General features: G+C 33.9%; 4 protein-coding genes across 6 annotated transcripts; 2 read left to right on the forward strand and 2 right to left on the reverse strand.

Moving 5' to 3' along the window:
* Nucleotides 1-17783: 17783 nt before the first annotated feature.
* On the reverse strand, nucleotides 17784-20604 carry LOC139889571 (uncharacterized). Its single transcript, XM_071872516.1, has 6 exons — nucleotides 20469-20604; nucleotides 20320-20390; nucleotides 19489-19537; nucleotides 19270-19376; nucleotides 18438-18520; nucleotides 17784-18000 (listed from the first exon to the last, which is right to left on the reverse strand). The coding sequence occupies exons 1-6, from the start codon at nucleotides 20515-20517 to the stop codon at nucleotides 17784-17786; spliced, it is 576 nt and encodes a 191-aa protein (XP_071728617.1). The 5' UTR covers nucleotides 20518-20604.
* Nucleotides 20605-20792: 188 nt separating this feature from the next.
* On the forward strand, nucleotides 20793-23781 carry LOC139892885 (ycf20-like protein). The gene is made up of 3 exons (XM_071876006.1): nucleotides 20793-20869; nucleotides 21129-21301; nucleotides 23233-23781. The coding sequence occupies exons 2-3, from the start codon at nucleotides 21129-21131 to the stop codon at nucleotides 23696-23698; spliced, it is 639 nt and encodes a 212-aa protein (XP_071732107.1). The 5' UTR covers nucleotides 20793-20869; the 3' UTR covers nucleotides 23699-23781.
* A 1067-nt stretch (nucleotides 23782-24848) lies between these two features.
* On the reverse strand, nucleotides 24849-29372 carry LOC139892886 (uncharacterized). Of its 2 annotated transcripts, none has more exons than XM_071876008.1 (12): nucleotides 29166-29372; nucleotides 28999-29054; nucleotides 27912-27945; nucleotides 27707-27805; nucleotides 27466-27614; nucleotides 26924-26962; nucleotides 26711-26803; nucleotides 26478-26576; nucleotides 26173-26274; nucleotides 25594-25677; nucleotides 25379-25444; nucleotides 24849-25155 (listed from the first exon to the last, which is right to left on the reverse strand). In XM_071876008.1, exons 1-12 carry the CDS (start codon nucleotides 29242-29244, stop codon nucleotides 25072-25074), a joined length of 984 nt encoding a protein of 327 aa, XP_071732109.1. In that variant the 5' UTR covers nucleotides 29245-29372; the 3' UTR covers nucleotides 24849-25071. The 2 variants fall into 2 exon arrangements, with proteins under 2 accessions (XP_071732109.1, XP_071732108.1); XM_071876007.1 differs by having other exon boundaries at nucleotides 27466-27626.
* Nucleotides 29373-35900: 6528 nt separating this feature from the next.
* On the forward strand, nucleotides 35901-44615 carry LOC139892887 (probable E3 ubiquitin-protein ligase ARI8). Of its 2 annotated transcripts, none has more exons than XM_071876011.1 (15): nucleotides 35901-36343; nucleotides 37752-37876; nucleotides 39281-39383; nucleotides 39847-39937; nucleotides 40115-40287; nucleotides 40485-40589; nucleotides 40967-41055; nucleotides 41405-41512; nucleotides 41881-41971; nucleotides 42130-42219; nucleotides 42330-42377; nucleotides 43338-43409; nucleotides 43513-43612; nucleotides 43696-43822; nucleotides 43920-44615. In XM_071876011.1, exons 1-15 carry the CDS (start codon nucleotides 36179-36181, stop codon nucleotides 44194-44196), a joined length of 1764 nt encoding a protein of 587 aa, XP_071732112.1. In that variant the 5' UTR covers nucleotides 35901-36178; the 3' UTR covers nucleotides 44197-44615. The 2 variants fall into 2 exon arrangements, with proteins under 2 accessions (XP_071732112.1, XP_071732111.1); XM_071876010.1 differs by having other exon boundaries at nucleotides 39829-39937; nucleotides 43920-44614.
* Nucleotides 44616-72089: the final 27474 nt, after the last annotated feature.

Genomic DNA, 72089 nt, shown 5'->3' on the forward strand with positions numbered 1-72089 from the left:
AAGCAACTCACCGGACCCGAACTCGTCCATGAAACTACTGAGAGGATTGTCCAAATTCAAGCGAGGCTCAAGACGGCCCGTGATCGTCAAAAGAGCTATGCCGATCTTAAGCGTAAAGATCGCGAATTTCAAGTAGGTGACCGAGTGATGTTGAAGGTCGCACCTTAGAAAGGTGTAATCTATTTCGGAAAGCGTGGGAAGCTAAATCCGTGATATATTGGTCCTTTTGAAGTCTTAGAGCGTGTTGGACCCGTTGCTTACCGTTTGGATCTTCCAACTCAGTTGAGTGCTGTTCATCCCACTTTCCATGTGTCAAATCTGAAGAAATGTCTTGCTGAACCAGAAATTGTCATACCGCTTGAGGAGCTTACGATTGATGACAAACTCCACTTCATGGAAGAGCATGTTGAAATTATGGACCGTGAGGTCAAAACCTTGAAACGCAACAAGATTCAAATTGTTCGAGTTCGTTGGAATGCTAAACAAGGACCTGAGTTTACTTGGTAGCGAGAGGATCAGATGATGCAGAAGTATCCTCACCTCTTCACAACTCTACCGTCTACCTCAGCTTAAAATTTCAGGACGAAATTTTCATTAACAGGTGGGTAATGTAACGACCCGACTTTTTCGACTTGCTTTTGTGCTTGTTACTTTCTGCGAAACTGCGTATTTGTACGTACTGAGCTATATTATATTCTGAGATCTTATTTCATGATTAATTACCTTCGTTTATACCATACAGCATGCCATTAAGTACTTAGTTACTTAACTTGATCCTCGAATGCCTTTACGACCGTTAGTGTCACTTGACGTTGAGAACGAGCTATATGTTTTGGTATACGTTTAACTTTGGTCGTAATTGGAATATTACGACTACGAAATACTAATTGTTATTTTCTAATAACAATTACTTGGGCTTTTGGTTGTTTAACTACGCTTAGTAATTTACTTATGCTCACTAGTTAGTCTTGTTGGACTTTCTACCTTGTTGGACTCAAGCCCACCCTACTCTAGCTAATGGACTATTTAATTAGACCAATTTTAATAAGTTTATGACCCATATAAATGTAAGACAAATGCTCATTTATTAGAGGAAACATACTAGCATTTTTGTTAACCATAATCACAACTGTTACATGGGATCCCAACATAAGCACCAACTTTAGACAACCATTAACCAAAATGCAAAAGTTTGTCCCCCTTGTTCCCCCATGGCCGACGGCCACCACCATCTTGCCACCCCATCACCTCCTATAAATACCATGCTAATTCCTCACATTTCACACTTGATCTCATTCACAAATTACACACACTTACTCTCTAATTCTCTATCTAGTCTTTCTTACTCTAAAAAGTGTAAGTTTTAAATTTTCTTCTTCTTCTTCTTCTCTTCTCAATGTCGACATCATCAACATCATTAAAGGATCTAGCTTTTTAGCTTTTTGATCTTGTTATATCTTGTAGATTCAAACTTGGGTTTGAATCCTTCAAGAACATGAAAGATTCAAACTTTCTAGCTTTGAATCTTCATTTACTTATTAGATCTAGCTTATGATTTCTTTATTTTGTTATAAAGATAAAAACTTGTATTTATGATCTTCATGTAACTTGAAGATCTAGTCTTTTGCTTTAAGGATCTTCAAGAACATTAAAGATCCAAGCTTTCTAGCTTAGGGTTTCATTATTTTGTTAAAGATCTTAGCTTTTTAGCTTATGGTCTCATTACTTTTACTAGATCTTAGCTTTCTAGCTTATGGTCTCATTAATCTTGTAGAGATCCAAGCTTTCTAGCTTAGGGTTTTCTTAATACTTGAGATCTAAGTTATTATTGTAGATCTCACTTACTTGGAACCTTTTTGTGATTGTTGTGATGATAAAGATCAAGTCTGTAGTGACCCGAACTTTTCCATGTTTATATATATTAATTGAGATTGATATTTACATGATTAAATGTTTCCAACATGTTAAGCAATCAAACTTGTTAAGACTTGATTAATTGAAATATGTTTCATATAGACAATTGACCACCCAAGTTGACCGGTGATTCACGAACGTTAAAACTTGTAAAAACTATATGATGACATATATATGGATATATATATAGTTAACATTATATTATGATAAGTAAACATATCATTAAGTATATTAACAATGAACTACATATGTAAAAACAAGACTACTAACTTAATGATTTTTAAACGAGACATATATGTAACGATTATCGTTGTAAAGACATTTAATGTATATATATCATATTAAGAGATATTCATACATGATAATATCATGATAATATAATAATTTAAAATCTCATTTGACATTATAAACATTGGGTTAACAACATTTAACAAGATCGTTAACCTAAAGGTTTCAAAACAACACTTACATGTAAAGACTAACGATGACTTAACGACTCAGTTAAAATGTATATACATGTAGTGTTTTAATATGTATTTATACACTTTTGAAAGACTTCAATACACTTATCAAAATACTTCTACTTAACAAAAATGCTTACAATTACATCCTCGTTCAGTTTCATCAACAATTCTACTCGTATGCACCCGTATTCGTACTCGTACAATAAACAGCTTTTAGATGTATATACTATTGGTATATACACTCCAATGATCAGCTCTTAGCAGCCCATGTGAGTCACCTAACATATGTGGGAACCATCATTTGGCAACTAGCATGAAATATCTCATAAAATTACAAAAATATGAATAATCATTCATGACTTATTTACATGAAAACAAAATTACATATCCTTTATATCTAATCCATACACCAACGACCAAAAACACCTACAAACACTTTCATTCTTCAATTTTCTTCATCTAATTGATCTCTCTCAAGTTCTATCTTCAAGTTCTAAGTGTTCTTCATATATTCTACAAGTTCTAGTTACATAAAATCAAGAATACTTTCAAGTTTGCTAGCTCACTTCCAATCTTGTAAGGTGATCATCCAACCTCAAGAAATCTTTGTTTCTTACAGTAGGTTATCATTCTAATACAAGGTAATAATCATATTCAAACTTTGGTTCAATTTCTATAACTATAACAATCTTATTTCAAGTGATGATCTTACTTGAACTTGTTTTCGTGTCATGATTCTGCTTCAAGAACTTCGAGCCATCCAAGGATCCGTTGAAGCTAGATCCATTTTTCTCTTTTCCAGTAGGTTTATCCAAGGAACTTAAGGTAGTAATGATGTTCATAACATCATTCGATTCATACATATAAAGCTATCTTATTCGAAGGTTTAAACTTGTAATCACTAGAACATAGTTTAGTTAATTCTAAACTTGTTCGCAAAAAAAAGTTAATCCTTCTAACTTGACTTTTAAAATCAACTAAACACATGTTCTATATCTATATGATATGCTAACTTAATGATTTAAAACCTGGAGACACGAAAAACACCGTAAAACTGGATTTACGCCGTCGTAGTAACACCGCGGGCTGTTTTGGGTTAGTTAATTAAAAACTATGATAAACTTTGATTTAAAAGTTGTTCTTCTGAGAAAATGATTTTTATTATGAACATGAAACTATATCCAAAAATTATGGTTAAACTCAAAGTGGAAGTATGTTTTCTAAAATGGTCATCTAGACGTCGTTCTTTCGACTGAAATGACTACCTTTACAAAAACGACTTGTAACTTATTTTTCTGACTATAAACCTATACTTTTTCTGTTTAGATTCATAAAATAGAGTTCAATATGAAACCATAGCAATTTGATTCACTCAAAACGAATTTAAAATGAAGAAGTTATGGGTAAAACAAGATTGGATAATTTTTCTCATTTTAGCTACGTGAAAATTGGTAACAAATCTATTCCAACCATAACTTAATCAACTTGTATTGTATATTATGTAATCTTGAGATACCATAGACACGTATACAATGTTTCGACCTATCATGTCGACACATCTATATATATTTCGGAACAACCATAGACACTCTATATGTGAATGTTGGAGTTAGCTATACAGGGTTGAGGTTGATTCCAAAATATATATAGTTTGAGTTGTGATAAATACTGAGATACGTATACACTGGGTCGTGGATTGATTCAAGATAATATTTATCGATTTATTTATGTACATCTAACTGTGGACAACTAGTTGTAGGTTACTAACGAGGACAGCTGACTTAATAAACTTAAAACATCAAAATATATTAAAAGTGTTGTAAATATATTTTGAACATACTTTGATATATATGTATATATTGTTATAGGTTCATGAATCAACCAGTGGCCAAGTCTTACTTCCCGACGAAGTAAAAATCTGTGAAAGTGAGTTATAGTCCCACTTTTAAAATCTAATATTTTTGGGATGAGAATACATGCAGGTTTTATAAATGATTTACAAAATAGACACAAGTACGTGAAACTACATTCTATGGTTGAATTATCGAAATCGAATATGCCCCTTTTTATTAAGTCTGGTAATCTAAGAATTAGGGAACAGACACCCTAATTGACGCGAATCCTAAAGATAGATCTATTGGGCCTAACAAACCCCATCCAAAGTACCGGATGCTTTAGTACTTCGAAATTTATATCATATCCGAAGGGTGTCCCGGAATGATGGGGATATTCTTATATATGCATCTTGTTAATGTCGGTTACCAGGTGTTCACCATATGAATGATTTTTATCTCTATGTATGGGATGTGTATTGAAATATGAAATCTTGTGGTCTATTATTATGATTTGATATATATAGGTTAAACCTATAACTCACCAACATTTTTGTTGACGTTTTAAGCATGTTTATTCTCAGGTGATTATTAAGAGCTTCCGCTGTCGCATACTTAAATAAGGACGAGATTTGGAGTCCATGCTTGTATGATATTGTGTAAAAACTGCATTCAAGAAACTTATTTTATTGTAACATATTTGTATTGTAAACCATTATGTAATGGTCGTGTGTAAACAGGATATTTTAGATTATCATTATTTGATAATCTACGTAAAGCTTTTTAAACCTTTATTGATGAAATAAAGGTTATGGTTTGTTTTAAAATGAATGCAGTCTTTGAAAAACGTCTCATATAGAGGTCAAAACCTCGCAACGAAATCAATTAATATGGAACGTTTTTAATCAATAAGAACGGGACATTTCAGTTGGTATCCGAGCGTTGGTCTTAGAGAACCAGAATTTTGCATTAGTGTATCTTATCGAGTTTGTTAGGATGCATTAGTGAGTCTGGACTTCGACCGTGTTTACTTGAAAAATGATTGCTTAACAAATTTTGTTGGAAACTATATATTTTTAACATGTGAATATTATGTGATATATTAATCTCTTAACGCGTTTGATATTATGTGATAGATGTCTACCTCTAGAACAAGTCCCATTGACTCACCTAATAATAATGAAGAGTCAAATGTAAATTGGAATGATTCGTGGACTGATTCACAAGTTCCCGAAGAGGAACCGGAAGAAGAATCGGAACCGGAAGAAGAATCGGAACCGGATGAAGAAATAGAACCGGTGGGGGAAATAATAAAACGGTTAAGTAAAAGAAAATCCTCAACCAACCGACCAAGGTTAATTATGGTCAATGGTGTTTCCGCCAAGGAAGCAAAATATTGGGAGGATTACCAATTCTCCGATGAATCGGATTCCGACGAGAATTCCGATGATGTTATAGAAATTACCCCAACTGAATTTAAAAAGGCAAAAGAAAATAATAAGGGAAAGGGCATAAAAATAGAGAAATCTAATTCCAACCCCGATGAACTTTATATGTATCGTCAACCCCCGAAGTCCTTAAGTTGTAACAATGACCCGGGAACCTCTAAACCACCAGGTTTTTCTAAAACAATGTGGAAAACGACGGCTCGTATTAGGGGAACATCATATATCCCTAGAAACTTGGAAAAACGAACCAAAACCGAAGAAGAAGAAACAAGCGAGTCGGAATAAGATAGTTGTATTCGTGTGGTGTAATATATGTAATATAGTGTGCTTATGCTTTATGATATATGTAAAAATTGCTTGTATTAATAATTATTTTTTTTTATGAATCTAACTCTTGTCTATTTTACAGTATAAAAAACACAAAATGGATAGACAACCCAATATTTTAAGAGACCTACCCGGAGACATGATTGATGAAATCTTGTCTAGAGTCGGTCAGAATTCTTCGGCACAACTATTTAAGGCGAGATCAGTTTGTAAGACATTCGAAGAACGTTCCAAGAATGCCTTGGTTTATAAAAGGCTTTCGTTCGAAAGATGAGGGATATCACATTGGGAAATCCATAAGTTACGATGTGTTTACTTTGACGCATATATTGCGGGGAACCTAAATGCTATTTTACGCAATGGGTTAAGAAATTATTTTGACTCAATATATCCGAATATTGGACTTCGTGATTTAGAAAAAGCGGCTAACATGCAACATAAAGAAGCATGTTATGCTTACGGATTAGTAATGTTCGCTTCTCACCAAAGTGAGAACAAGAACATCGGGCTACAACTATTAAACAAAACGTTCCCACAAGTGACGGAGTCGGTAATTGGGGTAAGAAATGAGGTTTTTAGATTGTTACGGGACTGTTGGACATTACGTAACCCTCGTCCCTTTGACGACATTACAACACGCTGTCTTATCAACAGCCATAACGGTTATGTTCCACAAGACCAAGGATGGGAAGTAATCCTAGTAAAACCAGAATGCATGACTTGTTTCTGGACGTATGAATTACGTGTCTTTATTGCCTTTGCTGAACGACTTGTGTACTAGCTAGAATTATCTTCACAACCATCTTGTATCAAATTTATTGTGTGCTATATTTCATGCTATATGTAAAATAAGCGGTATTGTAAGTTTGTAAAATATTGTGTAAAAGTTTGAACGCGAAATATTATTATAATCAGTTTTTCATATAGAATTGTAGTAGTTGAATTGTATATTAGCTACTAAGTATGAACTTAACGGGTAGGTACTACCCGAATTTAAACTTATAAAACGCTAATATGAAGAAAAAGCTTTTATAAATGAGTTCATATTATGCTACGAAATACTATTAACTACTCTTAATATTCTGTATGATTAACTTGTTCCATTTGACTATTTTGAAGGAAATGGCACCGACTACTCGACACACCGTGAATATGAATGAAGAGGAATTCCGTACTTTTCTAGCTTCAAACATAGCCACAGTACAGGCTGCGCTACATACCAACAATAACCTTGGATCTTGCTGTACAGGAAATCGTGTAGGATGCACCTACAAAGAATTCACTGCCTGCAAACCTTTGGAATTTGATGGAACCGAAGGACCGATCGGATTGAAACGGTGGACCGAGAAGGTCGAATCGGTGTTTTCCATAAGTAAGTGTACTGAAGAGGACAAAGTGAAGTACGCTACGCATACCTTCACAGGTTCTGCGTTAACATGGTGGAATACCTATCTAGAGCAAGTGGGACAAGACGATGCGTACGCACTACCGTGGTCAGCATTCAAGCACTTGATGAACGAGAAATACCATCCCAGAACTGAGGTCACTAAGCTCAAGACAGAACTTAGAGGGTTACGAACCCAAGGATTTGATATTACCATGTACGAAAGACGATTCACAGAATTGTGCCTATTGTGTCCGGGAACATTCGAAGATGAGGAAGAGAAGATCGACGCGTTTGTGAAAGGATTACTGGAAAGAATCCAAGAAGATATAAGTTCACACGAGCCCGCCTCCATACAACAGGCATGTAGAATGGCTCACAAACTAGTGAACCAGATTGAAGAAAGAATTAAAGAACAGACTGCTGAAGAGGCCAATGTGAAGCAAGTCAAAAGAAAGTGGGAGGAAAACGGTGATAAGAATCACCAATACAACAACAACAACAATTACAACAATAATCGCAACAATTATCCCAACAATCGCAACATCAATCGCAACTACAACAAACGGCCCAACAACAACAACAGCAACTACAACAATCATCCCAACAACAATAATAACCGCAATAACAACAACAATCAGAAGCAGCTATGCCAAAGGTGTGAAAAGTATCACTCGGGGTTCTGCACCAAATTTTGCAACAAGTGTAAAAGAAATGGTCATAGCTCCGTGAAGTGTGAGGTCTACGGACCAGGGGTTAATAGAACGAAAGGAACAAATGGTGTCGGAACGAGTAATGGTGGAGCAAGTAGTGTCGGAGCAAGTTATGTCAATGTAGTTTGTTATAAATATGGAAAACCGGGCCACATTATTAGAAATTGCCCGAACCAGGAGAACACGAATGGACAAGGCCGCGGAAGAGTTTTCAATATTAATGCGGCAGAGGCACAGGAAGACCCGGAGCTTGTTACGGGTACGTTTCTTATTGACAATAAATCTGCTTACGTTTTATTTGATTCGGGTGCGGATAGAAGCTATATGAGTAGAGATTTTTGTGCTAAATTAAGTTGTCCATTGAAGCCTTTGGATAGTAAATTTTTACTCGAATTAGCAAATGGTAAATTAATTTCAGCAGATAATATATGTCGGAATCGAGAAATTAAACTGGTTAGCGAAACATTTAAGATTGATTTGATACCAGTAGAGTTAGGGAGTTTTGATGTGATAATCGGTATGGACTGGTTGAAAGAAGTGAAAGCAGAGATCGTTTGTTACAAAAATACAATTCGCATTATACGAGAAAAAGGAAAACCCTTAATGGTGTACGGAGAAAAGGGCAACACGAAGCTACATCTTATTAGTAATTTGAAGGCACAAAAACTAATAAGAAAAGGTTGCTATGCTGTTCTAGCACACGTCGAGAAAGTACAAACTGAAGAAAAGAGCATCAATGATGTTCCCATTGCAAAAGAATTTCCCGATGTATTTCCGAAAGAATTACTGGGATTACCCCCACATCGATCCGTTGAATTTCAAATAGATCTTGTACCAGGAGCTGCACCAATAGCTCGTGCTCCTTACAAACTCGCACCCAGCGAGATGAAAGAACTGCAAAGCCAATTACAAGAACTTTTAGAGCGTGGTTTCATTCGACCAAGCACATCACCGTGGGGAGCTCCTGTTTTATTTGTCAAGAAGAAAGATGGTACATTCAGGTTGTGTATCGACTACCGAGAGTTGAACAAACTTACCATCAAGAACCGCTACCCACTACCGAGAATCGATGACTTATTTGATCAACTACAAGGCTCATCTGTTTATTCAAAGATTGACTTACGTTCCGGGTATCATCAAATGCGGGTGAAAGAAGATGATATTCCAAAGACTACTTTCAGAACACGTTACGGTCATTACGAGTTTATGGTCATGCCGTTTGGTTTAACTAATGCACCAGCTGTGTTCATGGACCTTATGAACCGAGTGTGTGGACCATACCTTGACAAGTTTGTCATTGTTTTCATTGATGACATACTTATTTACTCAAAGAATGACCAAGAACACGGTGAACATTTGAGAAAGGTGTTAGAAGTATTGAGGAAGGAAGAATTGTACACTAAGTTTTCAAAGTGTGCATTTTGGTTGGAAGAAGTTCAATTCCTCGGTCACATAGTGAACAAAGAAGGTATTAAGGTGGATCCAGCAAAGATAGAAACTGTTGAAAAGTGGGAAACCCCGAAAACTCCGAAACACATACGCCAGTTTTTAGGACTAGCTGGTTACTACAGAAGGTTCATCCAAGACTTTTCCAGAATAGCAAAACCCTTGACTGCATTAACGCATAAAGGGAAGAAATTTGAATGGAATGATGAACAAGAGAAAGCGTTTCAGTTATTGAAGAAAAAGCTAACTACGGCACCTATATTGTCATTGCCTGAAGGGAATGATGATTTTGTGATTTATTGTGACGCATCAAAGCAAGGTCTCGGTTGTGTATTAATGCAACGAACGAAGGTGATTGCTTATGCGTCTAGACAATTGAAGATTCACGAACAAAATTATACGACGCATGATTTGGAATTAGGCGCGATTGTTTTTGCATTAAAGACTTGGAGGCACTACTTATATGGGGTCAAAAGTATTATATATACCGACCACAAAAGTCTTCAACACATATTTAATCAGAAACAACTGAATATGAGGCAACGTAGGTGGATTGAATTATTGAATGATTACGACTTTGAGATTCGTTACCACCCGGGGAAGTCAAATGTGGTAGCCGATGCCTTGAACAGGAAGGACAGAGAACCCATTCGAGTAAAATCTATGAATATAATGATTCATAATAACCTTACTACTCAAATAAAGGAGGCGCAACAAGGAGTTTTAAAAGAGGGAAATTTAAAGGATGAAATACCCAAAGGATCGGAGAAGCATCTTAATATTCGGGAAGACGGAACCCGGTATAGGGATGAAAGGATTTGGGTACCAAAATTTGGAGATATGAGAGAAATGGTACTTAGAGAAGCTCATAAAACCAGATACTCAATACATCCTGGAACGGGGAAGATGTACAAGGATCTCAAGAAACATTTTTGGTGGCCGGGTATGAAAGCCGATGTTGCTAAATACGTAGGAGAATGTTTGACGTGTTCTAAGGTTAAAGCTGAGCATCAGAAACCATCAGGTCTACTTCAACAACCCGAAATCCCGGAATGGAAATGGGAAAACATTACCATGGATTTCATCACTAAATTGCCAAGGACTGCAAGTGGTTTTGATACTATTTGGGTAATAGTTGATCGTCTCACCAAATCAGCACACTTCCTGCCAATAAAAGAAGATGACAAGATGGAGAAGTTAGCACGACTGTATTTGAAGGAAGTCATCTCCAGACATGGAATACCAATCTCTATTATCTCTGATAGGGATGGTAGATTTATTTCAAGATTCTGGCAGACATTACAGCAAGCATTAGGAACTCGTCTAGACATGAGTACTGCCTATCATCCACAAACTGATGGGCAGAGTGAAAGGACGATACAAACGCTTGAAGACATGCTATGAGCATGTGTTATTGATTTCGGAAACAGTTGGGATCGACATCTACCATTAGCAGAATTTTCCTGCAACAACAGCTACCATTCAAGCATTGAGATGGCGCCGTTTGAAGCACTTTATGGTAGAAAGTGCAGGTCTCCGATTTGTTGGAGTGAAGTGGGGGATAGACAGATTACGGGTCCGGAGATTATACAAGAAACTACCGAGAAGATCATCCAAATTTAACAACGGTTGAAAACCGCCCAAAGTCGACAAAAGAGCTACGCTGACATTAAAAGAAAAGATATAGAATTTGAAATTGGAGAGATGGTCATGCTTAAAGTTGCACCTTGGAAAGGCGTTGTTCGATTTGGTAAACGAGGGAAATTAAATCCAAGGTATATTGGACCATTCAAGATTATTGATCGTGTCGGACCAGTAGCTTACCGACTTGAGTTACCTCAACAACTCGCGGCTGTACATAACACTTTCCACGTCTCGAATTTGAAAAAATGTTTTGCTAAAGTAGATCTCACTATTCCGTTAGATGAAATCCAAATCAACAAAAAACTTCAATTCATCGAAGAACCCGTCGAAATAATGGATCGTGAGGTTAAAAGACTTAAGCAAAACAAGATACCAATTGTTAAGGTTCGATGGAATGCTCGTAGAGGACCCGAGTTCACCTGGGAGCGTGAAGATCAGATGAAGAAGAAATACCCGCATCTATTTCCAGAAGATTCGTCAACACCTTCAACAGCTTAAAATTTCGGGACGAAATTTATTTAACGGGTAGGTACTGTAGTGACTCGAACTTTTCCATGTTTATATATATTAATTGAGATTGATATTTACATGATTAAATATTTCCAACATGTTAAGCAATCAAACTTGTTAAGACTTGATTAATTGAAATATGTTTCATATAGACAATTGACCACCCAAGTTGACCGGTGATTCACGAACGTTAAAACTTGTAAAAACTATATGATGACATATATATGGATATATATATAGTTAACATGATATTATGATAAGTAAACATATCATTAAGTATATTAACAATGAACTACATATGTAAAAACAAGACTACTAACTTAATGATTTTTAAACGAGACATATATGTAACGATTATCGTTGTAAAGACATTTAATGTATATATATCATATTAAGAGATATTCATACATGATAATATCATGATAATATAATAATTTAAAATCTCATTTGACATTATAAACATTGGGTTAACAACATTTAACAAGATCGTTAACCTAAAGGTTTCAAAACAACACTTACATGTAACGACTAACGATGACTTAACGACTCAGTTAAAATGTATATACATGTAGTGTTTTAATATGTATTTATACACTTTTGAAAGACATCAATACACTTATCAAAATACTTCTACTTAACAAAAATGCTTACAATTACATCCTCATTCAGTTTCATCAACAATTCTACTCGTATGCACCCGTATTCGTACTCGTACAATACACAGCTTTTAGATGTATGTACTATTGGTATATACACTCCAATGATCAGCTCTTAGCAGCCCATTTGAGTCACCTAACATATGTGGGAACCATCATTTGGCAACTAGCATGAAATATCTCATAAAATTACAAAAATATGAGTAATCATTCATGACTTATTTACATGAAAACAAAATTACATATCCTTTATATCTAATCCATACACCAACGACCAAAAACACCTACAAACACTTTCATTCTTCAATTTTCTTCATCTAATTGATCTCTCTCAAGTTCTATCTTCAAGTTCTAAGTGTTCTTCATATATTCTACAAGTTCTAGTTACATAAAATCAAGAATACTTTCAAGTTTGCTAGCTCACTTCCAATCTTGTAAGGTGATCATCCAACCTCAAGAAATCTTTGTTTCTTACAGTAGGTTATCATTCTAATACAAGGTAATAATCATATTCAAACTTTGGTTCAATTTCTATAACTATAACAATCTTATTTCAAGTGATGATGTTACTTGAACTTGTTTTCGTGTCATGATTCTGCTTCAAGAACTTCGAGCCATCCAAGGATCCGTTGAAGATAGATCCATTTTTCTATTTTCTAGTAGGTTTATCCAAGGAACTTAAGGTAGTAATGATGTTCATAACATCATTCGATTCATACATATAAAGCTATCTTATTCGAAGGTTTAAACTTGTAATCACTAGAACATAGTTTAGTTAATTCTAAACTTGTTCGCAAACAAAAGTTAATCCTTCTAACTTGACTTTTAAAATCAACTAAACACATGTTCTATATCTATATGATATGCTAACTTAATGATTTAAAACCTGGAGACACGAAAAACACCGTAAAACCGGATTTACGCCGTCGTAGTAACACCGCGGGCTGTTTTGGGTTAGTTAATTAAAAACTATGATAAACTTTGATTTAAAAGTTGTTCTTCTGAGAAAATGATTTTTATTATGAACATGAAACTATATCCAAAAATTATGGTTAAACTCAAAGTGAAAGTATGTTTTCTAAAATGGTCATCTAGACGTCGTTCTTTCGACTGAAATGACTACCTTTACAAAAACGACTTGTAACTTATTTTTCCGACTATAAACCTATACTTTTTATGTTTAGATTCATAAAATAGAGTTCAATATGAAACCATAGCAATTTGATTCACTCAAAACGGATTTAAAATGAAGAAGTTATGGGTAAAACAAGATTGGATAATTTTTCTCATTTTAGCTACGTGAAAATTGGTAACAAATCTATTCCAACCATAACTTAATCAACTTGTATTGTATATTATGTAATCTTGAGATACCATAGACACGTATACAATGTTTCGACCTATCATGTCGACACATCTATATATATTTCGGAACAACCATAGACACTCTATATGTGAATGTTGGAGTTAGCTATACAGGGTTGAGGTTGATTCCAAAATATATATAGTTTGAGTTGTGATCAATACTGAGATACGTATACACTGGGTCGTGGATTGATTCAAGATAATATTTATCGATTTATTTATGTACATCTAATTGTGGACAACTAGTTGTAGGTTACTAACGAGGACAGCTGACTTAATAAACTTAAAACATCAAAATATATTAAAAGTGTTGTAAATATATTTTGAACATACTTTGATATATATGTATATATTGTTATAGGTTCGTGAATCAACCAGTGGCCAAGTCTTACTTCCCGACGAAGTAAAAATCTGTGAAAGTGAGTTATAGTCCCACTTTTAAAATCTAATATTTTTGGGATGAGAATACATGCAGGTTTTATAAATGATTTACAAAATAGACACAAGTACGTGAAACTACATTCTATGGTTGAATTATCGAAATCGAATATGCCCCTTTTTATTAAGTCTGGTAATCTAAGAATTAGGGAACAGACACCCTAATTGACGCGAATCCTAAAGATAGATCTATTGGGCCTAACGAACCCCATCCAAAGTACCGGATGCTTTAGTACTTCGAAATTTATATCATATCCGAAGGGTGTCCCGGAATGATGGGGATATTCTTATATATGCATCTTGTTAATGTCGGTTACCAGGTGTTCACCATATAAATGATTTTTATCTCTATGTATGGGATGTGTATTGAAATATGAAATCTTGTGGTCTATTATTATGATTTGATATATATAGGTTAAACCTATAACTCACCAACATTTTTGTTGACGTTTTAAGCATGTTTATTCTCAGGTGATTATTAAGAGCTTCCGCTGTCGCATACTTAAATAAGGACGAGATTTGGAGTCCATGCTTGTATGATATTGTGTAAAAACTGCATTCAAGAAACTTATTTTATTGTAACATATTTGTATTGTAAACCATTATGTAATGGTCGTGTGTAAACAGGATATTTTAGATTATCATTATTTGATAATCTACGTAAAGCTTTTTAAACCTTTATTGATGAAATAAAGGTTATGGTTTGTTTTAAAATGAATGCAGTCATTGAAAAACGTCTCATATAGAGGTCAAAACCTCGCAACGAAATCAATTAATATGGAACGTTTTTAATCAATAATAACGGGACATTTCAAAATCTTCATCATCACATATGATGAAGATGCATAAACTTGTGTAAAAAGGACAAAGGTTGAAGTTTTATTGGGTTTGTGCAATAAAGAGGCAACCTTGATGTTCAAAACTTGTAGAATGATAGCTTTTACTCTTAGTTGTGTGTTGATGGTTGAAACTTGGTCAAAGTGATGCTAAAACATCAAAGAGTTGTACACTTGAAGCTTACACGCATCAAGGATGAGAACCGTGATGAGCATCAAGCACTAAGAAACCCACCGGAGCACTTGTTTGCTGTTTTTCGGGGCCTGATCAGACTCCTGGACTTCTGGAAAATTGATTTTTAGATAGTTCGTTTCGAGTAGATGACTTTTCGTTTAGGCCTCGCCTAAATCCAATATACGGTTTAGGATTTATAGCCTTCCGAAAGTCACTACGTCTTTGTAACGACGTGCTGAAAATTCTGACATACTCATACTTAAAACGTCGCCACGGTCAAACGAAGACGAGTTAGGTTCTGAAAATTGGATAGCGGTTAGAGGACTCACATACGGAGTCTTGGACACTGACCACACGTCTTTTCGTTTTGTATAGAGGTCGTAGCAGCTGTCCGAAGTCAGCCTTTTGTTTCGATCTCTATTCTTGTTGAAAACCTACTTTATCTTTTACGAATGATGATGACGATGATGATGTTTAGGACTTTACTTAAGTACTTTTAAACCTTTTGGGACAATATACTGACTTAGTGACCTTTGACTTAGGTTGACGACCTTTCCGACCGACTTACTACCTGCATACTTTTCATATCGACTTTTACTGCTTATTCACTGTGAGTTATAGCTCCCTTATTACTTTAACTATTTTTGAGACTGAGAATACATGCGCTTTTTATGTTTTACATACTAGACACGAGTACTTAAACTTTATATATGTGTGGGTGATATAACGGCACAAAGATTCCCCTTAGCACGGTAACGTTTAATCATTGGTTTTTGAACCGGTGAACGCGAATATTAGATATGGATCCATAGGGTTTGACATCCCCACTCGGGCTAGTCGCGCTAGCATTTAACGGGTGTTTGATACTTCGAGGACATACGCACTCGCCAAGTGTAGTTTTAGGGGTATTACTATTACATTAAGTTAGTTACCGGGTGCCCACGGTTAAGCATATACTTTTCATACTGTTTTGAATACGAAATCTCGTGGTCTACATTACATTACTGATTACAAACAAACTATAGCTCACCAACATTCGTGTTGACCTTTTAAGCGTGTATTTCTCAGGTGTTTAGACGTTGTTGCTTCCGCTGTTAGACTTGCTGTCTTGATGTTATAGACTTGCTGTTACAGACTCGTTGTGTTAGACTTCCGCTGCATTACTTAGAGATGTCTCAATCATGGAACTTTTATCTTGCATTCACAACTTATGTTATTTGAATAATGGCTTGTAACGACCTTTGTGTCACGTTATCTTTTGTAAAACGTTATCCTTTTTGAATGCAAAACTTGTTTTAAAACAGCATGTAGTATTGTACCGTGTAATGGACCTGTTGTTGACGATTCGTACATGATGATTTTGTACAGGGCGTCACATATATCAAACAACTTTCATTTATTTACACATCATATCATATATCATATCTAGCTTATATATCTCCACATAATACCAAAAAACATTGATATATACCATAATTAGTTACCATTTGCAAGAGGATGTATTGTTTAGATTAGCTTATTATATTATATAGTAATATAGTAATAGTAATCATTTACAAGACGATGTGTTGTTTAGATTAGCTTATTATTTTGAGACTTATGGGCTTAATAAACTCCATTTTGTGGATTATCATCTTATTGACTCGAGTATATTCTTTTTTCTTTTTTTGAAAACGGAATTATTTGACTTTTAAGAAATAAAATAAAAGTTGACCAAAAAGCAAAAGTCGAACAAAAACCTAATCCGACCACCTTCTCCATAGGCTGATATTCTCATTTCAATTTTTAATAAATTTACTACATTTTATGCATTAAGAAGTTCTACAACTTATTAATAAGTTCTACAAGTCAACCCACTCTAGTGGTCTAGTGACTCACTCATTTACACTTGGGTATTGGTATGGAAGTGGAGAGGTCTCAAGTTCGAGTCCCTCTCCTTGAGAAGATCCGTGGAATTTATTTCCTAAAAGCTGGATTGTCTCGAAGAAGTTTTACAGACCCGTATTCAGGACTCGGGTAGCATGGATTCCATTTCATCGAGACACTCAAATTTCATTTCCTAACATGGTTTCCATTTCATTGAGATATGGCGGAATCATGTGCACAAGTCATGTCGGGTTTGGCCTTATATTGAGTGCGGCCATCCATGTTTTTTGACTAACTGGGTTGGACACAATTGCATCTAACTACCTAATGAAACTACCATTACACATCATGATCTAATTTACAACCTGTTACTAGTAGAGCTAGTTTTAAAAATCTTGCATATGCAATTAGATGCATTGTCTTCTATATCTAAAAAACCAGTTTAGGTAACACTGCACATGTTATCACCACATAAAATCCAAACACCAATTTGGTGGGGGTGAAAATTTAGGCACAACTATCCTATTCTATTGTACTAGTACAATTATAGTAGACTAGACCAAATCAAGTGTTTTCATATAAATGAATAACTTAGCAGACCAAAATCATCATTCAGCAACAAAACGACTTTACAGAACCGTACAGATTTCCATGGTTACTGATTAAAAAACACTTTCGAAAAGTATCTGCTAACCTTCAAGCTACGATTACAAAACATATATATATAATCAAAGCTTTTCATCAAAAAACCACTTGCTCTCTCGATCAATCTTCATCATCTTCTGAACTCTCATATGCTGCAAGCAGGCTTGTAATGGGGTTGGTCACTTTTACACCTTCATTATCTGCTTTGTTCAGATTCAATGGCCGATTTTCATCTGCTGTATCAACCGGCACATTACTTTTAGATGGAACAGGCTCAGTTGAAACCTTATGTCGCTTTGGTTTGACTTCCACTAACTTTTTCAGTAAATCTTGTTGTCTGTCGAAAACATTACATCAGGCAAGAATTGTTTAGACATATGATAACAGTATAAAATTCATAAAGCAAGTGTATCGGGCAGGTTAAGTAACAGGTGAAAACAAGTTAGATTGTAAGTAACAAGTCTGGCTGGTTGGGTAACGGGTGAAAACAGGTTTAGGTTGTAAGTAATTCTTTTCCTAGTATGGATCAAAACAAGGCAACGTCTTACTCGTATTTTTTTATTCTTTTGAAAAACATTATTTTTGTAAAAATTAATAATTAATAAATTATTATAATAATAAACTAATATGTAGTTTTGAAGATTGTGTGCTTTAAATGGGGTGACCTAAATTGAACCGTTATTAGTTATGCACAATTCAAATCATCCCATTTGTAAGTAAATGGGTCAAAACCGCCACCTGTATAAATATAGATATAAAGAGACCGGGACGCACCTTATTCCAGTCTTTGCTTTTGGCTCAACACGAAGCGGCAATGGAATCACAGCTGGTGATGAATCAGCAATACTTGCAGCTTTGTTACAAGGAGTCAAAGATAAAACAAATAATAAAGAGTAGATGTAATACAGTAAATAACCCAAATTGACTGTTTGACCCATTAGTCAAGATTTATTTTGGTCTCGGGGGTTATCTTTACTTTGTCCCTATTGAAATATGAGCCAAATCTATTATTATGAATATCTACTACTAGAGGTGTTAGCAATTCAGAAGCCCCAACTTTATAAAAATATCACATACGACCTTATATGCATGCAAACCTAATCGGGCTAATCCTAACATCGTTTAAAAGTGAATCGCAAAATCTCAATTTGTAGTTGATATGGGTTCAGTTAAAGGTAAATTTTCGATACAATGAAGTTTCCTTAGCAAAAACTTCACAATGCAAGATATCACAATTTATAAGTAGCACAGGGCTAGTCTTGAATATTCAAAATGCCTACAGGTTATATTCAAGAAGAGTTCTTATAGAATCAGCTTTCAATCACTCTACTACTTTGTTCATATACCTTTTTTACAAAACTCAGACTTCTACGATATATACCGTTTTAAAATGAATATACCTTTAAATACTTTTATTTCATAAAGATGTTTATGTTTATAAAAACATAGTGAGGACTTTAAATACTGATATACTCTAAGAACATAGTATAATGGATGTCACAAAACATAGGCTCACTGGTTATATAGGTCACTTGAGTGACCAATGGCGACATCATAACCCATCACTGATCCATTACCAAGTAACCTATGACAAATTCAAGGATATTTTAAATGCAGCAAAAGCTCGTTTTTCAGTGCGACGTAATAACCGTTCTGCGTCCTCTTCTGCTTCCATCTGCTCTTTGAGATAGAGCAGATCATCACTATCCAAGGCTGCAAATTCAAACTTAAGAAAAGCACGACAACGACTAAATATGATAAAAACTATTTAAACAATATGAAAACAAAGTACAAAAAAAAAAGCAATAAAAAGTTCTTATTATACCGCCTCGTCCATGAAGGTAGCCACCACGTTCACCTGCTACCTCTTGCATCTGTGTACATTAACCAAGCAATCGGACAAGCCAGGATCCCTGCAGGGCATGTTATCAGAATAACTGTCTAAAACCACATTATTATTCATCAATTTAATACAGTAAATGCAAATTCAATGTGATATGGATGTCCATGTAAACTACTATACATCTATTAACAGTTTCATCACGTTTTCCCAACGTTTAAATCGTTATGTTTTTACACTTCGGTTCATCAGAATCAAGTGCCGAATACTAGTAATAGTATATCCTTTAAACATTTCCCCACTATAACCATCCCAAGATAGCCCAGTGGTTGGGGCCCTTGAGTTCCTTGCAAGAGGTTTGAGGTTAATATTTTGTGGTGGCTAGGGAATGGTTGGAAACAGCTAGGGAGTAACCCTGCTGCATACATCAGTATGGGGTCGGATTACTCGTACTCCTGGGTAGCCAAACAGGGAAAAACCTTCTACCTTTATTGTTTAAATTTCCCCACTATCCTCATCTATCATCTTCAATAGTCATTCACATAAAATCTTCAATAAACTCGGATTAAATTTATGTTTTAGTTTATGTTAAAGTGTTGGTAGCTGTAGCTTCTAGCCGAATGCAATATACACATGGACAAACGTATACAAAAAAAAAAAAAAAAAAAAAAAAAAAAAAAAAAAAATCACATACAGTTACAACTAAAAAAACCCTAATTTTATAGCGATATAGGTTAAATGTAAGCACATATACATACAAAACAATCACAAATAACAAAAGTAAAATTAATAAAAGGGTAAACAGGATTCGCTAACCTTCGCAACCATTCGTTGAAAAGTTATATCTTCTTCATCAATTCTATCTTTCCCCTTTCCTGATTTTTTATCTACAATTCACATACAAAAACAATCAAACAAAAATTAAAACTTTAAAATTTGGGGGAAATTAATGGAATTTTATTTACCCTTTGGATCAGAAAGATTTGTGTATTCCCGGACTTCTCTTCCGGCCATAATTCAGGTGATATTTTCGCCGTCGATACGAAATTACTGATTTTGAGTATGCGTTGTTTGGGAAACGGAAACCTAACCCTTCTTCCTACAAACTTTGTACGAAATTTTGATTATTCTATTATTATTAAACGAAAAATAGTAAATCGCGACTTTTTAATAGATCAGGGGAGCAATACGTAATTAAATAATTCATAAGGGCCGTTTTGCAAAGTAGGAAAATTTAGAAAAATTAGTTGACAATTTTTCTTTTGTCACCCAAACTTTCACCTTCATTCACAAAATGAAAAATCCTTTGTGAAACTAACTCTGTTGCTCCATCGATCGATTATCCTCGCCATTTTTGCCGCTCCATGTGAGTTATCGTTTAATAACCGTACTTTGTATTATTACCATTTTATGCTGAAATTTGCTCTCATTGTTTCTATCGCCGTTTTCGCATTCGTAAACCCTAGTTTGTTTCTTTCAAATTTGAAATTACCACTTTAGTTCTCACAAATTTGTGTTGATTACACTTTTATTTCATTGCTTAATCTTAAAACCTAACATTTTAGGTGCTGATACTTGTGTGTATGTGTGTGTTATTGATATTTGATGTGTTGTTTGGACTGTAGATGGCTTGTGGAATTCAAATCTTAGGGCTGAAGTATTGTTCATTCTCTAAAATTGTGAATGAAATTGATGAAACATCTTCACGTCCCATTGCTAAGGAAAATTGTGATTCAGTGTTTCAAAGGAAAGATAAGCATAGCTTATTCACAAGCTTATTGCCATTCCGTTGCGAAAGGTAATTGATTTATCAACCATATGATATGTTAATTTGCTTTAGTGGTTGAGCATTTCACATATCACTTGAGTAAGGTTTTGTAGTTATGTAGTTTCTATTTCTTCAACTTCTTGATGATATGTGTGGTCGTGCGGTTAAAGGTTAATAAGGAAATATAGATGTTTTTCTTTCATTTCTTACGCTTGTTCCTAGTACCGAGATCTATTTTTTAGAGTATATCTGGAATCTACTAAGATAAGAAAATGCATACAAAACGAGTTTCGTCAATGAGAAATTCAACAACCACAATGTGTGTGGTATATGCATAAGAACGTTGTTCTTTGGATGCATATCGTGTTTGGTTTGTTGTTGGGAATGATTAGGGGAATGGGAATAGGTATGAGTGGGAATGATTATGGGTATGAGCTTAGGTATTGATGTCTCTTTTCTAAATTGGTTGTCTGGTTTGATAGTTGTGTATGGAAAACTCAAAACACAAAATTCCTAAAAATCACTAAGTTTTATAGCATAAATGTCCAATTAGTTTTCATCTGTATAATTCCTCAAAGCTTACATAGTCAAAATCCCTTATTAAAAAGTGTAAAAAAGGATATTTTCAATTTCATGTGTCTTACTCCAAAACTGAAGGCAATAATTCCAAAACCAAAAGTCAGCTATAGAAATATCAAAAAATTAAACTAATACTACTAAAAATTAAATTCAGACAACAACAAACAAAGAAACAGTAACAATAACAATTTTTTAAGATTCTAGCGCAATAATTGTACAATAAAAAGAAAACGCAAATTTAGTCTGTTGCCAAATTACGCAATGTGGTTGTCGGTGCGGGAAGGTATTATCAGTTATCAGCTGCTTCCCAGAATACATAGGTTTCTGAATTTCTATCCTGTAAAACATACAGATGGTAATCTACCCATTTGGGTTGAATCGAATCGGGTATGCACTGAACCGTGGATTCGTAAAGTAATCCAGCTTTTTCAGAAAGGTTTGATTCCGAATCGATTGATGGTGGGTTAGTGTTTTGATGAAAGAAACATTGTAACCAAATTTTAAGAAACACGTTTCGAAATCAGATTGTCTCAGTTTGTTCAGCTGAAAGTGTTTAACGGTCGCCAAATTAAGAAAAGGATAATTTTAATACTTGGTGACTAAAAATGGTTTTCCAGATTCCCAGTAAAGTATGTCTACTGTTGCGATGCAAATAAAATGAATCTGATTGGTTATCTTTTCTGGAATTGCTTATTAGATTTTGTTGAATATTAAAAATAGTTTTTTCTGGAATATATATATAATATATATATATATATATATATATATATATATATATATATATATTGTATATTACATATATGATATAGATAAATTTATTGTCATTCATAGGGTACAATGTTCCAAATTATATGGTACGTCGTACCAGATAGCGAAACGAAATGAACCTACTCCCCGTATCGGATTCATGGCACCTAGTCAACACCACAAACCTGATTCTGCATACCCAAAACAAAGTGAACCCTGTTTCTGGCAACTTTGGCCAAGTGAGTTTGATACTTTGATGCATAAAACCTTGTAAATTATATTTCTCAAAGGATTATTATTAAATTCATATTAGTTTCTTATCATTTTTGACAGGAGTTTGGCCTGTACTAACCCACCCACTTAACAACTATGGCCAAAAGTGAGTTTGACCTGTACTAATGAACGCCATTATGACTCATTACTAACCCACCCAGTTAGCCACATCAACTGGAACCACCTTGTACTAATTACTAAACCCAAGTCTCTAAAAACCCTAGGGTGGTCGACTCTGCAACATTTCCGACGATGACAACTACATTGTACTAATGCCCGAGGGTCGGTTATACCCTTTTTTACATTGTACTAAAATTATCTCTCTAAATATTAACCCTAGTGTGGTCCATTCTTTGCAACAGTTTCCCGCGACGACAACATAGTTGGAAAATGGCTTTTGCTTTAAACACCGGTGGTTTACCAAACAATGGTGACCAAGAAAGCATCAATGGCGACACACCCTCTGGGCTGGGTCAAACAAGATTGGGCCGCCTAGTAACCGCAGGGTCAAGACAGCTACTAGCCAAGCTAAACTCAGCTAGAAAGAACTTCCCCATGAAGGTATTTCTTCTACTCCTCGGTTTCTATACCGCAAACGCACTAGCCACCATCCTCGGTCAAACGGGGGACTGGGACGTTTTAGTGGCGGGTGTCGTGGTGGCCGCTATTGAAGGGATAGGTATGCTTATGTATAAGAAGTCGAAATCTGTATCTAGTAGTAGCAATAGCAGTAGCAAGAGATTCGAGTCACTGATAGTGATGGTAAACTATTGGAAAGCTGGTGTTTGTTTGGGTCTGTTTGTAGATGCTTTTAAGTTAGGCAGTTAATCTTTGCCATATTGGTTTGCCCCAAAGTAATTATGTTCTTATTATTTTTTAGCATTCAACTCCTAATTTCCAATTTTGAATTTTAATAAAGTCTTCTAATAGGCTGAGCAAAATTTTTAGGTATATATACATATAACCGACTATTGTACAAAGGAAAAATATTATCCGGTTACCCGTTTACTAAATAGAGTTCTGGAATCTTAGCTCGAGCTCATAAAAGACACAGATTTGAATTCTTATCTCAAGGAAACATTGTATGCCTTATCTTGAAGGGGAAATGAAATATAAAATTTTGTTTTGAAAGCTATGTTATATGAATACTTTGTTGTGGTTGATATTCATAACATAACAATGACAATTCCAACAAAAAGTAAATCAAAATGCAATCAGAAAATGTTCTAGTTAGTAGTATTATTAATTTTTCTGGGAAATAGATATTGTATAAACTCCAAAAGCTGTTTAAAATGAAGATTGCAAATGTGAAACTATCACATGGAGGAGTAGAGCACTAAACTTGGATATGAAGAGACATAGTTCTTAGGTAACTTTTGACGTCCTTATACGTTTCATCGTCTCAAAATAAATTACAGATAAAATTGATCTGCACCGTTAACTAATCTTGCGCTCTCGCTTCAATTGTCTTCTGGAAAACGATACAAGATCCAAGCTTAACATCGGAGTAATATAATAACATAACATATGATGAACATGGTTGATGGCTGCAGGAACTTGTCTGCCTAATTGATTATTCCTCACCCCTACCCAAATCTTTAACCAAGTGTTTTCAAGATTCCTTTTCAACTGGTTTATCCTCATGTGGCGATATTACATTCTAAGTTTTCAATGGAGGCTCCCATTTGAACCAAATTTGATGGTGATATTCCACTTTGTTTCGTCCAGATGAGCGTGCCTACGGAAAGAATTATTATCGATGCATCTATAGTATATAAATTACCTAAAATCTTCCACGGTAGCTTTGATTTCGTAACAGCATCAATTTTTATTCTTCGTAGTGAGGAAATCTTTAATTTTTCTTTAGTGAAGAAAAGTGACATTTTTTATTGTATTCGTCTTTTTGCCTTTTCTTGATATAGTGACAGGTCATGTAGTTTATAATTGTGACACTGGGCTTTTAAGCACATTATAATCTTTCTTCTAGCATCTTGCTAGTTGTTTCTTAGATTCTGCAGTTAAAAAAAATAGTTCTTCAAGTCCTTAGTATTAACAAGCAACTATTACAATATGATTGACAATATGAAGCAAGAGAATGAAGATAATGATTGTAACTTTGAAGGAAGATCCCCCTGAGATCCATACAATTTATTGGGTATCCAAATTGTTGATCCATTATGCGTCTGTTAGTAAGAAAAGACTTATTCCTGTTTTCGACCGAAGAGTAGATTCATCGAATATGTATTGCCCTTTTGTCTAGCTACTACTACTCGTTTTGCGCCAATCTGAAGTCAGTTTATCAATGATAAAAGAGTGAGAAACTATAATGGGTTTATGTCGAACATAATTTTGACTTTGGAGACAACCTGATAAATGAGAATTACCAATAATGAGATTTTTGATTTTGACTATGATGTGCAAGTCATTTTAATTGACTATGTTGTGCTAAATTTAACAAGCTTGTAACATTTTCATACATAAAAACTGATGATAAGACATGAACATTACCTTGTCCATAAGCCAAAATCCAACAGATGGCATGTATTGCACCAGGTACATAACACCAAGCACAGGCTGCAACAATAACAGAACAATGATAAAATTCTATGTTTATACATAAAACGGATGATAACGTTCAGAAATTAAGGATTCGAGCAGAAACGTTATTGAACTTAAAAGGTGCCGGTGAATAATAATGTGTTGGTGACACTCAAAAAAGGTACCTGATATGATATCCAAGCTTCTTTTAACCCATGGCTTGCAGCAACTAGTGTAAGCTCTGCACATCTCTCTGATGATACTCGTTTCTGATGAGATTAAACAGTGTTAGCATCAGATATCTCATGTCTTTACTCATTTATTGACGAACGAGTCAATTGGGTTATGTTTTATCTTAAAGAGGTCAAATATATACCTAAAAAGGAAATGGGTCAGATTGTTCAAATGTCACGCAAATGTATTTATTTGCATACAATGTCCAAGATCATTTTATTGTAAATGTTTAATTATTACTGTATCAGTATGATTATCGTACTCATATTTTAACACGCTAACTAGTGTAAGTGTGTCAACAAGTCATGTTCTGAACTTATTTGATAATGAAATCAAGCATAATACTTAACTTCCCCAGTCCCTATTTATAGAGTAATTTCTATGTGGAAATAGTACTCTTACCTATTTATAGAGTAATTTATAAGGTACATTAACTACAAGCCATCATTAACTATTATATATTATGAAAATACTATCGTGGCATTACACCTCAATAACGCCATGTGGATATCATTACAGTTGAAACTAACCTCCTTGACTCCCTTTTGTCCTGAGGTGCTCATATCAGGTGCACTTGAGGTCTCTATTGGCCCAGGACAAACAACCGTTACCATGATTCCCTTTTGGTAAAGCTGAAATGGAAAGAAAAATGTGAAGTAACAAGACTTGAAACTCGTACTTCTAACATTCATACAATTTCTAGTGGTCCCTATCAATTGCATCAGCACTGCCATAATCAAAGATAGGCAACCTAACTATTTATCTGCTATATAAAGAAAAAAGGAGAGACTATTTTGTGTTAAAAAAATTTCTTGCTCATGTGCCTTTTGTATACCTCTGACCGCAAAGAATGGAAGTAGCCATTTAATGCAAATTTTGATGCGGAATAGACTGATTGCCCTGGTGCAGGAGTCTTACCTGCAGCACTACTCATCTGTAAATACAAAAGGACTACCAAATTATAAAATGAAAAAAGAGAGGAAAATGAAAAATAAAGAAAGAAATAGCAATAATAATATTTTTTAAGTACAAGAACTAGAAGAAGACACTATGTTGATCTAAACATACCACAACGAAGTGTCCTCTACCTCTCTTTAACATGTGAGGGAGCAGCAGTCGCGTAAGAGATATCGGCCCAATAACATTTACATCAAGCGTTGCCTAATTTAAAAAAAAAAAAAAAAACAATTTACTTCAAGATCTACCCAATCGCAGTGAAAGATAAATGCAAAAATTAACAAATATTAAATCAAATTATCTAACAATATCAATACGTGATACCTTGAGACTTGCTTCAGGTACCTCAAGTGCTGTCGATTTCTGCAACAAGAACAAAACAGGGAAAGGAGCAATGTGTTAGTAGTGGAGGTACCTTTTGTTATATATATAAAAAAAAAAAAAAACCCAAAACTAAAAGTGGCAAGATATGCGGGTTGGGTCAAATGGGCCATTCTACTATGTGTAGAAGTGGGTTGAGAAGAAAGTATTTTGCTTCAAAATTTTATATTTATGTTTTAAATAGTGTACTAAAGTTGGGATGATTACATAAACTATATAATTACAATGAGTACTAAGAGTTTTATTTATAATAAATCAATATATGAGGATATATGCATTAATAATACACACTATAAACTTTCAACGAGTTTCCTTCGTAGGCAATTTTTATTTATTCTTCGTTTACTTTTGACAATTTGGCCCGTTAGAGATTAAGCATAACCAAAATTTACTGATTTGTAACAGGGTTAAAACATGGTGCATTCTCCATATACAGGGGGGGGAAATATAAATTGCACAGTTTAGTACTTGATAACCTAACTTACAGGTCGTTCAAAAGCTGCATTATGGATCACATAATCCACACCTACTCCATCAAATAAAGACACAGCTCTTTCAACAACCTCTCTAATTGAATCTTCACCAGAACTCAAATCTAGACGTAATATCTCCACCCTTTCAGGTCCATTAATTCCTAAATTCAAATCTGTAATTTTCATAAAAATTATATAAAAGGACACCAAAGCATTCATACAATTAAGCAGCCAAAATTATGATAGCACCTACCAGAAATTTCTTTTTTAACCCTTTCCAATTCTGACTCATTTCTTGCAGAAATTATTATCTTAGCCCCTAAAGTTGCAAGTTGCTTAGCAAGAACTTCACCTGCATGCAAGAATGGCAAAATAATCACGCAACAAATTCAACGATTTACAAGTTGTGGCGAAATAACTGGCAAGAATAATAATCAAAAGCTAATAATTTAAATTACCAATTCCCCGACTTGCTCCAGTGATCCAAACAACCTATTGTTCATTCAAATAACAAAACTCAGGTGAAATATTCTCAAACAAAAGAAACTCATAAATGTATTTGAAGAAATCAATATCAAAACCATTAAACCTATAACAATTTACAACTACGCAGATAGATAGTGTAGTCTCAGCGTTCCGGAAATAGTAAAAAAGAAAACAAACGGATAAGGTTCTCCCTGTTCAGTCTACCGGCAAGGAGTACCCGGATGTACGGGTTATCCCGTGACCATTAACTACTTATTAAATATATAAAACTATGAAGAACCAAATTGTTGCATTCTCAGCAGCAGACAAAACATAAGCGGATAAAGCACACGACCTAGAAACAAACATTAAGTTATTTCTGATTCTAGCACTTAAATTTTAGTACTACACAAACTACACCTAGCACTTATTTTCTAAATAATATTAAAATTAAAATTAAAACTATTGATTTGAGGGAAATCAAAGGTGCAGCAAACTACAACTATTATTACGTGCAGTTCGAGCCTCATTCCTTGCGTTTGAGGCTGAGGTTAAGGTCGTGAGTGCGAGCCTCACTCAGCTCACTCTCTTAATTAATCTGCCAGAAATATGGAGCTCTAGATTGACCTCGAGGGGGTTTTCTCCCGGTTCAATTCACAATTCAAACCCGGTCCGCCCGCCCCTCTGGATGGTTTAAGGATCGGGTTCCTGCAATGCGATTCGGGTTTCCTCCGAAAGTGCGTGCGTGCGTGGCAAATGATCTCGAAGATGGTTAATACCCTCTGGATGATGCCGACAACTTGCCTTTAAAGAAAGAATTATGTGCAGATCGCCCTGAACTATACCTTTCATATCAAAATTGGCAAAGTTTAAGTCGAAGCAGATACAAGTTCGAACAATTTATAGCAAATTCTTTCACATTAATTCCATAGTATACTAATCAAATTTCAGATCATTTTACACTCAGAAAATATTTAATTATGCGTTTTAAAACCCTAAGTTTATGCAGCAAGCTTTACACTAATATAAAATCAGAAACACAAATGTAATTTAAACTAAAAATTACAAACAATCAAACACCTTATCTTGAAAACTTTCGCGTTTTACTTTTCCTTTTGACAGCAACGTGAAATCACCTACCGAAAACACAAATCAACGAATTATTGTTGTGAACTACTGTAGTATAATTCAATATTAATAAATTAAAAACGAACAACTGAAATTTTAATTTTGATTGTAATAATTACCATCGCCAGTGATGAATTTGTGAGATAAAGTAACAATTAGGGCAACGAATACTGAAGAAATGATGATTGGTAGTAGCATTATGTTTCCAATTTTTCAAGGTTAAGCACTTGACTGATTGTATATAATTTGATTATGAACTGTAAAGTGTAGTATCCATGTTTACAAAAGTCCAGATTCATGCGAAGGTTCGTTTTAACCGCCTAACATTATTTCCAGGGTCGATGCATTTCTTGTGATATGTGTTTAATATTTAAATATTAAATTTATTATTAATTAATTGAAATTGAAAAATGAATATAAAATTAAATGATTGATAGTTATTTATAATATGAATGATTCAAATGAAATTAGGTCTTGTTTGATAATTATATTCAATAAAAATATTAATGATGTAAAATTATTGTAGAATTATTGTGAAAGATACAATAAACTTTTACAATAATTGAATTATTGTGAAAGATACAATATATATATATATATATATATATATATATATATATATATATATATATATATATATATATATATATATTATTTATAATATGAATGATTCAAATGAAATTAGGTCTTGTTTGATAATTATATTCAATAAAAATATTAATGATGTAAAATTATTGTAGAATTATTGTGAAAGATACAATAAACTTTTACAATAATTGAATTATTGTGAAAGATACAATATATATATATATATATATATATATATATATATATATATATATATATATATATATATATATATATATATATATATATATATGGGTAGGATCAAGAAGGAAGTAACCAATCGGGGGAAGCGGGGAGAAGTAATTTTTTTTTTTTTTTCGTTTTTTGAAAATACTTTGTTCACGAACATTATAGATGAGATGAAAATATGAACATTTAGTAGAGACACTTTGTGATAAATGTTTTTATTTTTGCGGAAAAACGCTCGAAGACGTAATATATAACAATTATCGTGTTTTTCGAGCGTATTTTGAGGTTTTAGCTATTGGGGTTTAGATATTAGGGTTTATAGGGTTTAGATATTAGGGTTTAGAAATTTAGAGTTTAGGGTTTAGATTTAGGGTTTAGATTTAGGATTTAGATTGAGTTTTTAACACGAACGGTTTAGAGTTTAGGGTTTAGGGTTTAGGGTTTGGTGTTTTGGGTTTAATTTAAATTTAGCCCGATTTAGAGTTTAGAGTTTAGGGTTTAGGGTTTGGTGTTTTGGGTTTATGGAATAAACCCAAAACACCAAACCCTAAACCCTAAACCCTAAACTCTAAACTCTAAATCGGGCTAAATTTTACTTCACAAAACATGAAGAAAAAAACGTTCATATTCTTCACGAACAATATTATCTTGAATGTTATTTTTGTCGATCGTTTTCGCGCATAAATAATAACATTCATCACGAAGTGTCTCTTCTAAATGTTCATATTTTCGTGTGATCTTGACGCCGGAAAAAAAAATTCAAAAAAAACAAAAAAAAAAAAAAAAATTTGCCTCCCCCCGCTTCCCCCCGATTGGTTACTTCCCCATTGATCCTGCCCATATATATATATATATATATATATATATATATATATATATATATATATATATATATATATATATATATATATATATATATATATATATATATATATATAGGGGCAGGATCAATGGGGAAGTAACCAATCGGGGGGAAGCAAATTTTTTTTTTCGTTTTTTTGAAGAAAAAAAATACCGGCATCAAGATCACACGAAAATATGAACATTTAGAAGAGACACTTCGTGATGAATGTTATTATTTAGGCGGGAAAACGATCGACAAAAATAAAATTCAAGATAATATTGTTCGTGAAGAATATGAACGTTTTTTTTTCCATGTTTTGTGATGTAAAATTTAGCCCGATTTAGAGTTTAGGGTTTAGGGTTTAGGGTTTAGGGTTTGGTATTTTGGGTTTATTCATAAACCCAAAACACCAAACCCTAAACCCTAAACTCTAAACCGTTCGTGTTAAAAACTCAATCTAAATCCTAAATCTAAACCCTGAATCTAAACCCTAAAGCCTAAATTTCTAAACCCTAATATTTAAACCCTATAAACCCTAATATCTAAACCCTAATATCTAAACTCCAATAGCTAAAACCTCAAAATACGCTCGAAAAACACGATAATTGTTATATATTACTTCTTCGAGCGTTTTCCTGCCAAAATTAAAACATTTATCACAAAGTGTCTCTACTAAATGTTCATATTTTCATCTCATCTATAATGTTCGTGAACAAAGTTTTTTCAAAAAACGAAAAAAAAAAGTTTTTGCTTCCCCCCGTTTCCCCCCGAATGGTTGATTCCCTCTTGATCCTACCACTATATATATCTATATATATATATATATATATATATATATGGTGAGGATACATAAAGAATTAATGCTCCGTTTGACTCACGCAATCCAATGAAATTCCGTCAGAATTTGAATTGAATTTATACACGACGCGTGTCTAAATTCAATTTTTATTTCGTCGGAGTCCCATTGGATTCCTTAAGCCAAATAGGGCCTAAGGGACCTCGCATATGCACTTGTTCTTCAGTCTGTCCACATACTGAGCTTCAGTCTGTGGATAGATTGAATTTTTTTTCATATTTTCTTTCACGATGCACATATTGAGTTCAACCTGCCCACAGATTGAACTCAATCTATGGGCAGATTGAACTCAATCTGCCTACATATTGAGTTCAATCTGTATCACGATCAAGTCTATTTGCAATATGCAATTCCATCTTCTTTGAGAAAAAGCAAGTATACTATATATTAAAGTTAAATTACACCAACAACAATTCAATATATACAGCATGATTCAACACTTTATTAAAAGATTACTTGTTTATCATATTTCTCTCAAAAATTAGGTGCATATGGTAGATGCATCTCTCAAATTCAAGCTTATGGCGAAAATTAAAAACGCATAGCTGTTAGTATTCATCTCGTGAATCTATCTACAAAGTTTCAGATTCTAACTATTAGATATGAGCTCGAATTAGTGAGTCGAAGATTTGGAGAAATGATAATGCGCCTTTTATATACACTTTATCTATGTTATCGGTTCCTAATATGGTTCATTTGACAAGGAATTTGAAGACAAATGATGGTAAATTGATTAGAATGATGATCCTGAGTGAAGAACGTTAAAATGAGAGCAATATTGTTGATATAAGTGAAGAATTCATGTCCAAATATGTTAAAACGAGAGAGAAGTCAAAAACAGCAGCAGATGTGGCGCATGCTTCTCGGATGCGGCGCATCGTTACATGTTAAGACACACATTCGATAACATAAAATATGAGATGCAGCGCATCGTTATGGATGTGGCACATGGGTTCAGAACACGGAAGGAAGATGCGGCGCATCGTGTCCTGGATTAACTAGCAAGTCAGAAAAATTCTATAAATAAAGAAGTGCATGGTCAATTTTGAGAGGACGATTTTCAGCTTTAGGATTACGAATTTCAATGGTTTTGGAGTTGTTTCAAGAGTTTTTCAAGGATTCATCATCAAGATCAAGATCAAGTCTTTACTCAATTTTGTCAATTGGTACTCTTTGTTTGCATTATTCTAGTGATATTATAATGAATTCTCTTATGTCTGATTGTTTTGTTCATTATTGCTTGAACATGTTAGACTAAATCCCTTGTATGTTCTTATATGTGAAGCTTTTAATCATTGGATTGTATTATTTTATGGATTATAATGTTTGGATTGATTGATTTTATTGAGTTCAATCAAATAACCATTGTTATGTTTTAACACTTAGTGATCTAGATTGATACATATATAAATTCAAGTGATTATTTTTATGTGTCTATTATGTAATTTAATGTTTTGTTAAACAAGATAATCGTAAAATTATTTCGAGTGATCATTATATTTTAGGTTTTATGTGAGTAAAACTAAATTGAATCTCAATATTTTAATCAAGCAAGATTTATATTATGTAAGTTTGATCAAAAGAACCATTATTGTGATTGTTTGTTACTTTAATTCAAATTACATATGTTGTTGAGTTAATGTGAGTTAATTGAACTTGTGCTTTAACAATTGGTGATTTAGACACTTGCATATGCGTGTAGATGATAAATTGAATGGTAATTTAACATCAAAGTCGTGTAATTGCATATGGTGATATTTATAATTAGGATTCTACGCAAGTTTAATATAGATTTAATCTCAACTAACCAACCTATAATTTAGTCTTTTTAATGAGGTTAATGTGAGTTAATCGAGTAAGTTGATTAAACTATATTTATCAGATATTTAATCGGGTTTTAAGTGTAGAATACAATCTACGTTAATTGTGAATCATTTAAGTGAACATCGTTTCTCCCATCTGGTTATTCGTTTAGTTTAATTACATTCTACTATAGTATAATTAATTTCAAATCAAAACTGTCCATTTACTCAGGATAATATTAAGTTTTTAAAGTCATAATTAATTGCTCTTTGTGGAACGAACTGGTCTTTTACTTATTAATTTATATTTGGTCGGATTTAGTTGTCTGACTTGTGTGATAATTGTTAAGTATTTTGCTAGTTAATTTTATAGGTTAGATTTCACACATCAATTACTTTTTGGCGCTGCTATCGGGGAGCGGTTTTAATTAGGATTTTATGTTATCTTTTAGTTATTCGATCCTTTTGTGAGGATTTCTTTCCTGCAAAAGTTACTTTATGTTATTTTCGTTTTCCATAGACGCGTTTGTTTGCTGTGTTGTGATTGCAGGTTAGGTGAAAGTGTATGAAACATTGTGTTGACAAATCAGACGTCGTGAATCTGTTTTCTGAGCCTGCTTGAATTTATCAGACACGCACTAAGGTTAAGGAAGAGCAGTCGATTTTTGAGGGTTTTGCTGCATTACCCTTATACATTTCAGATTATGAGTTTATTACTAAGATAGAAGAAGAGGTGGGTGACGAGAATCAAACGATGGAGGCTTTGATAGTTTGATGAAGGCCACAAGGGCCGGTCAAGGTCATGCAATTACAAAACCTAATGTGCAAGATGATTTTGAGATTAAAGGGCAGTTTCTCTATATGATTTCTAATTAGTGTCAATTTAACGGAACACGAAAGGAGGATGCTAACGAGCATCTTTGAACATTTATGGGGATATGTAAATTATTCAAAATTAGGCCAGTAGCAGATTCAGTGGTTTACTTGAGGATTTTTTTCTGGTCATATTAGAATATCGAACCAAAAACCGAATTCAATTTCGGTTCGATTTTTTTTCAGTTTGGACTCGGTTTGTTTTTAAATTTGAATTCGATATGTTTTTCAATTTAAACGGTTTGAAACCAAATATTGAACACCAATAATTCACAAATTATAAAAGACATTTAAAATGTGTATACAACTATAATCTAAATGTCATTTTTTTTTTTTTGCTTAAAATTCAAATGACACGTGTATAAATTTCGATTTAATAACTAGTCGATAAATTATTTATAGAAAATTAAAAGTTATCAAATGTTACCTTTTTTTTTTTTTGGCGAAAACCATATACGGAGTATTAAAATTAAAAACATTTTAATTGTCGAACTAATGGGTTGTTGCAATAACTTTGTCAGACTTTTTTTTAACTTTATTCAAAGGAAAAAGAAATTAAAACTAAAAATTTAATAGACTGGAAATAATTTTGTTCCCATTGCGTTCTTCCATCTATCATCTTCATTTATCCATAACAATAAATTGAAACCCCTTTTAAATTTCAACAAATAACATGAAATTACGTATAACCGCATGAAAAACCAACATGTTTCGATCAAGTTTCAATTTTTATGATTAATAATACAAATCTTGGAGACAAAATTTGAAATTGAGGGAAAATAAAAATGGGTCTTCAGTGGATGCACAATCATCGTCATCAAGTGTTGGTGTCGAAATTAATCTTAGATTATAAGTTTTATAAGATGCTGTACAAAAAGACAGTTGTGTAAATGGGTAGTTATTTCTTGTATGTTGATAGTTATTGGTAAGAGTCACAACCATTGGCAAAAGTCACAATGGTTGATATGTATGTATATAAAATTATAAACAGATGTATGTACAGTTATGTAATATATGTGATGAATCAATATAAGTCAAATAAAAAGGTGTTTTGAATCTTCCCTGTGTATGTTGTCCAAGAATTAAAAAAAAAAAAAAACTGATATTGCCATCCAATGAGTATCAAATATTCTGTGATTATTAAGTGGAAGTGCAAATATTCTGTGATTACATATTAGATTTAGTTTCTACAGTTGGTAGTTTAGGTTTCTTGGTTGTACGGTTATCAAGTAATGGTAATTTGCAACAAAATCAAATTCAAAATGTAGGGGGAGTGAATTTACAACAACAACAATTGTTATTCTATATGTTAATAAATGGGTCAACTCTAATGGATAATTTGAGATGAATTATAGATTTAAATTATTAAACGGACAATACTACTCTTACATGTGTGGCACATGTGATTGGTTAACTATTAAAATTTGACTACAGTTAATCATGAGTATCAATCACGCAAGTTAAACAAAACTTAAGTACTACTATTTAAAAAAGTTTAGAGTGTTTTGTAAACAAATCACGTATACCAATGACGTAATTTTTTCTTGATTGTTTCACACTAGTTACCAAATTATCAAGTGGTACTACTCCCTATTTAAAGTAACCTATGTCTTTCACTAGTTAATATTAATATTAATAGTTAATATTAATATTAACATTAACATCCTTTGATAAAGGAAAATATATACATACAAACCTCTGTATGTATATATTCTTTCCCCCTTCTCTCGCAATCATCGGAATCTCCGGCCAAATTAGACTTTAAGCAATACCACGCTCAAACTCACACTGTGTGTTTGTTCCGATTAAATTAGGTTTTCAAATCTGAACAATTTTAATTTGCGATTGAATTAAGTTTTCATTTTAGGTTAAATTATTAAATTGGTCAAATTAGGGTTTCTAATTGCGCGCTGAAACATAAAACGTAAATTTAAATTGACGATGGATTCAGAAGATGATATGCATGATGCTAACGATGCTGAATCGCTTGATGATGATTTCTATAGTGGTGAGACTGTGATGGATTCCGATGACGGTGATGCAGACGTTTACGAGTTCGATAATGCGTCTGATGATTCTGATGATCTCTCTTCGCATCGTAATCAGGTACGGTTGATTATCTGAAGGAAATAGTGTAAATGTTTCAGCTATGGAGTATGATGTTATTATTGTTATGATGTGTGTTTTACGTTATGAATGAAACGAAATGAAATGGAAATAGAAGGTACGAAATGGATCGAGATTTTAGTATATTAGGTTTGGAATATGATATGTATGTATATGTGATACGAATTTTGCTGTTAAATTAGTGACATGAATATCAGATTATAAGCATTGTAATTTATTTTTGTTGCTTATAATTGTAAGTTTGTGAAGGTGAATTAACATTAAATGAAGGGACTTATGGTTCATGATTACTTGATGCAACTTTGTAGTGAAGATAGTTCGGATAGTCACTTATATTTGTTTCGATTACTGAACTAGAAAAGTGGTAAATGTGTTAGTTTACTATTTATTGAACAATATTGAACAATTTTGGTCGCTTTGGGATTTATGGTGAAAATGGCAGTTCTTAGCCAATGATGCTTACGGCAAATGACATACAATTTTAACTTCAGGGTTGATATAGGAAAGCTACTTTCTTACTTGATACTACATATTATAGAAACAACGAAATAGTCGATGGAAGGGTGTGGAGAATAGTTAATTTACTATATGCACAATTCACTAAAACTACGTCATATGGTGCAAGCTTGGTTCCGTATTTCTTTGATAGTGGGTTTGTTTTTCATCAAACTTTTACATTTTGTCCCGAGTCTTGGATGCTATATTATTGTCAAGTTCGCCAAACTTTCTTGTAAAATTTCGCCTATCTAAAATAATCTAGAGAAAACTTTTGACGTGTTTGTGTGGATAATGGTTTGAGTTGAACATCAATCGGTGATAGTTGGTTTTTGGAAATAGGAAGAGCAACACTTCAAATTATAATATGAAATACCACTAACGATTCATAAATCAGTCGATTCAGGTTGGTTATCGTGTATGAAAGTCTTATATTGATCCCGGAATCTTTTATTTCCAGTCTCATGTTATTAATAACTAATTAGGGATATATTAGTGAACATTGTCCTGATAGTAGCCTATATGATATAAAATGTAGTTAAGATGCAAATTTGTCAGTTCAAATTGCCACAAATTTACTAGTGGCTAGTAGATACATAGTTTCATATGAGTAGAAAGATAAGGTAAAAAGGTTTACAGAAACATAAATAATTTTCTTTGTTGCTTTTGCTCATAGTAAAAAGATAAGGTTTATTGTTTCTGTTTGTTTCAAATTCTTAAAGATGTATCTACTTCATCAATTGTCTATAATGTGTTGCATTTTTTAATTTTTAGTTACGTTATATGTCTCTTACCATTTGGTTACTTCTCACTCAAACTTACGTATTACATCAAGTGTATATATGTGTATCAGATTAATCAATACTTCAAGTATTTGTTACTTCTTTTTCAGCAAAACTATAGCATCTTGAGTGAAGCTGATATCCGTAAACGTCAAGAGAACGATATCTTGAAGATATCTTCTATACTTTCCATTTCAAAGAATGCAGCTGCCATATTACTCCGCCATTATAACTGGTAATCTGTTGTTTATATATCTCTATTATTTCCATGCACTACAGCCATCTTCATTATGCAATTTTGTCACCTGCTTATAACTGTAACTTCAAGATCATGTTTGGAGCATTATGTGAATCTTAGCCATTAAATTTTTAAGTTTTAACTACATCTAGAAAAGTTCGTTAATGCTGTGAAGATTGTTTATGTTATATGTTTAAAATGTAACATTATAGCATTGCCTTTAAAGTGCCATTGCTTACAGTCACTTGCAATATAGCTATTATTTGAATATAACTTTTTCTTAGCAATTAAATAATAAATAGGATTGTTTTCTAGGTGCGTTTATATGATGAAAGTTCATTTTTATGAATTACATTTGGTTATACTTTGAACTATATTCTGTTAAATTAAGCCACTATCAGTAATAGCATACTTAATAGGAATTGATTGTTAAGTAAGTCTTGTTTTTTTATTTTTTCCTTTCTTTTTCAAGTAAAGAAAGGGACTACATTGTTTGTGTACAGAATGTGTTTTTTTGCTTTTCACAATTGTTGGTGGTATATTTTAATTATGCAAATATTATATATTAAAAATGGTGGAATTGTATAAAAATTGTCGGCAAAGGGATAGATTCCACACCCGTTGCATGTTAGAATGACTGTTTAATCAGTTGAGCTCCAACCTCCAATCTGGGATTGTTCTCTCTATTAGCCAGCGTCACTAACGGCTATATATTAAAACACCGACACAAAATGGGCCCTAAAATTTGGAGCCCATTTTCGAATTTGTGGTTGATTTTCCCATACAAGGACTATACCTGCACTTCGGTCCCATAATTGATATCTTACTTCAGTATATCAGCTTAGATCTCTACGTTTGTTAACATAATTAAAAATTCTTTGGTTAAAAGGATCAGCCAAGAGAGTTTTTGCGGATCAACCCTACCTAACACCTGTTTCAATTACAATAAAATTGTCCGTGTGACTTATTACCCAAAGTGCCCATTTTACCAACTCTACAAGATGTGCATGGGTATTACATCTCTGATTTATATCTTATTTATCAGTACAACCACTCAGGCTTGCCTGAGTGGCCACCGAGTTGCCCAATGAAGCACACCACCCGGGTTCAATCCTTGGCTATGCCAAATTGTTCAAAAAGGGAGTGTGACAAGAGGGTGCGCATAATGCGCAATTCACCCGGTACCAGGTCTCGCGCTCGGGGGGCTTGATTACCCGAGGTTTTACCTTCTATGGGGGAGCCAATGTGCTCGTTCATAGGAGGGTTTCCTTGCTTACCCAAAAAAAAAACCATGTAGCATAAGGTTACATTCATTATTTATCGTCTTCAATTTTCTATGTGGTAACAGCATGTTGTCTCAATCTTGATGTACTGAATGAACTATAAAATTTGAACCTTCAGGAGTGTCAGCAAAGTAAATGATGAATGGTTTGCTGATGAAGAAAAGGTTCGCAGGGTTGTTGGATTATTGGAGGAGCCACGTGCACTACCCAATGCTAAAGAGGTAAGTGTAGTTCTATACTTTATTTGAGGGCCATCCGCTTCTCGTAATCATTCTTTCTATAACCGCATAAAGTAAGAGGTGACAAATTGGATGGGTTAGTAGCAGAATAAACTGTGTTTCTGTACACGTGGAACTCATTAGGTACGAATTGAAGTTTTGCCTAAGTAGTTAGTCTGTTAAATGTGGTCTCAAAAATGATTATCATTCCAAAGGTATTCTATACAAGGATACACTTTATGAGGGTGCATTTATCTAAAATACTCTTTGGGCAACATTCAACTTGTTCGACCAGTTTCGTTTTTGATATTACCTGGTTTATTCATTGAGATGAAACATTACATGAATCAACCAGTTCACAAGCAGATGAGGCGAATTTTTCACCTGTCATAATATATCCTATTTTAAAATTTTTTCTTTACTCTTTTTTAATTGTCTGCTTGTATAGTTGACTTGTTTGTGGCAGTTGACATGTGGGATCTGCTTTGAAGTATATCGTAGTGACAGTATGCGTTCTGCTGCTTGTGGTCACCCATTTTGTGTGACATGTTGGCAAGGTTCGTATGTTATAAACTAGTTTCTAAATAAACTTTTATAAACACACACACACACATGCATATGTTAAATATTGTTTTTTTTTTTTTTTTTTTTGGTTATCCTTACTATTATAACTCTGTATGTTGTAACTTGCATACATCATAAATATATGATTATTCTGCAACCAATGAATGCAGGATATATAACAACCGCCATCAATGATGGCCCGGGATGCTTGATGCTGCGATGTCCTGATCCATCTTGCGGTGCGGCCGTTGGTCAAGACATGATTGTTTCCTTGGCCCCACGTGATGATAAAGAGAAGTATTACCGTTACTTTCTTAGGTCATTTGTGGAAGACAACAGGAAGGTAAATGATGTGAATTTTGCCCTTTTGTTGTCAACATCCTATTTTTTTACAGTTGGTTGTATGATTCTCACTAATAAATGTCATAGTCACTTCAAAACGCACATCATAACAGCCCCATTCATATATTTAATATTTTTCGTCAGAGAATTTTTGGACTTGTCTTTAGTAACCACCACGATTATGTTTCTGATTTTCAGACAAAATGGTGTCCCGCTCCTGGTTGTGACTACGCTGTTGACTTCATTGTTGGTGGTGGAACATTTGATGTTACCTGTCGCTGCGCTTATAGCTTTTGCTGGAATGTACGTCTCATTTGTTAAATTTAATTGTACTCCCATTGTTGGAATTGGCAAGATGTTTAGGTGGTGGGTTTGGGTAACAAGTCAAAATGAGTAATTTGGGGTAGTGGTTGAGGTAGGGTGGGTCCACGTAAACATTTTTTGTTCATTTACTTTTATTTTCTTCTAAGCAGCGTGTCAAATGTGATAAAATGATGTTTCAAGGATAATCTAATTGTTAGACTCATTTCTGGTGTAGCTATGTTTTATTTTATTTTTTACCCCCTAGAGGTAATATGACCCAGATCAAGCATTTTGCCAGTAAATGAATCGAGTTATCATTTATTTATATACTGTACATACCAAATTAGATGTTTACTACTGTTGGCTTGTATTAACAGTGTACCGAGGAAGCTCACAGGCCAGTTGATTGTGACACCGTGTCAAAATGGATAATGAAGAACAGTGCAGAGTCTGAAAACATGAACTGGTATCTAGTTATACACACACACACACACACACACATATGTATATATAATTATTGAACCAATTGCATAAGACTCGCGGAAGCCAATGAATAATGAATTTTTGGCTTCCTCTTTGGTATCTCAACTTTTAATTGTTTTCGAAAGTTGTATTGTTACTTGTGAATAGAAGGTGGAATTCCAAGATAGAATTTGACATGCATATTTAGCTTATTTATTTATATTCTACAATATTTAAAATTAAGTTTGGGATTCAGTTTGTCAAATATGAGATATGGAATAAATTTATTACAACCTGTATTTACCAATAGCTATCTACATAAAGTCATTAGTTACCCTTGATTAAATTTTCAGGATATTAGCTAATTCAAAACCGTGTCCCAAATGCAAGCGGCCAATTGAGAAGAACCAAGGATGTATGCATATTACGTGTACACCACCTTGCAAATTTGAGTTCTGCTGGTAAGTTTAATTCATATAATGTAATAATGTACAATTTAACGTGTAGCATGTATCCTGATGTGTTGGAAATGGCTGATATTTTTTTTCATAAAACAATTTTGTTGGTTTCAAATGCTTACATAACTGTTGGTTCGACTTGTGTTTCCTTATTTCTTAACCAATGGGTAATATCATAAGTATTAGCTGAAAAAGATACGAGCCAAAAGGGTGCAATGTATCTTTGCTGCTTGCAGTCTGCTGCTAAATCCTTTCAATATAATATAATATAAATATAAATTTAAATATAAATATACATATAAATATAAATTTAAATATAAATATAAACATAAATTTATTGTACTAAAACATGTGAAATATGGTTTTTTTAGGCTTTGCCTTGGTCCATGGTCTGATCACGGTGAAAGAACAGGAGGTTTTTATGCATGCAACCGTTACGAAGCAGCAAAACAAGAGGGAGCGGTAAGCTAATATTACATCCAAGAAGTATTTTACACAGGGAATCAATTGTTTTTACCATTGTTGCAAATTTGCAATACAAATATCTAGCTTTAATCATATATGTAACATATTTGTGGGCCCAACTTTTCTTATTTGCTTCATATTTTTGTTGCGTACAGTATGATGACACGGAAAAGCGACGAGAGATGGCAAAGAACTCTTTAGAAAGATACACTCATTATTATGAAAGATGGGCTACAAACCAATCGGTGAGCTTTATTTGTTTTGTTCTATCTGGATAAGAATCTCTTATGTGATTTATTAATCTTAAGTTACTAACGCTTCCCTTCATAAAAATCTTCTATTTTCTATGTTGCAGTCCAGACAAAAGGCCCTGGCAGACCTTCAGCAAATGCAAAACATACATGTATGGAAGAATCTATACGACTACTTTACTTTTCATTTATAACTCTAGTAAAATTAACTATCTGCCCCACCTCATTTTTCCTATTTTATCATATAGACCTTTCACTTGTTATTGTTAGTATAGATGTATCTTTTTAAACCTTCAAAATCCATCGTATGTACTAGTACTCGCTTTAACTTAGAGACCCTTGAAGTTCTTAGTTATTTACATGTATTAGATTATTAGATGTGTTTTATATGTCAAAATCTCAGAAAATTAGGTTTAAAAAAAGAGAAAATGACAATTACACTAATTGCTGGTGTGGTGGATAATGCATTACATACAACGTAAGGTTACTAAGGTAGTTATCCTGACACCACTGATAACCACAGTCTAGATGTTGCAACATGGGTGGGCTGTGTAAAAGTTGATCGTTTTCATATATAATTAGCTAGTTTTCCAACGATGTCTAATGTGTGCCCTAGGGCATATGATAAGAACATTATTACATCGTAGATTCAAATCTTAACAATAATCCCAAATAAAATGTGTTCCTTTTTTGATTGTCCTTTTTACCCTTTATTTGAATTTGTTGAACATTAATTGAGTGGAATTAGATAAAGGGTAGATTAGGAACAATTATGTGTAGCAATTGTTAACGTTAAAATTTTAAAAATGTAATAACGGTCTTATCATATGCCCTTAGGACACATGGTTAGACAATCCCTGAGAAATTACGTCATAGTTATAGTTTAGTTTTAAATGATATATATGATTTAAGAGGCTTTATGCATTTACAATTTACTTTGGGTGATGCTCAACCCTTTGACCTGTCCTCTAAAGCTATTTTTTTTTTTTTCTCTGAGCTTATAAAGTAAAAAACCCCGAATCAACCCATTAATACGTGAATCACTTGAGTGTCTTTCTTGGATATCTTAAATGAGTATCCAACTACATAATAAGGATTTTTTCCCCTTGTAGCTCGAGAAGCTGAGTGACAAGCAGCGCCAGCCTGAATCACAGCTCAAGTTTATAACAGAAGCCTGGCTACAGGTAATGAATTCTTTCTTCTTTTGTTTGTTTTTGGATAAAAAATGAGCCATTTTTATTTTATCCTTATGATTATGTATATAATATAATTTTCTGATATCTGCAGATAGTTGAATGTAGACGGGTACTAAAGTGGACATATGCTTATGGTTATTATTTACCCGAGCATGAACATGCCAAGAGGCAGTTCTTTGAGTACTTGCAAGGTTCTTTTTCCACATCTCCTGAACGCCATTTTACAACAGAAAATCATTGTTGCACTAATACCGAATATTTACTTTTTTTTCAGGTGAGGCGGAATCTGGTTTGGAGCGACTTCATCAATGCGCAGAAAAGGAACTTCAAACTTACCTAAACGTCGAAGGTCCTTCAAAAGACTTCAGTGAGTTCCGTATGAAATTGGCCGGCCTTACCAGGTGAATTTTCTATAAACTTTACTAATTAAAATAAAGTTTATAGTTATCAAACTGTTTTATCCTGACAGATTTCTTGTTCCAACTTGTATGACTACAGTGTGACCCGCAATTACTTTGAAAATCTTGTAAGGGCGCTAGAAAACGGTCTTTCGGATGTCGACGCCCATGGTGGGACCAGCCGAGCAGGTGGCTCACGGGGTTTAGGAGCCGGTAGCAGCAAGAGCCGAAGCAGTAGGAACAAAGGAAGTACAGCAACTGCCAGATCAAGTGGTTCAAGAAGCATAGATGATTCTGGGCACTGGTCGTGCGAACATTGTACATATGCAAATGTAAAAGCAGCCACTATGTGTCACATGTGCCAGCATCGTCGATGAGAAGATCACGTTGGGTAATATCCGTCGACGTGGTTTTAATAGCTTGTTAGATGCTGCCATATGCAAGACAAAAAAAGATGAAAAAGACATAGTAGAGGTCAAGAAGAAAGAGTTTACGTGTACGTTCTGACTACTGTTATGTATATATTTTCTACTGTATTGTATTCTGCTTACTCGAGCAAACATGATGTGTATTTTAATGTACAATTCAAACGTTTTTAGACAATTATACATTTGGTAGAAGGTGAGTGTTCAAAATAGAGGGGCCTTAATGGGCTTGTAAAATCAAGAAACAAGTCAAATGAGTCGGGCTCGGTGTGATCATGGCTGTGACTTACCTTATGAATGAAAAATACATCAGGTTGTAATGTTTATATTGTATAAGTGCGAATATAAAATTGCGTGTTTCTGTCACAGGCATTTTCTGTTCCCAGCTGTGACGGCCCGCACGTGAAAGCTTACCTTCTTGAACTGATAGGTCACAGCCGTGATGAAAACGGTCACAAGTGATGTCACTGTACTTGGGCTTTTGTAACTTGGTGGCTAGAGTTTGATCATGCCATTATCAGTTATTTGCGATGTTATTTGAATCGTTCGTTTGTAAAGGTTGAGCTTGTTCTTGTGCTGGTAGTGAGTCGAGCGACAGATTTAAAGGCAGTTCACTTTTTGTCTTGTTGAATTGACCCAAGGAAATGAGTCGTTACCTTTTATGGTCCCGCTGATTACACTACAGTTGACCTTTTTTTTTTTTTTTTTTTTTTTTTTTTTTTTAATGGGGACTATGCACCAACTCGTGTGTGTGTGTGTTGGGGGGGGGGGGGGGGGGGGGGGGGGGGGGGGGGGTTATTTTTGAATTTAGTTGTCTTCATGAAATGTTTATATGTATTATACAAAGCTTAGTAAGTAACTTGATCCTTCTAATGGTTCGTTTTTTAAGAGATGCGGTACTCTATATATATAATAACTAGCAGGGCCGTCTCAAAAATTTAAAGGCCCTAGACTTTTTCTACTACGCATAAAAAAATAATACTCCAATTTATCTATTTATTTAATTACATTGTATTTAAGTATTAAAAACAAGGTATTTTAACTTTAATTGCAACTTTTTATTTGATTTAATTAAATATATTACGAAAAATATTTATATATTCAAAATTTTGGGTCTTTCTAAATTTTTGGGTCCAAGATGGTTGCCTATCTTGCCTATGCTCGAAGGCGCCTCTGATAACTAGCTTCCTTACCCGTGTGTACGCACGAGTTTGATGTTAACATAGTGTTGGTCTAAACTAACTACACAAATATGTAAAGGGGTAAAAACAATATTTTCGTGAATTGTCATCGAGTGAGTCAAGGTATGTAATTGTCTTACTTGATTCTTTTATCGATTCAACTCAAAGAATTACACGATTAACTGAAACGGAACGTTAACCGGTTGATACAGATTGTACTTTCTTTGAAACGTGAAGTTAAGAAACAAAGATTATACTTGACAAATTATATGGAAGCACTACCTCAACACTAACGTCGAGGTTTCTATTTATACATGGTCTTCACATGTAACTCTTTTAACTATCAGGTAGAAGTATTTTTGTACTTTAATTGACAATAAAGCTGAAGGTTTTTATTCACACTTTTCATGTGTTAGGAACAATCTAATAGGTGCATATGCTCTTTCACGGCTTGCACTAAGCAAACTTATACTGAAAGTACTCTAACCATCAACATGGAAGTACCTCAAAGTGTTGAGTATCGAAATAAATGAAATGTGCACACTATACGATCTTCATACGTGTTATTGTGAACATTTTGTCACTGTTGACTGTTGAGTTTTTTATTTGATTTTCAATTATGTGGTTAACCCAAGCCCAACAAATTAGGCCCAATTGGTTGTTTGACTTGATCAACCATCAGAGGGCATCTTTAATTTGAAACAAGTGCAGCTACTTTCTCAATTAAGAGAGAATTGAGATCAAGAAAAGAGTGAAAATCCCATTTCCGTCTACAGTGACAGCATGCCAGAGAACCTTCGATCCCCGGAGATCCGAGCGTTGAATCTTCACAATTTTTGGGCTGTGTCTTCCTGACATCAGTGCCAACATTTTCAACCGTTGAATTCGTCTAATAAGGTCTGTAGGTCGTGTTCTTGCTACTGGAACAGAGAGCAGATTTTTGGGTGAGATAATTCCTCTTTTGTCTTTTAGGTTGTTCATATACTTGTTGATTGTTGTAGTTCAAGAGTATGATGATGTTGTATACCTCTAGATGATCTAGAGAAGACCTATTGTATTGTTCTCTTTGTTGATGATAGTGGAATTTAAGTGGCTTACGAGTCCCGTGGTTTTTACTCTCGATTTTGAGAGGTTTTCCACGTAAAAAGTCTCGTGTGTATTGTGTGTGCTTGATTATATTTATTTGCTGATTTGCTACTAATTTGGGGACTGATTTGGGTTGGATTTGGTATAGCTTATTTGTTAGCATCCTCACGGTTTCATACGGGTTGGGAAATGGTTGTCAAACGGATGTTTGTTTCCGCTTTGTAGATTGCCCGTGGTGACTATTTTTCCATCAAATTGGTATCTAGAGCTTAAGGTTATTTGATTGACTTGTGTGAAATATGGAAGCTAATACAAGTAAGATGGTTAGTTTAAATGGTTCAAATTATCATGTTTGGAAAGGTAAAATGGAGGATCTTCTTTATGTGAAAGATTATTATTTACCTGTTTTTACTGAGAGTATGCCTGAGGGTAAGTCTGAAGCTCAATGGAAAATTTTGCATAGACAGGTATGTGGGTATATTCGGCAGTGGGTTGATGATAATGTAGTGAACCATATTACTGGGGAGACTGATGCTAAAGCCTTATGAAAAAAGCTTGAACGGTTATATGAACGAAAGACTGAGAATAACAAGTTGTTCTTAATTAAACAATTGATGGGTTTAAAGTATCATGATGAGACTCCTATTACAGATCACCTAAATGTATATCAGTGTATTATTAATCAGCTTGCAGGAATGGGTATCAAGTTTGAGGATGAGGTTCAAGGTCTCTGGTTACTTGGTACGTTACCCGAATCTTGGGAGATTTTTAGGACATCTTTGTCCAACTCTGCACCAAATGGTATTATCACCATGGAATTGGCTAAGGTTAGTATTTTGAATGAAGAGATGAGAAGAAAGTCACAAGGTTCCTCTTCACAGTCAGATATCTTGGTCACAGAAATGCGAGGGAGAAGTCATAGTAGAGGTCATGGTAAAAGAGGCAAGAATCGTAGTAGCTCAAGAAAAAGAAAGTTTTCTAATGTTGAGTGCTATCATTGTCGTGAAAAAGGGCACACAAAGTGATATTGTCCACAGTTAAAAAATGAGAAGAAAAATGCATATGACAAGAATAAACAAAAGAAAAGTGATGGTGGTGATGATGATAAGGTTGAAGTTAACGCTATCACGGATGAGTTCTTTGTTTGTATTGATTATGATATGATCAATCTTACTCATGATGACATGAGTTGGATTGTTGATAGTGGTGCTACATGTCATGTTGCAATATGTAGAGATCACTTCTCATCTTACACTCCAGGTGACTATGGATTTGCTAGGATGGGTAATTCTGGGTTATCAAAGATCGTTGGTATTGGAGATGTTTGTTTGAAATTTGACACGGGAATGGAGTTAGTTTTGCATAATGTAAAACATGTTCCGGATATGAGACTTAATGTTATTTCAACAGGCATTCTTGATGATGATGGTTATTATAATGGTTTTGGTAATGGTATTTGAAAACTAACTATTTGAAATGTCCCGTTCATATTGATTATAAACGTTCCATAATAATTGATTTCGTCGCGAGGTTTTGACCTCTATATGAGACGTTTTTCAAAGACTGCATTCATTTTTAAAACAACCATAACCTTTATTTTATCTATAAAGGTTTAAAAAGCCATACGTAGATTATCAAATAATGATAATCTAAAATATACCGTTTACACACGACCATTACATAATAGTTTACAATAAGAATATATTACATCAAAAAAATTAAGTTTCTTGAATGCAGTTTTTACATAAAATCATACAAACATGGACTCCAAATCTTGTCCTTATTTTAGTATGCAACAGCGGAAGCTCTTAATAATCACCTGAGAATAAACATGCTTAAAACGTCAACAAAAATGTTGGTGAGTTATAGGTTTAACCTATATATTATCAAATCATAATAATAGACCACAAGATTTCATATTTCAATATACATCCCATACATAGAGATAAAAATCATTCATATGGTGAACACCTGGTAACCGACATTAACAAGATGCATATAAGAATATCCCCTATCATTCCGAGAAATCCTTCGGACATGATAAAAACGAATTCGAAGTACTAAAGCATCCGGTACTTTGAATGGGGTTCGTTAGGCCCAATAGATCTATCTTTAGGATTCGCGTCAATTAGTAGATCGGTTTACTAATTCTTAGGTTACCAAGCAAAAGGGGCATATTCAGCTTCGATCATTCACCCATATAATGTAGTTTCATTTACTTGTGTCTATTTCGTAAAATATTTATAAAACTGCATGTATTCTCATCCCAAAATATTAAATTTTAAAAGTGGGACTATAACTCACTTTCACAGATTTTTACTTCGTCGGAAAGTAAGACTTGGTCACTGGTCGATTCACGAACCTATAATAAATATGTACATATATATCAAAGTATGTTCAAAATATATTTACAACATTTTTAATACGTTTTACTGTTTTAAGTTTATTAAGTCAGCTGTCCTCGTTAGTAACCTACAACTAGTTGTCCACAGTTAGATGTACAGAAATAAATCGATATATATTATCTTGAATCAATCCACGACCCAGTGTATACACGTCTCAGGCTAGATCACAACTCAAAGTATATATATATATTTTTAGAATCAACCTCAACCCTGTATAGCTAACTCCAACATTACTGCATATAGAGTGTCTATGGTTGTTCCAAATAATATATATACATGGGTCGATATGATATGTCAAAACATTTGCATACGTGTCTATGATATCCCAAGATTACATAATATATTAGAATACATGTATAATACAATATAAGTTAGCTAGGATATGATTTGTATAGAATTGTTACAATATTTCCCGTAGCTATAACAATCAAAAAAATATCCAATCTTGTTTTACCCATAACTTCTTCGTTTTAAATCCGTTTTGAGTGAATCAAATTGCTATGGTTTCATATTGAACTCTATTTTATGAATCTAAACAGAAAAAGTATAGGTTTATAGTCGAAAATATAAGTTACAAGTCGTTTTTGTAAGAGGTAGTCATTTCAGTCGAAAGAACGACGTCTTGATGACCATTTTGAAAAACATACTTCCACTTTGAGTTTAACCATGATTTTTGAATATAGTTTCATGTTCATAAGAAAAATCATTTTCTCAGAAGAACAACTTTTAAATCGAAGTTTATCATAGTTTTTAATTATCAAACCCAAAGCAGCCCGCGGTGTTACTACGACGGCGTATATCCGGTTTTACGGTGTTTTTTCATGTTTTCAGGTTTTAAATCATTAGGTAAGCATATCATATAGATATAGAACATGTGTTTAGTTGATTTTAAAAGTCAAGTTAGAAGGATTAACTTTTGTTTGCGAACAAGTTTAGAATTAACTAAACTATGTTCTAGTGATTTCAAGTTTAAACCTTCGAATAAGGTAGTTTTATATATATGAATCGAATGATGTTATGAACATCATTACTACCTCAGGTTTTGTGGATAAACCTACTAGAAATGAGAAAAATAGATCTAGCTTCAAAGGATCCTTGGATGGCTTGAAAGTTCTTGAAGCAGAATCATGACACGAAAACAAGTTCAAGTAAGATTTCCACTCGAAATAAGATTGTTATAGTTATAGAAATTGAATCAAAGTTTGAATATGAGTATTACCTTGTATTAGAAAGATATCTTACTATAAATAAGAAAGATTTCTTGAGGTTGGATGATCACTTTACAAGATTGGAAGTAAGCTAGCAAACTTTGAAGTATTCTTGATTTTATGAAACTAGAACTTATAGAATTTATGAAGATCACTTAGAACTTGAAGATAGAACTTGAGAGAGATCAATTAGATGAAGAAAATTGAAGAATGAAAGTGTTTTTAGGGGTTTTTGGTCGTTGGTATATGGATTAGATATAATGGATGTGTAATTTTGTTTAAATGTAAATAAGTCATGAATGATTACTAATATTTTTGTAATTTTATGAGATATTTCATGCTAGTTGCCAAATGATGATTCCCACATGTGTTAGGTGACTCACATGGGCTGCTAAGAGCTGATCATTGGAGTGTATATACCAATAGTACATACATCTAAAAGCTGTGTATTGTACGAGTACGAATACGGGTGCATACGAGTAGAATTGTTGATGAAACTGAACGAGGATGTAATTGTAAGCATTTTTGTTAAGTAGAAGTATTTTGATAACTCTCTTGAAGTCTTTCAAAAGTGTATGAATACATATTAAAACACTACATGTATATACATTTTAACTGAGTCGTTAAGTCATCGTTAGTCGTTACATGTAAATGTTGATTTGAAACCTTTAAGTTAACGATCATGTTAAATGTTGTTAACCCAATCTTTATTATATATAATGAGATGTTAAATTATTACATTATCATGATATTATGATATATTAATATATCTTAGTATGATATATATACAGTTAAATGTTGTTACAACGATAATCGTTACATATATGTCTCGTTTCGAAATCACTAAGTTAGTAGTCTTATTTTTACATGTAGTTCATTGTTAATACACTTAATGACATGTTTACTTATCATTTATCATGATTAAACATAGCGTATCAATATCTTAATATAATTCATATGTATTTAGTAAGACGTTGTTATAACGATAATCGTTATATATATCGTTTCGAGTTTCTTAATTCAATAAACTCAATTTTATGTATATAACTCATTGTTAAAATACCTAATGAGATACTTACTTATCATAATATCATGTTAACTATATATATAATCATATATATGTCATCATATAGTTTTTACAAGTTTTAACGTTCGTGAATCACCGGTCAACTTGGGTGGTCAATTGTCTATATGAAACCTATTTCAATTAATCAAGTCTTAACAAGTTTGATTGCTTAACATGTTGGAAACACTTAATCATGTAAATAACAATTTTATTTAATATATATAAACATGGAAAAGTTCGGGTCACTACAGTACCTACCCATTAAATTAATTTCGTCCCGAAATTTTAAGCAGTTGGAGGTGTTGACGTATCTTCTGAAAATAAGTGTCGGTATTTCTTCTTCATCTGATCTTCTCATTCCCAGGTGAACTCGGGTCCTCTACGAGCATTCCATCGAACTTTAACAATTGGTATCTTTTTTGCTTAAGTCTTTTAACTTCACGATCCATTATTTCGACGGGTTCTTCGACGAATTGAAGTTTTTCGTTGATTTGGATTTCGTCTAACGGAATAGTTAGATCTTCTTTAGCAAAACATTTCTTCAAAATTGAGACGTGGAAAGTGTTATGTACAGCCGCGAGTTGTTGTGGTAATTCAATTCGGTAAGCTAATGGTCTGACACGATCAATAATCTTGAATGGTCCTATATACCTTGGATTTAATTTCCCTCGTTTACCAAATCGAACAAAGCCTCTCCAAGGTGCAACCTTAAGCATGCCATCTCTCCAATTTCAAATTCTATATCTTTTCTTTTAATGTCGGCGTAGCTCTTTTGTCGACTTTGGGCGGTTTTCAACCGTTGTTGAATTTGGATAATCTTCTCGGTAGTTTCTTGTATTATCTACGGACCCGCAATCTGTCTATCCCCCACTTCACTCCAAAAAATCGGAGACCTGCACTTTCTACCATAAAGTGCTTCAAACGGCGCCATTTCAATGCTTGAATGGTAGCTGTTGTTGTAGGAAAATTCTGCTAACGGTAGATATCGATCCCAACTATTTCCGAAATCAATAACACATGCTCTTAGCATGTCTTCAAGCATTTGTATCGTCCTTTCGCTCTGCCAATCAGTTTGTGGATGATAGGCAGTACTCATGTCTAGACGAGTTCCTAATGCTTGCTGTAATGTCTGCCAGAATCTTGAAATAAATCTGTCATCCCTATCAGAGATACTAGAGATTGGTATTCCATGTCTGGAGACGACTTCCTTCAAATACAGTCGTGCTAACTTCTCCATCTTGTCATCTTCTCTTATTGGCAGGAAGTGTGCTGATTTGGTGAGACGATCAACTATTACCCAAATAGTATCAAAACCACTTGCAGTCCTTGGCAATTTAGTGATGAAATCCATGGTAATGTTTTTCCATTTCCATTCTGGGATTTCAGGTTGTTGAAGTAGACCTGATGGTTTCTGATGCTCTGCTTTGACCTTAGAACACGTCAAACATTCCCCTACGTATTTAGCAACATCGGCTTTCATACATGGCCACCCAAAATGTTTCTTGAGATCCTTGTACATCTTCCCCATTCCAAGATGTATTGAGTATCTGGTTTTATGAGCTTCTCTAAGTACCATTTCTCTCATATCTCTAAATTTTGGTACCCAAATTCTTTCAGCCCTATACCGGGTTCCATCTTCCCGAATATTAAGATGCTTCTCCGATCCTTTGGGTATTTCATCCTTTAAGTTTCTCTCTTTTAAAACTCCTTGTTGCGCCTCCTTTATTTGAGTAGTAAGGTTAGTGTGAATCATTATATTCATAGATTTTACACGAATGGGTTCTCTGTCCTTTCTGCTCAAGGCGTCGGCTACCACATTTGCCTTCCCTGGGTGGTAACGAATCTCAAAGTCATAATCATTCAATAATTCAATCCATCTGCGTTGCCTCATGTTCAGTTGTTTCTGATTAAATATGTGTTGAAGACTTTTGTGGTCGGTATATATAATACTTTTGACCTCATATAAGTAGTGCCTCCAAGTCTTTAATGCAAAAACAACCGCGCCTAATTCCAAATCATGCGTCGTATAATTCTGCTCGTGAATCTTCAATTGTCTAGACACATAAGCAATTACTTTCATTCGTTGCATTAATACACAACCGAGACCTTGCTTTGAGGCGTCACAATATATCACAAAATCATCATTCCCTTCAGGTAATGACAATATAGGTGCCGTAGTTAACTTTTTCTTCAACAATTGAAACGCTTTTTCTTGTTCATCCTTCCATTCAAATTTCCTCTCTTTATGCGTTAATGCAGTCAAGGGTTTTGCTATTTTAGAAAAATCTTGGATGAATCTCCTGTAATAACCAGCTAGCCCTAAAAATTGGCGTATGTGTTTTGGAGTTTTCGGGGTTTTCCACTTTTCAACGGTTTCAATCTTTGCTGGATCAACCTGAATACCTTCTTTGTTCACTACATGACCGAGGAATTGAACTACTTCCAACCAAAATGCACACTTTGAAAACTTAGCGTACAGTTTTTCTTTTCTCAACAACTCTAGCACTTTTCTCAAATGTTCTTTGTGCTCTTGATCATTCTTCGAGTAAATAAGTATGTCATCGATGAAAACAATGATAAACTTGTCAAGATATGGCCCACACACTCGGTTCATTAGGTCCATGAACACAGCTGGTGCGTTAGTCAATCCAAACGGCATAACCATAAACTCGTAATGACCGTAACGCATCCTAAAAGCAATCTTTGGAATATCATCCTCCTTCACCCGCATTTGATGATATCCAGAACGTAAATCGATCTTCGAATAAATAGACGAGCCTTGTAGTTGATCAAATAAGTCGTCGATTCTCGGTAGTGGGTAGCGGTTCTTGATGGTAAGTTTGTTCAACTCTCGGTAGTTGATACACAACCTGAATGTACCATCTTTCTTCTTGACAAACAAAACAGGAGCTCCCCATGGTGATGTGCTTGGTTGAATGAAACCACGCTCTAAAAGTTCCTGTAACTGACTTTGTAATTCTTTAATTTCGCTGGGTGCGAGTCTGTATGGAGCACGAGCTATTGGTGCAGCTCCTGGTACAAGGTCTATTTGAAATTCAATGGATCGATGTGGGGGTAATCCCGGTAATTCTTTCAGAAATACATCGGAAAATTCTTTTGCGACGGGAACATCACTGATGTTCTTTTCTTCAGGTTTAACTTCCTCGATGTGTGCTAGAATGACGTAACAATCTTTTCTTATTAGTTTTTGCGCCTTCAAACTACTAATAAGATTTAACTTCACGTTGTTCTTTTCTACGTACACCATTAAAGGTTTTCTTTTTCACGCATAATGCGAATCGCATTTTTGTAACAAACGACCTCTGATATTACCTTCTTCAACCAGTCCATGCCAATTATTACATCAAAACTCCCTAACTCGACTGGTATTAAATCAATCTTAAACGTTTCATCACCCAGTTTAATTTCTCTATCCCGACATATATTATCTGCTGAAATTAATTTACCATTTGCTAATTCGAGTAAAAATTTATTATCCAAAGGCGTCAATGGGCAACTTAATTTAGCATAAAATTCTCTACTCATATAGCTTCTATCCGCACCCGAATCAAATAAAACATAAGCAGATTTATCGTCAATAAGAAACGTACCCGTAACAAGCTCCGGGTCTTCCTGTGCTTCTGCCGCATTAATATTGAAAACTCTTCCATGGCCCTGCCCATTAGTATTCCCCTGATTTGGGCAATTTCTAATAATGTGGCCCGGTTTTCCACATTTATAACAAACAGCGTTGGTATTACTTGCTCCGACACTATTCGTTTCGGCATTGCTTGTTCCGACATTATTTGTTCCTTTAGTTCTGTTAAACTTTGATCCGTAGACTTCACACTTTATCGCGCTATGACCATTTCTTTTACACCTGTTGTAAAATGTCTTGCAAAACCCCTGATGATTTTCTTCACACCTATGACATGGCTGTTTTTGGTTTTTGTTGCCGTTGTCCTCCCACTTCCTCTTGAGTTATTTTGTGTTGGCTTCTTCAGCCACCTGCTCTTTAATTCTTCCCTCAATCTAATTTATGAGTTTATGAGCCATTCAATTTGCCTTCTGTATAGAAGCGGGCTCGTGTGAACTCACATCTTCTTGAATCCTTACTGGTGACCCTTTTACAAATGCGTCGATCTTCTCTTCTTCATCTTCGAATGCTCCCGGACACAATAGGCACAACTCTGTGAATCGTTGTTCATATGTGGTAACGTCGAACCCTTGTGTTCTTAACTCTCTAAGTTCTGCCTTGAGTTTATTGACTTCGTTTCTAGGACGGTACTGTTCGTTCATCAATTGCTTGAATGCCGACCACGGTAGTGCGTAAGCAGCATTTTGTCCTACATGTTCAAGATAGGTGTTCCACCACGTTAACGCAGTACCTGTGAAGGTATGCGTAGCGTACTTAACTTTGTCCTCTTCAGTACACTTACTTATGGCAAATACCGATTCGACTTTCTCGGTCCACCGTTTCAATCCAATTGGTCCTTCGGTTCCATCAAATTCCAAAGGTTTGCAGGCAGTGAATTCTTTGTAGGAGTATCCTACACGATTTCTTGCACCGTTAGCTGCATTTCTAGATTCAGAGTTATTGTTGGTATGTAGCGCAGCTTGTACTGCGGCTATGTTTGCAGCAAGAAAGGTACGAAATTCCTCTTCGCTCATATTCATGGTGTGTCGAGTAGTCGGTGCCATTTCCTTCAAAATAGCCAACTGAATCGAGTTAATCATACAGAATATTAAGAGTAGTCAATAGTATTTCGTAGCATAATATGAACTCATTTATAAAAGCTTTTTCTTCATATTAGCGTTTTATAAATTTAAATTCGGGTACTACCTACCCGTTAAGTTCATACCTAGTAGCTAATATACAATTCAACTACTACAATTCCATATGAAAAACTGATTATAATAATATATCACATATAAATATTCTTCAAACTTACAACATCGCTATATTACATATAACATGAAATATAGTACACTTTGATACAGGAAAGTTTTGAAGATAAATCTAGTTAATACGCAAGTTGTTCAGCAAAGGAAATAAAGACACGTTATTCATAAGTCCAGAAACAAGTCATGCATTCTGGTTTTACTAAGACGGCTTCCCATCCTTGGTCTGGTGGAAAATAACCGTTATGACCATTGGCTAGGCAGCATGTTGTAATGTCGTCAAAAGGACGAGGGTTTCGTAATGTCCAACAGCCCCGTAATAATCTAAAAACCTTGTTTCTCACCCCAACTACTGAATCCGTCACTTGTGGGAAGGTTTTATTTAAAAGCTGCAATCTGATGTTCTTTTTCTCACTTTGGTAAGAAGCGAACATCACTAACCCGTAAGCATAACATGCTTCTTTATGTTGCATGTTAGAAGCTCTTTCTAATTCACGAAATCCTATGTTGGGATATGTTGAGTCAAAGTAGGTTCTTAACCCGTAGCGTAAAATTGCATTTGGGTTCCCCGCATTTAACGCTTTAAAGAAAACACGGCGTAACTTACGGTCTCCCCAATGTGATATACCCCACCTATCAAAGGAAAGCCTTTTATAAACTAAGGCATTTCTGGAAAGTCTTTCAAATGTTTGACAAGTTAATTTTGCCATAATTAATTGTGTTGATGAATTCTGACCGACTCTAGACAAGATTTCCTCAATCATATCCTCTGGTAGATCTTCTAAAATATTCGGTTGTCTACCCTTAACGTCCATTTTGTTTTTATACTATAAAATAGATAAGGATTAGATTCATAAAAGATAATTAACAAACAATACAAGCAATTTTTACATAGAACATAAAAGTACAAGCAAATTACAATACATATAATATACAACATGATTACAACCCTCTAATCTGAATCACTGGTTTCTTCTTCTTCGGACTTGGTTTGTTTTCCTAATTTTCTAGGAATATATGGTGTTCCTCTAATATGAGCGTCGTTTTCCACAATGATTTAGAAAAACCTGGTGGTTTAGAGGTTCCCGGGTCATTGTTACATTTTAGGAAATACGGATGTTGCCGATACATATAAAGTTCATTGGGATTGGAATCGGGTTTCTCTATTTTTATACCTTTTCCCTTATTATTTTCTTTCGATTTATTAAATTGGGTCGAGGTAATTTCTATAACATCATCGGAATCCTCATCGGGATCCGATTCATCGGAAAATTGGTAATCTTCCCAATATTTTGCTTCCTCGGCGGAAACACCATTGACCATTATTAACTTTGGTCCGTTGGTTGAGGATTTTCTTTTACTTAATCGATTTACTATAGGTATCAATATTTCTTCCTCCGGAACCACTTCTTCTTTTGGTTCCTCCTCTTCCGGTTCCTCTTCTTCCGGTTCCTCTTCTTCCGGTTCCTCTTCGGGAATTTTTGAATCTTCCCAAAGTATATTCGACTCTTCATTATTATTAGGTGAGTCGATGAAATTTGTACTAGTGGTAGACATCTATCACACAATATCAAACACATTAAGAGGTTAATATATCACATAATATTTACATGTTAATAACATATAGTTTCCAACAAAAGTGTTAAGCAATCGTTTTTAAAGAAAACACGGTCGAAGTCCAGACTCACTAATGTATCCTAACAAACTCGATAAGACACACTAATGCAAATTTCTGGTTCTCTAAGACCAACACTCAGATACCAACTGAAATGTCCCGTTCATATTGATTATAAACGTTCCATATTAATTGATTTCGTCGCGAGGTTTTGACCTCTATATGAGACGTTTTTCAAAGACTGCATTCATTTTTAAAACAACCATAACCTTTATTTTATCTACAAAGGTTTAAAAAGCCTTACGTAGATTATCAAATAATGATAATCTAAAATATACCGTTTACACACGACCATTACATAATGGTTTACAATAAGAATATATTACATCAAAAAAAATAAGTTTCTTGAATGCAGTTTTTACATAAAATCATACAAGCATGGACTCCAAATCTTGTCCTTATTTTAGTATGCAACAGCGGAAGCTCTTAATAATCTCCTGAGAATAAACATGCTTAAAACGTCAACAAAAATGTTGGTGAGTTATAGGTTTAACCTATATATTATCAAATCATAACAATAGACCACAAGATTTCATATTTCAATATACATTCCATACATAGAGATAAAACTCATTCATATGGTGAACATCTGGTAACCGACATTAACAAGATGCATATAAGAATATCCCCTATCATTCTGGGAAATCCTTCGGACATGATAAAAACGAATTCGAAGTACTAAAGCATCCGGTACTTTGGATGGGGTTCGTTAGGCCCAATAGATCTATCTTTAGGATTCGCGTCAATTAGTAGATCGGTTTACTAATTCTTAGGTTACCAAGCAAAAGGGGCATATTCAGCTTCGATCATTCACCCATATCAAGTAGTTTCATTTACTTGTGTCTATTTCGTAAAATATTTATAAAACTGCATGTATTCTCATCCCAAAATATTAGATTTTAAAAGTGGGACTATAACTCACTTTCACATATTTTTACTTCGTCGGGAAGCAAGACTTGGTCACTGGTCGATTCACGAACCTATAACAAATATGTACATATATATCAAAGTATGTTCAAAATATATTTACAACATTTTTAATACGTTTTACTGTTTTAAGTTTATTAAGTCAGCTGTCCTCGTTAGTAACCTACAACTAGTTGTCCACAGTTAGATGTACAGAAATAAATCGATATATATTATTTTGAATCAATCCATGACCCAGTGTATACACGTCTCAGGCTAGATCACAACTCAAAGTATATATATTTTTGGAATCAACCTCAACCCTGTATAGCTAACTCCAACATTAATGCATATACAGTGTCTATAGTTGTTCCAAATAATATATATACATGGGTCTATATGATATGTCAAAACATTTGCATACGTGTCTATGGTATCCCAAGATTACATAATATATTAGAATACATGTATAATACAATATAAGTTAGCTAGGATATAATTTGTATAGAATTGTTGCAATATTTCCCGTAGCTATAACAATCAAAAAAATATCCAATCTTGTTTTACCCATAACTTCTTCGTTTTAAATCCGTTTTGAGTGAATCAAATTGCTATGGTTTCATATTGAAATCTATTTTATGAATCTAAATAGAAAAAGTATAGGTTTATAGTCATAAGTATAAGTTACAAGTCATTTTTGTAAGAGGTAGTCATTTCAGTCGAAAGAACGACGTCTTGATGACCATTTTGAAAAACATACTTCCACTTTAAGTTTAACCATGATTTTTGGATATAGTTTCATGTTCATAAGAAAAATTATTTTCCCAGAAGAACAACTTTTAAATCGAAGTTTATCATAGTTTTTAATTATCAAACCCAAAACAGCCCGCGGTGTTACTACGACGGCGTATGTCCGATTTTACGGTGTTTTTTCATGTTTTCAGGTTTTAAATCATTAGGTTAGTTTATCATATAGATATAGAACATGTGTTTAGTTGATTTTAAAAGTCAAGTTAGAAGGATTAACTTTTGTTTGCGAACAAGTTTAGAATTAACTAAACTATGTTCTAGTGATTTCAAGTTTAAACCTTCGAATAAGGTAGTTATATATATATGAATCGAATGATGTTATGAACATCATTACTACCTCAGGTTTTGTGGATAAACCTACTAGAAATGAGAAAAATAGATCTAGCTTCAAAGGATCCTTGGATGGCTTGAAAGTTCTTGAAGCAGAATCATGACACGAAAACAAGTTCAAGTAAGATTTCCACTCGAAATAAGATTGTTATAGTTATAGAAATTGAATCAAAGTTTGAATATGAGTATTACCTTGTATTAGAAAGATATCTTACTATAAATAAGAAAGATTTCTTGAGGTTGGATGATCACTTTACAAGATTGGAAGTAAGCTAGCAAACTTTGAAGTATTCTTGATTTTATGAAACTAGAACTTATAGAATTTATGAAGATCACTTAGAACTTGAAGATAGAACTTGAGAGAGATCAATTAGATGAAGAAAATTGAAGAATGAAAGTGTTTTTAGGGGTTTTTGGTCGTTGGTATATGGATTAGATATAAAGGATGTGTAATTTTGTTTAAATGTAAATAAGTCATGAATGATTACTAATATTTTTGTAATTTTATGAGATATTTCATGCTAGTTGCCAAATGATGGTTCCCACATGTGTTAGGTGACTCACATGTGCTGCTAAGATCTGATAATTGGAGTGTATATACCAATAGTACATACATCTAAAAGCTGTGTATTGTACGAGTACGAATACGGGTGCATACGAGTAGAATTGTTGATGAAACTGAACGAGGATGTAATTGTAAGCATTTTTGTTAAGTAGAAGTATTTTGATAACTCTCTTGAAGTCTTTCAAAAGTGTATGAATACATATTAAAACACTACATGTATATACATTTTAACTGAGTCGTTAAGTCATCGTTAGTCGTTACATGTAAATGTTGATTTGAAACCTTTAAGTTAACGATCATGTTAAATGTTGTTAACCCAATCTTTATTATATATAATGAGATGTTAAATTATTACATTATCATGATATTATGATATATTAATATATCTTAGTATGATATATATACAGTTAAATGTTGTTACAACGATACTCGTTACATATATGTCTCGTTTCGAAATCACTAAGTTAGTAGTCTTATTTTTACATGTAGTTCATTGTTAATACACTTAATGACATGTTTACTTATCATTTATCATGATTAAACATAGCGTATCAATATCTTAATATAATTCATATGTATTTAGTAAGACGTTGTTATAACGATAATCGTTATATATATCGTTTCGAGTTTCTTAATTCAATAAACTCAATTTTATGTATATAACTCATTGTTAAAATACCTAATGAGATACTTACTTATCATAATATCATGTTAACTATATATATAATCATATATATGTCATCATATAGTTTTTACAAGTTTTAACATTCGTGAATCACCGGTCAACTTGGGTGGTCAATTGTCTATATGAAACCTATTTCAGTTAATCAAGTCTTAACAAGTTTGATTGCTTAACATGTTGGAAACACTTAATCATGTAAATAACAATTTCATTTAATATATATAAACATGGAAAAGTTCGGGTCACTACACTCTTGGTTCTATGATAGTGGGAAGATGCAAGAAAGACTCAAGATTATACATAACGCGTCCGAAGATCATCCTGAACATTGTTAACGCAGTGGACAATGTTGATTCTACCGAGTTGTGGCATAAAAGACTTGGCCACATGAGTGAAAAAGGGATGTCTATCTTATTTAAGAAGAATGTGTTGTCGGGTGTTAGTGATATTAATTTGAGTAAATGTTCTCACTGTTTGGCAGGGAAACAGACCATAGTTGTGTTTAAGAGTCATTCTCCTTTTCGAATGGAGAACGTACTTGATCTAGTACATTCGGATGTGTGTGGGCCTATGAAGACTAGGACACTTGGTGGATGTTCCTACTTTGTTACATTCATCGATGATCATTCCAGGAAGGTGTGGGTTTATACCTTAAAGTCAAAGGATCAAGTATTTGAAAAGTTTAAGGAATTTCATGCACTAGTTGAAAGGCAAACAGGGAAGAAGCTCAAGTGTATTCGGACTGATAATGGCGGTGAATACATTGGGAGCTTTGATTCTTATTGTAAGGAGAATGGTATTCGGCATCAAAAGACTCCACCAAAGACACCTCAGTTGAATGGCTTAGCAGAGAGGATGAACAGAACTTTGGTTGAGAGAGTTAGATGTTTGCTTTCACATGCAGGGTTGTCTGATTCCTTTTGGGGTGAGGCTTTAAATACGGCAGTTCATATTATTAATCTAACCCCTTGTGTACCTTTATGTTTTGATGTTCCTAACAGGGTTTGGAGCGGCAAAGATGTTTCTTACCATCATTTACGAGTCTTTGGATGTAAAGCATTTGTTCATGTTCCCAAAGATGAAAGGTCAAAGCTTGATATGAAGACTAAGCCATGTGTATTCCTCGGCTATGGTGAAGATGATTTTGGGTACAGGGTATATGATCCTGTTCAGAAGAAACTTGTACGAAGCCGAGATGTTGTGTTTACAGAAGATCAGATGTTAAAAGATGTTGATAAGACAGATTCAGTTCCTCAACCTAGTGCTGATCTTGTTGATTTGGATCCAGTTACTTCACAACATGTTGGAGATGATGTTCATAATGATGAACATGGTACTGATGATGATTATGCTCCGGAGCAGGTAGAGATTCCAGTACCAGATGTGCCCCCATTTGTCCCACTTAGGCGGTCTACCCGAGACCGTCATCCTTCTGTTAGATATTCTGCTGATGAGTATGTATTACTCACTGATGGGGGGGAGCCAGAGTGTTATGCAGAAGCTATGAAAGATGAGCATAAGAAAGAGTAGGGTGAAGCCATGCAAGATGAGATGAATTCCTTACATGAGAACAATACTTATGAGCTGGTGAAGTTACTGATAATGCTAAAAACGAACATATATTTCATAGCATTATTCCTCAAGAAAGACAAGCTTTTAGTTGCAATTGTTCTATTTACAAGTGATATTCGTTTAAATAATAAAAGGTGAAGACAAAAGACAGATTCGACGAATTGAAGACGCAAACGACCAAAAAGCTCAAAAGTACAAAAGACAATCAAAAAGGTTCCAATTATTGATAAGAAACGTCTCGAAATTACAAGAGTACAAGATTCAAAACGCAAAGTACAAGATATTAAATTGTACGCAAGGACGTTCGAAAATCCGGAACCGGGACCAGAGTCAACTCTCAACGCTCGACGCAACGGACTAAAAATTACAAGTTAACTATGTATATAAATATAATATAATATATAATTAATTATATTAATTATATATATATTATATTTATAAATAAAAACCGTCGGCAGAGAAAGACTCCAAAGTGTGAGCTGGAATTTCAAACTCCGCGACTCGCGGAGTTTGAAGGCCAAAATGGCCGCGAGTCGCGGAGCCCCCAGTTTTGAAACTCCCTATAAAGCAAACCGAATCCTGATCATTTTCATCATCTTTTTCTTCTTCTTATCATACGTAAATTATATATATATATATATTTATAATTTATATTTTAATTTTAATTATAATTCTAATAATAAGGGTATGTTAGCGAATATTGTAAGGGTGTAAGTCGAATTTCTGTCCGTGTAACGCTACGCTATTTTTAATCATTGTAAGTTATGTTCAACCTTTTTATATTAATGTCTCGTAGCTAAGTTATTATTATGCTTATTTAAAACGAAGTAATCATGATGTTGGGCTAATTACTAAAATTGGGTAATTGGGCTTTGTACCATAATTGGGGTTTGGACAAAAGAACGACACTTGTGGAAATTAGACTATGGGTTATTAATGGATTTTATATTTGTTTAACTAAATGATAGTTTGTTAATGTTAATATAAAGATTTACAATTGGGCGTCCTTATAAATTACCATATACACTCGATCGGACACGATGGGCGGGGTATTTATATGTACGAATAATCGTTCATTTAACCGGACACGGGAATGGATTAATAGCCACTAGAATAATTAAAACAGGGGTGAAATTACATTCAAGGGTAATTGGTGTAATTGCTAACAAAGTAGTAAAACCTTGGTTTACACGCAGTTGATAACCTGGTGTATTCATTAAACAAAGTATTAAAACCTTGTTACAATTCGAATCCCCAATTAGTTGGAATATTTAACTTCGGGTATAAGAATAATTTGATGAGGACACTCGCACTTTATATTTATGACTGATGGACTGTTATGGACAAAAACCAGACGGACATATTAAATAATCCAGGACAAAGGACAATTAACCCATGGGCATAAAACTAAAATCAACACGTCAAACATCATGATTACGGAAGTTTAAATAAGCATAATTCTTTTATTTCATATTTAATTTCCTTTATTTTATATTTAATTGCACTTCTAATTATCGCATTTTTATTGTTATTTTATTTAATTGCACTTTTAATTATCGTACTTTTTAATTATCGCAAGTTTATTTTATCGCACTTTTATTATTCGTAATTTCATTTATCGTTATTTACTTCATGCTTTAATTTAAGTCTTGTATTTATTTTTAATATTTTACATTTGGTTTTAACTGCGACTAAAGTTTTAAAATCGACAAACCGGTCATTAAACGGTAAAAACCCCCCTTTATAATAATAATATTACTTATATATATATATTTGTATTTTTATAAAAGTAAACTAATATAGCGTTGAGCTTTGTTTAAAAAAAAGATTCCCTGTGGAACGAACCGGACTTACTAAAAACTACACTACTGTACGATTAGGTACACTGCCTATAAGTGTTGTAGCAAGGTTTAAGTATATCCATTCTATAAATAAATAAATATCTTGTGTAAAATTGTATCGTATTTAATAGTTTTTCCTAGTAAAATATAAACTATTTCGTATACCTTAGCTTTGACATCAAGTATTTTTGGCGCCACTGCCGGGGAACCTCTTAAACGCCGGAAGCGCAACGCTAATATTAAAAAAAAAGAGATTTTTAGTTAACTTTTATTAAAATTCGTTTTTGTAAAAATACGTTTTAATTATTCAAAAATATAAAAAGAAAAACAAAAATATAAGTATTTTTAAGATTTTGTTAAATATTTAAGTTTTATAAGTTTCTTTATTTTTATTTTAGTTTATAAAAATATAAGTTTTATTTAAATATCTTTTATTTATTTAAAAACAGAAAACAGAAAATAAAAAAAAAATAAATAAAGAAAAACGCGTCGAATTTAATAAGCTGTCATCTGAATTTCTGAACCCCGCGACTCGCGGGGTTATCTGCATTAATTACCGCGACTCGCGGAGCTGCTCTGACACACGAACAGGAAGCCCTAATCCTGCATTTATTACGGATTATTATTAATTATTATTATTATTAACCCTAATTATTATTATTATTATAATTAAGTTTATTTTTAATTTAAGTTTTATTTAATTTATATTTTGTTTAAAATAGTTTAATTAATTTGTAAAATTAGTAGTTTTAATAAATAAATAATATAAAATTAATATTTTTATAAAAATTGTAATTTTTACAACTTTTTGTATATTTTTATATTTTGTCCCTTTTTAATCTCTTTAGCATAACTTTTGTATTTTTAGCTCATATTTAGTTTTAAACTTAGTTTTTGCCATAGTTATTTTTACTTCTAGATTTTTAGGCTTTGCCGTAGAATTCCTTAAGTGCTTTTTCTTTAGACTAAGATTTAGGTACTTTAGAATTTTGCGACGCCTTTTTAAGTTTTAGTTTCTTTTTAAGTTATTTCCATTTGGGATTTAGTTTTTCTTGTAAGCTTTAATATTTTTAGACGACTTTTACTATGTACCAATTATCATTCCAGTTAGTAATTTCAATTTGCGATTATAATTTTAAGTTAGTTGTAGTAATAAGGTTAGGTTAGTCAAGTATTTTTAAGTTTTATAAGTTTCTTTTATTTTTCCGTCACCTTTTATTTTATTTATTTTTTTCAACCATTTTTCTTTTTCAACCTTTTTCCGACGAACTCTTTTTCTTTCTTATTTCTCGCTATTCTAGTTTTAGGACATAGATTTTTATTCTACTTCTTATCTAAATTTCTTAAAATTACGAAAATTTATTTTAAGTGGTTAAATTGATAGACATCAAAATTTTCTGGTTCGTAGTAATAGTTGGATTTGTACGTGGACCGGGTTATTGGAGCCAAACAGTCCTCAATTATATTGAGACCAAACGAATCCTGCCCCTCTGCTGCATCTTTTGGCTATTCGAAACGTGGGCAAAATCAGAAAAGTCTATTGGTTGGATAACTTATTATAATTTTTCTTCCTTTTTAAAACTAATAGGATATTCAGTGAATGCACCGAGCAAGACGTTCACCACCTTTTGTACGTTCACCACCTGTAACTAGATCAAGACATTTAGCAAATATAACCGCCGTTAATTTTTCTTTAGAATCGTCATCCAGTCAACCAAGTACTTCAGTTCAAATTTCCGATAATCCATTTTTTGAACCTAACCTCACAATTGAGAATCCGGAGAATATTCAGGAACGGTTCATAGATCCTGAACCATTAAACTTTCCTCCGGAACCACCAATCATTCAAACAGAGATTGTTGAGGAACGAACCATTAAATCAGAATCATCTAGTGATACCGATTCAACAAATTCAATTATGGAGAATCCGGAACCTCTAAGTATGGAAGACCGAATGAGAGCTAAACGCACTGGCCAAGGTCACGCAATTACTCATCCAGACATTAATGCGCCAGATTATGAAATCAAAGGACAAATTCTACACATGGTGACTAATCAATGCCAATTTAGTGGTGCGCCGAAGGAAGATCCAAATGAACATCTACGTACCTTTAATAGGATCTGCACACTATTTAAAATCCGAGAAGTGGAGGATGAACAAATATATCTCATGTTATTTCCCTGGACTTTAAAGGGAGAAGCCAAAGATTGGTTGGAATCGTTACCTGAAGGGGCGATCGATACATGGGATGTTTTAGTTGACAAATTTCTTAAACAATTCTTTCCTGCATCTAAAGCCGTAAGACTTCAAGCAGAAATTGTTACGTTTACACAGAAACCAAATGAAACTCTATATGAGGCGTGGACAAGATATGGAAAGTTGTTAAGAGGATGTCCGCAACATGGTTTAGACACCTGTCAAATAGTACAAATATTCTACCAAGGATGCGACATCACTACAAGGAAAGACATAGATATAGCAGCTGGTGGTTCTATTATGAAGAAAACCGAAACTGATGCTTACAAAATTATTGATAACACTGCTTCCCACTCACATGAGTGGCACCAAGAAAAAGATATCATTAGATCATCTAAAGCAGCTAGAGCCGATTCTAGCCATGACTTAGATTCCATTTCCGCAAAGATAGATGCCGTGGAGAGACGAATGGAAAAGATGACTAAAGATATTCACTCAATACGAATTAGTTGTGAGCAGTGTGGAGGACCACATTTGACAAAAGATTGTCTCAGTATTGAATTAACAATGGAACAAAGAGAGAATATTTCATACATAAACCAAAGGCCTGGAAATAATTATCAGAATAATTATCAACCGCCAAGACCGATTTACAATCAAAACCAGAATTATAACCGAAATATTCCATACAACAACCAACAAGGTCCTACCAATCAACAAGTATCTAATAACAATTACAATCAGCAAAGACCTAATTTTCAAAACAAACCACCACAACAAACCGATGATAAAAAGCCGAATTTAGAAGATATGATGACAAAGCTAGTTGAAACTCAAACGCAATTTTTCACATCTCAGAAACAAACCAATGAACAAAATGCTCAAGCATTTAGAAATCAACAAGCTTCTATTCAAAATCTGGAACAAGAAGTAAGTAACCTAGCAAGGTTAATAGGTGAAAGAAAACCGGGAAGTCTACCTAGTGATACAAACGCTAACCCCCAGAATGAAACAGCTAAAGCCATTACCACAAGAAGTGGTACAACACTTAAACCACCTGAAATACCTGTAACTTCTGATGAAGCCATTCATACTCCACAAGAACCACAACCTGATTAAGATAAGGAAAAAGAACCGGTAGTTGAGAAGGTTAATGAAGATAACACAGTTAAGGATAAACCTTATGTTAAACCATACCAACCACCACTTCCTTACCCAAGTAAAATGAAGAAAGAAAAACTTGAAGCCGAGCAATCCAAATTCTTGGATATGTTTAAACAGATAAATGTAAATCTTCCTTTCATTGATGTGATTTCAGGAATGCCTAGATATGCTAAATTCTTGAAAGATCTAATCTCAAATAGAAATAAAATGGAAGAACTCTCGGCTGTTACTATGAATGCTAATTGTTCAGCAGTGCTGTTGAATAAGATACCAGAAAAACTATCTGATCCAGGAAGTTTCACAATTCCATGTTTTCTGGGTAGTCTTAGTTCAATAGAAGCATTGGCAGACTTAGGTGCTAGTATAAATCTAATGCCATATTCACTATACACTAAACTAGACCTTGGAGAATTGAAACCAACCAGAATAAGCATACAACTAGCCGATAGATCAATAAAATATCCTAGAGGGATAATGGAGAACATGCTAGTTAAAGTTGGTACTTTAGTATTTCCAGTAGATTTTGTTGTTTTGGACATGGAAGAAGATTCTCAAGTTCCTCTCATATTAGGAAGACCATTCTTAAACACGGCTAAAGCAATGATAGACGTGTTCGGTAAGAAACTGACCCTAAGTATAGAGGATGAGAGTGTTACCTTTTCAGTTGATAGAGCAATGCAACAACCACAATCTGCAGATGATACATGTTATTATATTCAAACTATAGATGCACATGCAGAATTATTAGAAGAATTTCCAGAATTACAAGGAACAGGAGAATGTTCTTTAGGAGAAGGTAATGAACCAATTGATGAAGCTGAAATGTTAGCTACACTTATAGCTAATGGATATGAACCAACAACAGAAGAAATTCAAATGCTAAAAGAAGAAGACAGATATCGATACAAATCATCGATAGAAGAACCTCCGAAATTAGAGTTAAAGCCACTTCCAAACCATTTGGAATACGCTTATTTACATGGTGAATCTGAATTACCTGTAATAATATCATCTTCTCTTACTGAAAATGAGAAATCACAACTCATTTCTGTGTTGAAAGCTCATAAACCAGCCATTGCATGGAAGATTCATGATATTAAAGGAATAAGTCCTTCGTATTGCACACATAAAATCTTATGGAAGAAGGTCATAAAACGTATGTGCAACGCCAACGAAGACTAAATCCTAATATGCAAGATGTAGTTAAGAAAGAGATTATTAAACTGCTAGATGCAGGTTTAATTTATCCAATCTCTGATAGTCCATGGGTAAGCCCAGTTCAATGCGTGCCTAAGAAGGGTGGCATGACTGTCATTACAAATGAGAAAAATGAGCTTATTCCTACTAGGACTGTAACAGGATGGCGTGTGTGTATTGATTATAGAAAATTAAATGACGCCACCAGAAAAGATCACTTTCCCTTACCTTTCATAGATCAAATGTTGGAAAGATTAGCCGAAAATAGTTACTATTGTTTTCTAGATGGATTTTCCGGATATTTTCAAATTCCAATAGCACCCGAGGACCAAGAGAAAACCACATTCACGTGCCCTTATGGTACTTTTGCTTACAAACGCATGCCATTTGGACTTTGTAACGCCCCTGCAACCTTTCAAAGGTGTATGATGGCAATTTTTCATGACATGATAGAAGAATGCATGGAAGTTTTCATGGATGACTTTTCAGTCTTCGGTGATACATTTAAATCATGTCTAGTTAATCTGGAACGAATGCTAATTAGTTGCGAAAAATCAAATCTAGTTCTTAATTGGGAGAAATGCCATTTCATGGTTAAAGAAGGCATCGTTCTTGGACATAAAATTTTAAAAGAAGGAATTGAAGTGGATAGAGCTAAAGTAGATGTAATTGCTAAACTTCCACATCCCACCAATGTTAGAGGAGTTAGGAGTTTTCTAGGGCATGCCGGTTTTTACCGACGTTTCATAAAAGATTTTTCTAAAATTGCCACTCCTATGAATAAACTCCTAGAAAAGGATGCTCCATTCATCTTTTCAGATGAGTGTATCAAATCTTTTAATATTCTTAAAGAGAAACTCACTAATGCGCCGATCATGATAACACCAAATTGGAATCTACCATTTGAACTAATGTGCGATGCAAGTGATTTTGCAATGGGAGCCGTTTTAGGACAAAAGATTGAAAAATGATTTCAACCTATATATTATGCTAGTAAGATGTTACAAGGAGCACAAACGAACTATACAACTACTGAAAAAGAACTCCTTGCTATTGTCTTTGCTTTTGACAAATTTCGATCATATCTCGTTCTAGCAAAAACGGTGGTCTATACCGACCATTCTGCTCTTAGATACCTATTTTCAAAACAAGATGCTAAACCAAGATTAATCCGTTGGATCTTACTCTTACAAGAGTTTGATATTGAAATCCGAGATAAAAGAGGAGCAGAAAATCTCGCCGCTGATCATCTTTCTCGTCTTGAAAATCCCGAATTAGAAGTTCTAAATGAATCGGCCATACAAGACAACTTTCCTGATGAATATCTATTGAAGATAGATTATAATGAAATCCCATGGTTTGCAGACTATGCAAATTACTTGGTTTGTGGATTCCTTGAAAAAGGATTATCGTACCAAAGACGAAAGAAATTCTTCAGTGATATAAAACACTATTTCTGGGAAGATCCACATCTGTTTAAAAGTTGTCCCGATGGAATAATACGCCGATGTGTATTTGGAGATGAAGCTAGTAAAATATTAAACCATTGTCACACAGGACCAACAGGAGGGCATTATGGGCCTCAACTAACAGCAAGAAAAGTTTATGATGTTGGATTCTATTGGCCAACAATTTACAAAGACGCATGATATTGCTCAATTACATCATATATATCTATCGCAATATCGCTTAAAACGCTCTATAATCGAAGATAATGAAGGTGATCTACAAGTGATAAGCCAAGATGCGCGAATTTGTATCGGAAGAATGATTTGCAAAGAATTTCGATGATTTATGACATTGGTTGATCCCGATACGAGTTAGGGTCAAAATACCACTCTAAAATAATAAAACAAGGCTTCCGATATGATAGGTTTCGTCCAAATGAAATAATATTGAAAAGAAAACGAAAGAGTCAAAAATAGTACAGCAGGACGCCGTCCCACATAGCTAGACGCCGTCCTGCCCTTTGAAGTGGGACGCCGTCATGGTCATTCGAGACACCGTCTTGATCTTTATACCGGGACGCCGTCCTGCCTTTTAGGACGACGTCCCGAAGTAGGTGTACCCGACTTTTTCTGCTTTTTACCTAATTTCTCCACTTTAAAACATCAGTTTTGGGACTGTTTCATGGGAGTTACGCACCAGAGAGTTTTAGAGGCGATTTTGAAGAGCATTTTGGAGAATTCCAACCTCTTTGAAGAGGCTCAACATCAAGGCATCATCCATCAACATCTTCTTCATCCAAGAACTCTTGTTCTTGTAGGTTATTTACTTGTTCTCAGCAATGATTTCAGTTAATAATTTGATTGTATTGTTGTCTGTTACCATGATTGTTGGCTAGTTTCTATAATGTTTGTCTAGATTAATAACCAAGGTATTGGATGTAATCTTATTGATTGAATGTATTATGCGTGATAGATTGAAGCTTGAATTAAGAACCATGCTTATTGTTGTTAAAATCATTTGTATCTAGTTAATTGATATGTTGTTGATAAAGAGAACTCTTGTTGATGTATCATATTGATTTACAATCAACTTGTCTTAGATTGATTGTTTGCTAAACCGGACCAAGGGGGTAAACTAGATTAAAACGGTTAAACAAAATAGGAATGAATTGTGTAGAGCGAACGCAAAGGCAATTGTTATTCAAGTCTTTAATCTTTTTGATCAACTAGTCACAAACGAAAAGGTCTAAGTAATAGGGAACCCTCGCTTAGTAATTCTAGTTTGAGTACTTGCTAAAGAGAACTCTTGGCGAGTCGATTTAGGTGATTAGCATACTTATAATTATTTGATTACAAATACAAGAACTATAGTGAAAAGGGAACCCTTGATCTTGTTATTGTATTTGCGTGTTTATCCGAGAGAACTCTTAGTGAACCTATTAGATAACTACACACATAATTATTCAATCAGGGCTTAATATCTAATTTACATCCAATACCGAGGGTAAAATATCTAGATAAACATTTCATCTCTTTGATTTAATTCAAAACTATCTTACTTGCTTTATTTGCACTTATTATCATTTCATAAACTTAAAAGACAAAAATAT

The sequence above is a fragment of the Rutidosis leptorrhynchoides genome, chromosome 2, assembly GCF_046630445.1.
Source record: "Rutidosis leptorrhynchoides isolate AG116_Rl617_1_P2 chromosome 2, CSIRO_AGI_Rlap_v1, whole genome shotgun sequence".
NCBI classification, from domain to species: Eukaryota; Viridiplantae; Streptophyta; class Magnoliopsida; order Asterales; family Asteraceae; genus Rutidosis; species Rutidosis leptorrhynchoides.

Bases quoted from the DNA above. Each gene is read 5' to 3' on its own strand.
- LOC139892885 (XM_071876006.1), top strand. From the start codon at position 21,129: ATGGCTTGTGGAATTCAAATCTTAGGGCTGAAGTATTGTTCATTCTCT. The intron at 21,302-23,232 runs GTAATTGATTTA...TCTTTGCAACAG, and splicing joins TTGCCATTCCGTTGCGAAAG to TTTCCCGCGACGACAACATA.
- LOC139892886 (XM_071876007.1), bottom strand. From the start codon at position 29,244: ATGCTACTACCAATCATCATTTCTTCAGTATTCGTTGCCCTAATTGTT. The intron at 26,804-26,923 runs GTATCACGTATT...TTTTTAAATTAG, and splicing joins TACCTGAAGCAAGTCTCAAG to GCAACGCTTGATGTAAATGT. The intron at 25,156-25,378 runs GTAATGTTCATG...AACTGACTTCAG, and splicing joins GATTTTGGCTTATGGACAAG to ATTGGCGCAAAACGAGTAGT.
- LOC139889571 (XM_071872516.1), bottom strand. From the start codon at position 20,517: ATGGCCGGAAGAGAAGTCCGGGAATACACAAATCTTTCTGATCCAAAG. The intron at 18,521-19,269 runs ATATCCTTGAAT...ACTCCTTGTAAC, and splicing joins GAGCTTTTGCTGCATTTAAA to AAAGCTGCAAGTATTGCTGA. The intron at 18,001-18,437 runs GTGCGTCCCGGT...TGTTTTCGACAG, and splicing joins AAAGCAAAGACTGGAATAAG to ACAACAAGATTTACTGAAAA.
- LOC139892887 (XM_071876010.1), top strand. From the start codon at position 36,179: ATGGATTCAGAAGATGATATGCATGATGCTAACGATGCTGAATCGCTT. The intron at 39,938-40,114 runs GTTCGTATGTTA...CAATGAATGCAG, and splicing joins TTGTGTGACATGTTGGCAAG to GATATATAACAACCGCCATC. The intron at 43,823-43,919 runs GTGAATTTTCTA...GTATGACTACAG, and splicing joins AAATTGGCCGGCCTTACCAG to TGTGACCCGCAATTACTTTG.